We start from the raw sequence: 67846 nt of genomic DNA, 5'->3' as shown, positions 1-67846 counted from the left end.
CAGGTTAAATGCGAATAAATAGTTTTTTTTTTCACGTTTCATACGCATTTATGATTGAAAATTGCAACATTAAATCCTCTAAATGTCCTTGCCCTAGAGTTGTAATGTTGAATTGCTCAGGAACTAACTGTTGTGCCATTCTGATTGTACTTGTTGCAAGCTTATGGATGACTCATGCTTGTGCGTCTAAACTTTGCTCCATCTTGTGAAGATTATTTCCCTGGGAAATCTCATGGGTGTTTGTGCTTAGTCTGACCTGCACGTACACCATATTTATCACCTTAATCATGCTTCGATAAATTTAGCATGGCACTATGGAATAGCATCTCTCTTTTTTTTTCATCTTCATAAAAGCATCTGGAATTTGAATATGCTAAAAGGGCTGAGCTATTTCTTATTATTTTTATTGTTGTCGTTCCTTTTAATTTTCGTGGGATTAAACTAGTAAGAAAATACAAGCAATTTCATGCTGCTAAATAAAACTCGGGCTTCTGACAGTCCTTGTCTGTAGTAAGGTTCATCCTATTGTTGTATATCGTTCAGTACAAGCAATACGTATGAATGTATCATGTGTCATGTCGGTATGTATCAAACCATGCTCCATAGCCTAATGATAATATTATTAGATCTATGAACACCATATTCTATCCTGGTTTAACATAAAATTGATCGATCATAATCTACTTAGGAAAAGTAAAAACCTGTACCCATTTCATTTCTAGCAGAAAGATGGAAGAAATAGTGAGTTCATAACATGAATCCAATCCTTCTAATCGATTGTACACCCATTTCATTTTTAGCAGAAACAAGGAAGAAATAGTGAGTTCATAACATGAATCCAATCCTTGTAATTGATTTGTATGGTTGGAAAGCAGTGATCTATGGACATAATTAACCAACACACATTCCATGAAAAGAAACTCTTAACAATCCTTGCAAAACAGAAGTAAACATTTGTTATTAGCATCCCATTTAGGAGGGCCACAGAGGAAGAAGCAACACAAGATTAACACCATGTCAGAGAAGGCAAAGCAAACATCAAAGGCTTGCAACTTTCCCCCATACACATAACAAAGCTTGACTCATGTCGAACACCTTCGCCCGGAACGACAGCACCTCAAGACATCCATCTCCGGAGTTCAAATCAAAACGATTAATCCTCTGCAAGCATGCAATGACAAGCTTCAGTTCCTCCGGAGACGGATTCAATGGCACAAAACCTTCGGACGATGCTCAAGCGGGCGTCGGCCAGTCTTTCCGGATCTCGAAGTAGTAGCTCATGTCGAGGTAGCACTTCCCGTCATCATCCACGAACTGCAACAAAAGCAAAAGGGTAGCATGCATCATCCTCTGTCCATGTCCGCTCATCTGCAGTAACCGCTCTCACCTTTGTTCTTGCAGAGTAGGATCCCCTCGCGAAGTAACCACCGGGGGTGGTCTCTTCCTCCAGCTCGTACGTGTAAGGTTCCTTCTGAGGGCTAAATGTTCCCAGCATCACCTTCGTGCTGTCAACTGGACAAAAGATCGAACGCCACGACGGCATAGCACACGAAGCTTAACAAAACAAAGCCCACGACAGCACAAGGACCAAGGTTACGTTTCAAACACTACCTTTCATCCCGGTCTTCCAGACCGTGTTGGTGTAGCGGAGCCCGGAGACGATGTTGTTGGAGACGGTGAAGGAGAACTTGAGGCGGTAGCGGCTTCCGTCTTTGAGCGCGAACGCGAAGCCCTTCGGGTCGGGGACGAATGGAATCGGTAGAACCAGATCGGGGCGCTCGGAAGTCAGGATCGTGAGGTCTTGAATCCTTACGTCCGGGTCGAGAGTCTCTGCGTAAAATAAGCGAACAGGTCATGTGCACGTTACATCAAATCGAGCAAGTCCAAAGAGAATACGTAGATACATATTAGTATATGGAGAGAGAGAGAGAGAGAGAGAGAGAGAGAGAACCTCCAACTTCATTGAGATCAATACTTCCAAGGAGCTGCTCCTTCCACTTCCTCAAGCTCTCATCATCCTGTGGAACCAACCACAATGTGCATTGACGGAGTATATACATATGTATCAGATTAGATCAGACGATATATGTATGATAAGACTGCACCTTGTCCATCTCAAGCTGTTCCTTGAGAGCAATCTGCGGGCCGAGGAGCACCGCTCGCTTCTCGTCATCGTCCTCCTCGTCGCCGCCTACGTAGTCCTCGTCGTTGGAGGCGAGGGAGGCGCAGCTGGGCTTCCGGCTTATCTTCCCCTCCACCTCGCTGCTGGCCTCGCTGGGCTCGCCACCCTCCTCCCCCGGCTTCCTCTCCTTCTGCTCCTCCTTCTCCATGTCGGGGCCGGCCAAGGCAGTGTCGTCGCCGCCCGAGGGAACTCCCAGCGCAGCGCACACACCTGCTCTCCTTCTGTCCTCGTTGCTCTCGCACGGGAGGAGGAGGAAGAGGAGGAGGACGCGATGCAGGTAGAAAGAGAAAGAGAAAAAGAGAGAGAGGGAGAGCGAGGAGGAGGGAAAGGGGGAGATAAAGAGGGGAGGGAGAAGAGGTCTCGGGTTGAGATCGCCCACACACTATCTTCGATCCATGACAGATGGTGGACGAGGAGCGACCGTCTCTCTCTCTCTCTCTCTCTCGCTCTCGCTCGCTCTCTCCTCGTTTTCGGGTGGCAGTTGATGGCATCGGTTATCCCCCGAGGAAGAAGCGCCTATATGTGTGGGGACAGGTGGTGGGACGTGGGCCCCCCCCCCCCCCCCCCCCCCTCCACACGATTCACGTAGGATATCATGTCACACACGCATGTCATATTGAATTCTATCCCACGATTCACATTGGACTAAATACAAATTATCTTTTATAATTAATTAATTTTAGCATTTTAATTTTCATACATTCAAAAATTATATTAATATTTTTTTTTTATTTTTATAAAAATGAACTATTTAACCCCTTCTAACAAAATATCTATCTTTTTTTTTATTTTTAATCATGTAAAATTAAGTATAAAGATTTTAATATAATTTTAAAAAATAATAAAGATTGAGATACTAAAGATAACTAATTATAAAAAATAATCTATAATTAATTATCCTATTATATTCTTTCTCACAATCACACATTACATCATTAAAAATAATAAATATTTTCTATAAAAATTAATTTTTTGAATTATGTGATTAATGTAGTCAAGAAAATATAATACGTCTGCCTGCATCTTAACTTACACATATTATGTTTATCACTCACCGTATAATAAACAAAATGTGTTCTAATGGAATAATTAAAGAACAAAGGAAACTTTTTCTTCCAAGAAATAACCACGAGATCGGATTATTAGTGATTTATGTTATAAGCATATCGAATTCTCTTTCATCAGGAGAAGGAAATTTGCTCTCTTATCAGCATCTTTCACTAAATAATAGTCAACGCGATGGAAGTTTGAGGTGGAAGAAAGGAAGGGTAAATAATAGTCAACGCGATGGAATGGATGATTCTTAATGAAAGGGTGTGTCCATTGCTCTTGTGTTGGCCTTAGGGCGCGGGTCTCGTGGGATAAATTAACGTGGAAAGACACACTGTTCTTGTCTTTGCAGTAATGGACGCCATTGAAGTTGACTATATGCATCCCGTGATCATCTCAATTGCCTTCTGACCACTAAATTCTTATAACTTTTACTTGGATTTCTAATAAAATCTTAATTAGTTTACTGATTATATAAAAAATATTCTAATGTTACTAAAATATCTTTTGTTTTTAGAATTTGAGTGCAAAAATCAATCAAAATAAGGTTGTCTGAGTGGTATATTGCCGATGAGCATTTTTGGTAGTGTCTAGGATTAATTCGTTATTTTATTTTACAATAATGTCATGTAAATACTCAGATCACTTTAGATCTCTTATTGCGTGACTATTCAAAACTTATAAAATTTATATTTATAATATGTATTATCTATCAAGTGTTTGTTTGTTGAAATTCTGAGTTAAATATTTACTCTAATCCACCTTTTTTTTATAAGTTCTTGAAGGATCGTGAAATGTTTGAAAGAGTTAATCTTTTATGAATAGACACACAAGCATATTACATGATTATATATAAAATCAACTAAGTCCTTGATAAATAGTAGTATCCAACTGATTAAATTTACTCTATATATGTATTGCCCTCGAATGTTTAATCTAATGTGATGTTAAGTTATGGGTCGATCTTTATAAATATCTTTCAAACTTAAAAAAAAAAATCTATGTTTATTTTCATCTCACATAAAAATATTTTTTTAGTAAGCCATATTTTTGTATTGTCATGACACTATTTTTGTTTCTTTGCTTTGTTCCCTTCATCTGATTTTTTTTTGCTAAATCCCTATCTTTTCCTTCAATTCAAAGTCTTCATAATTTTTTTTCTTTCTTAATTTCCATATCATTCTGTATGAACCAAACAACATAACCACACTTTAATTCCAAGACATATCATTCCGTGCATGACGCTCACATATGGATTCAAACATAGGACTTATTATTTTATGTAATAATACATTAATTAACTCAAATGTCTCAACAGAGACATCAGAGTTATTTTTATGGTATTAGTTTTGTGGCATTATCTAGAAATGCCTATAATTCCGTTGGTATCATTCCATGGCAATTAACTCGTCGTATTTCTTATCACTTGCGGTTCTTTTCGAAGACTTAAAGCCGGTAGATGGAATATAGTTTTATGGTTTATATTCTTAACCTAATGATGTCTTCATTCGGAGTTGCTCCTCGATTGATGAATAGAAAATATTATCTAAATATTTTTCATGATGTAGAATATTTTTCCAATCATGAACCGATAGGGATCGATTGATTATAAATTTAAACATGAGAATAGTTATTGAGGTCAAACACTCTTATCCCTCTCCCCTTTCTACATACTCCAAGTGGACGATGCCTCGACGTTAGGTGGTTGATATCTAAGTGGACGCGTCTTGCCGAAGAATGCTTCTCATCGTCATTTTGTCGAACACCTCGTTAATGCATGAGCGAGAGAATGCAGGTCTAAGCGTCTTGCCAAAGAACGCTTCTCATGGTCAGTCGGTCGAATACCTCGTTGATGCATATTTCCATTGACGATATCAATGCATCCACCACCAACGGATGATCTCGAACCACGCAACCCGAGTCACGACCGACGTTGCCGTCGGACTTCAAGATCAAGAACCCAGACCACTACCTCTCTCGTGCGCGTCACATCAGATGTCGCTCCAAGATGAGCGGTTGAGATGAACCTGGTACGGTGGGGCCCAGCTCAATTGTGCACCGCGTCGTGCGTCTCACGCCAGATTGGCGGCCGCTATCGGCAACCACGAGCGGGACCCATCTCTGAGGATGACCGCGAGGTCCATCAGCCTGTCGAATCATGATTCGACGGCAGTGATGCTGTGTGCCACGTCAAATCAGCCTCGGCCTCTGCTCTTACTACATTGCATGTTCTACAGAAAAGGATATGACATCCTCGACCGGTATGATTACCGATTATCCACAAAACGTGGTCCCATTATAATTGGTCAATCACGAGACAGATTCGCCCACGTCATCGCTGTCACGTCACCCACTTGGTCGATCACCGCTTATAGACAAGGAAAAAGAACTCGGTCACTGCTCGCCGCGCCCGTCGCCGGCTCTACTACCGGGTCCTGGCGGTGGGGGCCGCCAACAGCCTTGCCGCCGTGGGAAACCCCACCGCGCGGCACTTCACGTCGCCGCCAGGCGGCGCGGCGGGGAGCGAGGTCGGCACTGGGTTGGTCGTCCGCCGGTAGGGCCCGAGCCACTTGGCGAGCATGTAGCGGCTCTTCCGCCATGGCGGCACGTGCAGGCCCCGCGCCCGCAGCGACCTCCGCGCCGCGTCCGCCACTGCCCGCACAGCCGCCCTCACCGCCTCCTCCCCCGCCACCGCCACCGCCACCCTCGGCAGCGCCGCTACCACCTCCTTGTACCCCTCCGTCGCCCTCGCCACCTCGAACTCCGCCGCGAACTCCAAGTCCACGATGTACCTTCTCCCCTGCTCGTCGCCATCCCCTTCCCCCGCCGTCGCCACCACGTCGATGTACTCGTAACTCCCGCTTGTGAGACCGCCGGAGGTTTCCCAGCTCGCCTTGCAGATCCCGGCATTGTACCCCGCATCCCTCAGCCGCGCCATCACCGCGCGCCGGAAGGCAGAACCACCGCAGCTTGACCTTAGCCAGGCGAACCCCTCCGCCGTCTCGTAGACCTCGCCCGCCAGCCTCCTTCGGAACTGATTCATGTCCACCGCGGGGCATATCAGCTCCCGGACTATCTTCGCGGCGGCGCGATCCCGATCGAAAGCGGCAGCGTCCGCTTCGGACCCATCTTCGTCGTCTCCATCATCCTTGGGCGAAGAGGGGGTATCGTGGCCGCCAGTCTCAATGAAGGCGTGGACGAGACGGGAGAGGCAGGTGGCGGCGCCTTGGTCGCTGCCGGTACTGGCATAGCCAGCGACGCGGAGGGCGCCGTCTCCACGCAGGCGCGCCTTAACTTCGCCGTCGAGCGGGCCGGTGGCCCGCTTCATTCGTATGTACGCCATTTGCGCTAAAGAGACCTTCTTCGAGGCGGAGGAGGAGGTGGTGGCACTTTATGGTACGTAGAAAGGTCGGTGGCGATGGTGGGGTCCAGCTTCTCCAAAATAGTACGAGTAGTCCACATTATATAACGGGAGCACCTTATCCAGTCAGCAAGGACCCTACGGGATTCTCCAGTTCACAGAAAGGTAACTCGAACGGGTGGAAAGAGATGGGATGTCGAAACGCCGTTCTTTCAACAATGCAGTGGGAATATCCCGCCGGATATTCTTCTTCCTAAGGATAATACGCAGGAGGACACAGCATTTCAGAAAATATTCCTTTCTATTTAATAAATTACTTATTGGCTAATTAACTCTTATATATATATATATATATATATATATATATATATATATATATATATATATATATATATATATATATATATATATATATATATATATATATTGAGGATCGTGACAGATCGGATCCTCTGACATGGTGTGCATAATTGACTGACAATTTCTCTTTATTCTGCAATGCAAAAAAGGAAATTAGAGGAAAAAGGATGAACTATTAATAGTAGAATATGAAATCATCGGTTTGCATGTGAATGATAATTTCTCAAAGCAGGCCGTAAACTCTATGAATATTTAAATCATGTTCGGTGGGAGGGTCAAATAATTCGGAGAATATTGTCACTGTAGTTTGATTTGATGTGCAGCATCGTGCATGGCTTTCCAAACTCCGCAGGATATCGTCTGGTGGGCGAATGACTGACTGCCGCGTCACCACGCATGTTTCGAGGTCGAGTTGATGCCACGGCTCGGATTTCCTGCCTCGACCAGACGATGTCGCGTCGTCAGGCATGTTTCGAGGTACTTCCGTCGCATCCGCTCGCAGGAGCCCAACGCCGCCTGATATGTCCGTTCGGCATGGGACGCATCGCCAAATCGGTGCTCCCTGTCTTCTATGAGTTATCCGCCGGATATGCCATTTATGAGTCATCTGCTCGTGGGACGTTCTCAGCTTGCCTGCCTTCCGGCGAACATGGTGTTTGATCACCACCACCTTTGCCTCTTTCTAAGCTTCAAGCTGAAACCAGTGACCTTCAAACTAACATGAGAGAGAAGAGAAAAAAAGAGAAACGAAGAAACACAAACACGACGATCAGAAAGATATAATTATAAATAACATCGCTTCAACGGAGATGATAGGTGATGAAAAGTGATCGAAAATAATAAACACGACGATCGAAGAAAATCACACATAAACATAAATACCCCGTGATGTGAGTAAGGACCGAGGTGATAAATGAGTGGAGCGACGTTCCTAAGACATAGATAGTAGAGATGATGAATAAACGATATCGATATAAGTGATGGATGAAAATAAAAAAAGAAGGATATTAATAGAAAAAATAAATTGTTAATGAAAAATCACCCGATAAATTATTCAAAAGGCTAATGTAATATTCTTCTGAAAAAAAAAAGAAGAATCATTAATGAATGAATTATGTAGGTAAGATATGATTTGGAGTCAAAGAATTTGACAAAATAACGTGAAGATGTTTATTCTAATCGATTCAAGTTGTCATATATTTATTGTAGGGTTATATCCGAAAAATATTATTTTCCTTATTAGACCAAAATCAAGAAAATAGTACTACTAAAATAATAGTGTTTCTTTTTAATATACTCGATTTAGAGAGAAGTTTAGGATAAATTTTCTATTATTGAGTTAAAAAAGTATTATTCTTAGAATGAATCATACTACATACAAATTTCATTCACAAACACACTCAATTAACAGTTCTTTATATTCTTCAACGTATAATTAAAATTTAGAGGAAATAAGGAACAACAAATAGTGGAGTATGAAATTATAGATTTGAAATGGATGATAATTTATCAAAATAAATTATAAATTTAGGAATTCTTAAATTATGACCGATGAATTGTGAATTAATTTCGATGTATTGAAAAAATTATAATGATTTGAGTGAAAATTATGAACCATAAAGATGTTGACTAGCTTATCTAATCAAGACTTGGATAGATTATTATAAGATTATATCTTCGTCATTTTTTTATTATTATTAAAAGTAATTAAAATATTAAAATATTATCACAGCGTCGTGGATGGAGTACGTTACCGATATCCAATGGATGGTCGCCGCGTCATCAGACAATGGTTCATGCTTTTAGCCGGGGCACGATGCGGATTTCCTGTCTCGTTCCAGCCAGGGTATACACCCCATTACATCCGCTTGCCGGGGCGCGACGCCCGGGTGGGGTGGGCCCCACAGCCCATGGTTGGGACAGTAACGGCGTTCCCTGTCTTGAGTTGCGTCCCTTCAGATTCGTCGCCTCAATAAAAATGGTGCGCGCAACGAGCGTCCACCCATCACCCTCGCTCTCGATTTCTCCGGTCTCTACCCACCAAGAACGCATGGCGGAGGAGAAGAGCACCATGAAGGCCATCCAGTACCCGTCCTACGGCGGTGGCGCCGGCGCCCTCAAGGTGAGCAGGCTGCCGATTCGGTACGAGTTCCATTCTCCCCCTGATGCGATGGGATTCATTCCGCCTCCTCCATCCTGAAATGGTGGAACCAGGCCTTGTCCCTTACAAATTAACTCGTCAGACAACCGTATTTTAATCAAGTCAGGCCAAATCCATAAAAATTCGCTTTACGTAATTCATTGGTCCGCTTCTGTTCAAAGAAATCATGAAGATATTCGGAAAGTCTTTACCTTTTGACTTGTGTTTGAGCGGTTGAGAAGAGCGTGAGTCAATGCCCTGTACCTTATCATAGACTGTTCTTATATTATATATGTAAATATATATACACAACAGTGGCCGAATAATTTAACTGTTGCTGGCCCAAGATCCCTTAGTTTTGTTATCTGATGGAACGCCCCTTAGCGTTAGGGTTTCAATATCTGTAATTGTATTTTCTGGATGTAAAATTCATTTTTTTGACAAAATTATTTGCATTAATTATATGTCTTTTTTACTTTTTTTTGGGGGGGAACCCGAATCTTGATTTTATATATGATCCAAATCTTTGCTAACCTACACTATTTTTGAATTTAGGGTTAAAAGATCCGTAATTGTATTTTCCAGTTGAAATTTTTGATTTTTGTGAAAACTATTTACAATTATATGCCTTTTCCCCCCTTTTCCGGGAACTGAACCACTTGATCTTTATATGTGATCGAAACCTTTGCTACCTTCATAATTTCTGAATCTTAGGGTTAAAAGATCTACAATTGTGTTTTCTGGATATAAAATTCACCTTTTAACAAAATTATTCACTATTACATGCCTTTTTTTTCCTCCTTTTCTGGGAACCCGACACCTTGGTTTTTATATATGATCGAAATGTTTGCTAGCCTACACAATTTCTAAATTTCATGGTTAAAAGATTTGTCATTGTATTTTCCAGATCTAAGATTCACCTCTTGACAAATCTATTTAAAATTATATATATATATATATATATATATATATATATATATTTTATATATGATCAAAAATCTCTGCTAAACCTACGTAATAACTGAATTTTAGGAGTTAAAATTATCTTTAATTGTATTTTTCCGGAATTATAATTCATTTTTTGACCAAAGTATGTGCTGCTCCTTTTCTTTTTACTCTTTCTTCATCTAGGAATCAGTCACCATGCTTTTTCCAGATGATTGAAAACCACTTCTAACGCAGAATTTTCTTCTGGGTTTAAGGATTAAGAGATCTATAATTGTATTTCGGATCAAAATTTTATGCTCCTCTGTTGATTTTATTTTTTTTATTTTTTATTTCTCTAGGAACATTTCTATGATACCATGAAGTCTTATTTGACCTGCATACTGTTGTTGTTGTATTGTTTTGCCTAGTGAAACATGTGGTCTATTACTTTCAAATTTACAAGAATTTGTCAAAATATCAAGGTTCATAGGTACCTGATCCGGATCTGTTATTTATAAACTCACCTATCACATCGTTGTGCTTTTACCACAATTGGTTTATTTTTTCTGTTTGATTGATTATTATGCTCACTGCAGCATGTTGAGGTTCCAATTCCTTCACCAAAGAAAAATGAGATTTTGCTTAAGTTGGAGGCAGCAAGTATAAACCCAATCGATTGGAAAATTCAGGTTGGCATGTTGCGTCCATTTTTGCCACCCAAGTTTCCATTTACACCCGGTAAGCAAGCAACTACCACTAAATGATAGAGAAGATTATTCGTCGGTGGTTGAGAACTTCGGTGTTATCATCACCAATATGTTGAATGTGCTAGGCGATCTATTATCTCTTGAGCAACCTTTTTGTCATTGTAACTCAATGATTGCAGAAAGAAATGGTTTCTGATCAATTTAATACCTAATTATTTAAGCATATGATCTTTTTCTATTCTCCTTTTTTCTCGTCAGTAAACTTGTATAGATATGATGCGTGCTAGTTTTCTAAAATCTTTAGATCATCAATCAATTTTCTCAGCACTTATTGTCCTTTTGCAGTTTTGTGGTTCAAATTTACATGAAATGTTCATGTTAAACTCGAGTAGTCTATGTAACTTTTTTTTTTGCCCGTTCTCGTTGCTTCTTGAAGTTGTTTTTAGCCAAAATACACCATACATAAATGTCTTGTTATGCTAGTAAATATATGAATGAACAGCTGCAATGGACACACCGAGACTATTGTTAGCATATCATGTTTTGCTTTTAGGTGCATTGACAAGGTAGGTTTATCTGGTTTCCTTTGCATCAACCAACCGATAGACCTTTTCTTTTTCGAATTCGTGTTTAATAACTCATGATTATCGAGTATGTCTGGTTTATTATGTTTCAGCGAAAGTGAAATCACTGTATTTATTTGATGACATCTTCATTTTTGTGAAACAGTTGCTGATGTAGCAGGAGAAGTTGCTGAGTTGGGTCCTGAAGTTAGTGCCTTCAAGAAAGGTGACAAAGTTGTTGGCATGCTGAACTTTTTTGTAAGTGTGCTCGATGTTATTTGTGCATCATAATGTTTTCATTTAGTGAAAGAAATTAAAATGGAATCTTTGAAATAGCTTAATGCCTGATCTCATGTATGCTTTATTTAATTGATTGGGAAACTCCATAGGTAGAGAAGTTCTTTAAACATAGATTTTGTTTACAATGAGATGAATGTGATGGTAAATCAAACTGTGAAACCACCTGAGAGATTGTGATGCTATAAACTTTAGTTAAGGTGACTTGAGATTATAACACCTTTTTATTGGTTTGTTGACTTTTGTGTCGATCTTTTCTAATTGCAGCAAATTCTCAATTATCTTTTGCTCCTTCAATTCAGCAAAGTTGCTCTTTCTCTATTATTATCATGCTTGTGTTTTTTTTTCTTTCTTTCTTGACTTCCGATAATTTGTTATGACAGAATGGTGGTGGGCTCGCCGAGTTTGCTGTGGCACCTATCGGCCTAATGGTGACTAGGCCGCCTGAACTCTCTCCCCCTGAAGCCGCAAGCCTACCAACGGCTGCCATGACTGCTCTCCAGGCACTGAAGGCTGCCGGAACCAAGTTTGATGCCACCGACAAGCCATCTAACATTCTGATCACAGCAGCCTCCGGTGGCGTGGGGCACTACGCGCTGCAGCTCGCCAAGCACGCAGGCCACCATGTCACAGCCACTTGCGGCGCCCGCAACATCGAACTCATAAAGAGTCTGGGCGCGGATGAGGTGCTCGACTACAAGACTCCCGAAGGTGCAAAGCTATGTAGCCCATCAGGCAAGAAGTACGATGCAGTCATCCATTGCACCACCAACATTTCCTGGTCCACTTTCGAGCCTAATCTGAGCACCGAGGGGAAGGTGATCGACATAACTCCCACCCTCCAGACCATGGCTACCTCCATGCTCAAGAAGCTGACCTTTTCGAAGAAGAAGCTGGTGCCGTTGTTACTAAGCCCCAAGTCCGAGGACATGAAGTTTCTGGTGGACATGGCACAGGAAGGTAAGCTCAAGACCATTGTGGATTCGACACATCGGTTGACCAAGGCAGAGGAGGCCTGGGCCAGGAGCATGAGTGGCCACGCCACCGGGAAAATTGTCGTCGAAATGTAGATTCTCTATAATGACTACATTGGAGATGGTAGTAGTAGTGCTGTTAAAATCTCTTGAATGGCTTCTTACTTAATGTTAACTGCTAAATGTGAGGTTATCTGGGGGGCTATAATATACCATGCTAGATTTCAGATGATGCATTGCAGCATTCTTTTCTGCTCCTTCAGATGATGCGTTGACCTCTGTACCTGCAGGAATGATTTCAGACGTTTACGACAGTTGTTCTTGAGACCGATCCCCATTTTGCATTGTGCATAATGACTCGAAAGCCTCGAGAGACACGAGTGAAGTCAACCCTTTCTTCAAGCAGTATCTCCTGCCTTATTCGTCTCGGCTTGTCCATAATAACATAAAGTCCAAAAGTTCAGATTAATCATTTCTATTTTTAATTGGAATTAATTTATCTGAGTCAAAAAAATAAATAAACACTGATAATCAAATGATCAGTTAATAATCAGATGATTAATAGTAAAATATATATATATATATTTTAAGAAAATTCGAATTAATCCTATATATATATATATATATATATAACTTAAATTTAGAATAATAAACATAAAGATAACTTAAAATTTTTAAGCAGGGATGGCAGCATGGCAGTCGGCCAAAAGAACAAAATCTAGACACAACTGGCTCTCATGTAAAATTGTTAGAAAAGCATAGTGCATTTGTCAAACACAGAATCTTTTTCTCTTTCTTTAATCTCAAAGTGAAACAGCATCATGGTACAACAACCGGAATGAGACACCGTAACTTGGTTCTTCATGAAAAACTTGGTTCGGAAAGATACCTTTTATCTCACAAGGTTCTCAGAAAGAAGAAAGTTTGCCGGTGCTTGAAGTGGCTTGTGATCCCTCTGACTTGATACGTTCATCGCCGGAAGCAATTTGCAGAGAATCAGAGAACAAAAGTCGTCTAGACTTCCCGGTGGCAACTTCAAGAGGAGCTTGGAACGATGGAGGTCCGGACGAGGTTGCAAGTAAATTTCTAGCGACTGCCACATCAGCTAAAGAGGATGTGGCAAGGCTGTAAGCATATATTCCCATGGGTGCTGCCATAGGATGGTCAAATTTGCAGTGTGTGCCAAACTTGCAGATACCATATCGTGAATAAAAAATGCATATGGGTTCTTCCTGTTAGCAAAATGGAACTAACATTAATCAAAACCATTATCAGAAAAAAAATGCAAGTGCATCCAGCGGTAGATCAATTGCCTCACAGTCAATTTTTAGTATATTAATATCCTATAGTTCTCAAAACCACAGTTTGATCACTATTGCTAGAACGAATAGAGAATAGAACAATGCAGCTATATTTCCTGCAAAAAAAAGTCCAACAGTGTAAATTGCTCATTTTGACTTTCGATAAGATACAATAGAGAGAAGTACAGATGACTCTACCATCTTCTCATCAATAATACAACTTAATTTACATTAATCCTCATTATAGCCTGTCGAAAAGCAATATAAATATAGATTGTAAATTTCAATCAATAAATGCATTTTTCACTGTATTATTTCTCTAACCTTCAGCTTGTCTAGGAGTTAGTAATTTGCAGAAGCTAATTACCTAAAATGTGAAAAATCAAATGGATTCAAAAATCTTTAATTACTTGTAGAAGCTAATAATTATGCTTTGTTAAAACTATTTTATTGTAGAATCAACTACTGAAGTAAACTAAACAAAAACATGTTTCTTGGTTACATTTCTCAGTGATAATGAAAGAATATTGAACCTGTGTTTTCTGTTAAATGTGAATGTTGCACGCTTCGGACAGAACATAATACATGAAAAAGGGAAAGAGGGAATAATGAGGTTGTAAAAAACTTACAGGGCGTAATGGAAGGCCTAGAGGACTCAGCACGCAGTCAGGGATAGGAATTAGTCTCTCCCTAGGATGATGGAACTTGCAGGCCGCACCGTATTTACAATCTCCGGTCTTCAAATAAAATTCACATTCAGGTTGACCAGGTCTCACAGGGAAAACATTGTCCCTTGCCAATACATACTGACCCAGAGGAATAGCACCGGATCGATAAGAGTGGATCATTCCTTGAACCCCTGTAGTCGTTTCACTCTGACGAGATGTTCCATAAAACGGAGTTGTCTGCGGCATATGCAGCTGACTCTCTGAAGATGAAACAGACCTCAACTGTCCCTGGGGAGGCATACAACACGTACCAGTAAACTAGTTATACCAGGATAACCTATATCATCTAACAGTATTAGATCTAACAAATCATATTGTTAAGAGGAAATATCAAAAGATATTCGAGTATTGAACATTTCATTTGGTCTAAGACCTAGCTCTTGGTCAAGCACATCGAAATGCAACTACAAATTATCATATATTACTAAAGAACAAGAAAATTGTCCATATAAGTTCATCGGACGTGGCTGTCGAGAAAGAGAATTTTGCAACAAACTGGAACCTCTTATCAATTATTTTTTGGTCCTTACATACATATGAACACTCATAACATAACATGGGCAAGATAAGCACATTTGAAGATGATGGCTTTTCATACAGATAATGCTATTTATCATGTATGGATGTCAGCAAATTTCTAAAGTAATGCACAAATGCCTCCTGTTCCTCCCCTTCTCCTTCTCCTCTCCACCATGGTTTGTACTGGCATATAGTGTGTCAGTACATCAACACAGACCAGATCTGTATTGGTCGTATCATGAACTGACATGGGTCCAATACCCAAAATGTCAATCCTTGATATTTAGTTGTATCTAAAATGCATTTGAATGTACACAATATGAATTTCATTCTTAGAAATGCAGCACACAGAAGTGCACCATTTCTCCGTATGCTGTAGTTCAGGAAAAGTAAAAAAGGATCAGGAGAAGAGAATAATAGATTAGCATTCCATTATGCACACAGCTTGCTGGATTGCACCATGACATTTTATCAGTCGTTTAAGAGAAAATTTGTCTCCATGGTTCAAAATGCAATTGATGTTAAAGATAAAATATCATGTCTGAATCATAAATATTCTGTAATGCTAGAAGGGCTTCAAATAAAATGGATTTACCGAAAAAGTGTTCCAGCTAGGAACTTGAACCAAACCCTGAGGAAAAATCACTTGGGCATAGCTTGAAAGACCTTGCCATCGAGGGCTAGCAATAAAAGAAGCTCTTGACAAGGACAAGTTTGTCAAACCCCCAGTATAAGACTGCTGGCCAGAAGTAGGAGAATGAACACCAGGATAAACAGTAGAACCACATAATGAAACCATTGTGTTAGGCTGTGGATGGTGAAATTTACAAGTGTTCCCAAATTTGCACTCTCCATTTTTCATATAATATGCACATTCTGCTTCGTCCTACAATAAAATTATTATAGAGTATGCTATCATACATAACATAACAGTTGTACACTTGTTAGCAAGAACTTCCAGAAATATAATGTTTAGATACCAAAAGTAGCAGTTACAAACCGGACGAAGTGGATAACCTAAAACATTTAATTGGACTCTTCCAGCAATTCCTGCCTTATCTCTTGGGTGATGGAACTTGCATGTAGCTCCAAATTTGCATGTACCAGTCCTTAGATAGAACTAGAAAAGAATAACAAAAGAAAGTTGTGTCAGAAGAAGATTACACAAGCACAAAATGGCATTCCAGTACTAATCAAACAAGCCTCATTCAGATAAAACTAACAGAAACTAAGCAGCATTAATCTGAAATGTATTCCAAGTATGTAGACATCAATACAATAATTCATACAAGTCGACTTCAAAAATCTTTTTGTTGCAGATCACGAATGGCATGCACCAAATACTATCTAATCCATCATTACATTACAGCAAAGAAATGAGATAAAGTGAAAAACAAAGGAAAGAGAGATAGAGAGTCTAGAGCGAAGAAGAGAAGTATCGGAGAGGAAAAAGAGCAGGCTCCTGCCCTCAGTCAGAATTTTGTTCAAATAAGAACAATATCAAACTTCCAATCACATGAGATTAATTTCCTCGGAAAAGCCGTGGCCACCATTTTATGGACTCTCAGGCCACGTTCGGTTAAGAAAAGTTAAAACATCCAACCCAACATAAAGCTGTTAACCCCCTCACAAACTATGTTATGTATGGTTGCAGATGTAGCTATCTGCTTTGTATAATTTGGCAAGAATGATTGCCAAGGTTAGTTTAAATCACACCTCTCACCGGATAACTTATTTAACTGTAATAATCTTCCTCTTAGTTGTCTTAACCTCAAACAGATGGCGACTTAGGTAAGAAGCTAGACATAATAACCACCAAAAGTGTAATGTTAAACAGCTAGGATTTTGAACTACAATTAGGAGTATTAAATACTTAATTCTGACTATTAAAGGAAAATTTGGTGAGTAAAGACGGTTATAAAATCAAGTTCAGCTACATCTAATTCACTCCCATCAAAACTCACGAGAAAGGAACTTGGACCAGTGGATGCATTAAGAAGCATTCTGGATTGTCAGTAACAAAACTGAAATAAAGTAAACAAAAGATAAACCAAAGCTACAAAAAAAGAACCGAGGTGATTTACTGAATAAAGGAAGTACTAGACTAAAAGAAAATTGAAACCAGTAAAAGACATATAGTAACAGCATTTTAACTTCAGGAGCTCCAGAAACACATAAATTCTGTAACAGGAATTGCACATCAACTAATCAATTCCTGAGACACTTTCAAATACTAGCAAGCAAGTAACAATGGCAAATCTTTTACATATATACCAGAACTAATAACCATTATGGTGCGAACTTTTTATGTTATTGGTGCTTTTACTTTTCATTTGTTGATACAATAGCAAAAAAAAAAGTATGGTCCATACACCACAAGAGTGGGGGATATACCAGAGAACTAGATAGCATCTATGTAAACAAATACATGATACTAAACACTTAACATAAGAAATAAATGATACCACAAAAGCAACAAAAAGCAGCAATGTGCCAACAACTCTATCTTTAAAACAAACCAGAAAATTTGGACATATCGGAATATATAATATGCAAGAATCCCAACTATTCGATCTTCAATAATTTCCATTTTTCCTGCATTATCTAAATAATCATTGGAAAATCCAGGGAAAATAGGAAATAACTGAATATAATAAATGCAAGAAGAAATTGCCAGTAAACAGTTACCTCACATTCAGGTTGCCCAACTCTTTCAGGATATCCTCCCTTGATCCTTGCTGCCGCAATAGCCTGACAATTAATAGGACCTAATCAAAACCATCAGTTTTGGTGAACTCACACCATGAGTACATTTAAGCCATGCACAAATTGAGGTCATATTACAAACTCATAATCATACAGAAGAAACCAGTGAAAGGCGAATATACAATAAAAAATGACAAGAATGAATAAGTAACAGTCGTCAACAATGTTAAATGTCTTCAAGCATGTATTAATATGTTATAGAGTACTCTGAGCTACTCACAAATGATAATAATTAGTTTAAATAACAGATAGAAGCATATCTTTTTTAACCAATTTTTCCACACAACAGATTATTTGTTGCTAAGTCAAATAAGAATTGTGTCAATATATCTAAAGAATTACACCCTATTAAAATCAGACATCATTATACTTGACAAAAAGCATTTTGTTGTTCGCCAACACACCCTTGTCTGGGTCTAAATACGCATCTAGTGAGAACTTACACCCAAACCTACTGCCATCATTATGTTCTGAAAATTTTTACAGATATGATTCCTAAATTCGATTATCCTAATTAGTTGTGAGCCAATAAATAATGTTTTCTTCTTAATTCATAAAAGTACTACAAAAACTGACATAGTTAAAAAGTAGAACAACAAGATTGAAAAGTTTCACACAGGTTATCTAAAGCAGGCACACAGCATGTTAATCACCTAGGAATAGGGGTGGTCCACATCATAGACATCAGCACCAATTATTACATCATAGGCATCACCTATACAGGCTCTAAGGAATAAATATAATCAGCACCAATCATCATATCAATTGTCTAAATTGCTGCCGATTCATTCTTTAAGACATAAAAGCAAACAAAACAATTCCCATAATTGAAGCTGAAGTTGAATGATAGGGAAGTCTTGACAAGTAATGAGTGCTGAACATCATCAGGTTGATGATGAGAAATGTGAGAACAAGCAGAACTAATTGCATTTGGATGAGCTACATCCATTGACTTTTATATCTATGATAGCCTACAGTAGCAACATCTTACAAAATTTTCCTTTAAAAATACATTAAAAATCAAGTGCAGAAGAGATTGTTTATAGGAATGTTATATGTAAATGCAAAGCGGTGCCTGAACCGTATAGCTTAATAAGACAATTAGTGACTTTTGCAATATAATCACTCTGCACCATTTCAGCGTCCTGTACTTGGATAAGAACAAGGTTGGAACCACCGAAGACCACAGTGTCATTTGCAATCAATATGAAATAGTTCGTCAAGGTGGACAAGAAGCAGCCAGATGAGTCAGGTTTACCATCTGCCTATTCGGAGGATGATTGTATCTGCAAGTTATCCCAAATCTGCAAAGGCCAGTCCTGAGGTAATAAGTACAGTCCGGCTCCCGTGGACGCTCGGGAAACGGTCCGGACTCCACGGATTCGATCTCTCTCATTCTCATCTGCCACATTGTCACTGCAGTCGCAACAAATGCAAAGGTACGTGAAGGCACCAAAGCAAGACGACAAGCAAACATGAAACGATCAAACGACGAGGGGATAGCGATCGGCCCAACAAACCCTAACAAACCGGACCTTGATCGATGGGGGACCGGAGCAGCGGAGGCGATGCGGCCCCCATCACGTCCGCGGAGGACGCCATGGCGCCGCGCTTGTCGACCCCGTCGGTGACGGCGGCGGCGTCGTAGTCCATGGGCGGGCGGCGGCCATCGATCAGGGTCGGAGCAGGAGCGGCGAAGAGCAAGGTCCCATCGCGGAGGGGGTCTCGGACGATAGGAACAAGGGGAGGAGGAGAGGGGGAGAGAGAGACTCCGATCTCCACGAAGCGTGAGGAGGGGAATAAGAACCACCACCAACAGCCATACGCTCCGCCAGCCAGTCGTTTGGGGCCTTTCGCCCGCGCGATCGAAGGCTGCAGCGCAAATTTTTGCGGGCAAAATTGAATATATAGCCTCCAAAGTTAGTCATTTCCATATTTATTTCTTTAAATATAAAATTATCATCAAAAACACTAACCGTTGTAATTAATCTTCGTGAATTAATGATAAGTATAATGGTATTTAAACTCGAATTGATATTAATAGCCTCTTGAAATTATTAGGAGGGTGAGAAACCAAATAATCGATGATAATAATGGAATCCGGTTTTCATAACCTGTTTGACGAAATGACCGAATGAACGGTGGGACAATGGCCCAAAGCTTTGCTCGTACTCGAGCAGCTGCACGACCCATATCCCGGACTGCTCCTCCGGTTGTCTCCTGTAGAGCGCACAAAGTCGGCAAAATCTATCCAGTAACGATAGATATCGGCGATTTTATGTTTCGTTGGCACAGTAGATGCTCGAAGAAATGCCGAAACGCAGCGATCTGTCGGTATCCTCTAGCCATGTTTCCGATGGGTGGTGTTGGCCTCACCACTCTTATCCAAACCATTCAGAGATCTCATGGCATAGAGGAGAGGGCCTTCTTTTCCTCTCGATCGATAACTCTTCTGAAGTCAACTTGTTCTGCTTCGAGTCCTCCGGCGATGTCTTACACTGAGTCATCTTGAAACTGTTCATCTTCCCAGAAGTGCATTTAGAATCAATAAGACCATTATTGGAGTAGTTCATATCGCTTCTGAGGAGCAGCGACGGAGACTGACAATGATGGGAAGGACATGGCTTGGGCGCAAGCTTGGCCTCATGCAGAGTGCAGTGGGCGAAACCTCATCGATCCACGCCCGTGAATCTCCTGCTCTCCCCTGCTCATCACGTTTGGTCATCTTGATGACAGAAACCACTCATCACTCCACTGTGCCAAACCTTCCCGTATGTACCTTCAATCCCTTGCAGTAGAGAGAGAGAGAGAGAGAGAGAGAGAGAGAGAGAGAGAGAGATGTGTGTGTGCACGCATTGTTGCCTTGTCTTGTCTCGGCCGGTGGTCACGGCCCGTTAATTTGGATGCTTTAAGAGTAGCAGTAGTAGTTGCAGACAAGAACAAGAACAAGGACTGTGAAGTGAATTATTTGTGCTACCATTTGATGTTTCATCAAAAACAGTGACTGCAATGATGAATTTGATCTAATAATACACTCTACGCATTGCATGTTTAGCTGCTACTACTCTGTGTGTGTATATATATATATATATATATAAGACCGCGGCATAATAGTAGGACATTATGGTTATATGCAAGGGCTTCAGGGTAATTTAGGCTCTCGACCGTTGAAAACGGGTTCGGGTTAACGGAGGAGCGGTTCCGTTTCCCGACGGCTCCAACTCTACACGGGAAACGTAGATTATATATCCGTTCGCTCCCCCCGCACTCGAGAAGAGAAGAAGAAGAAGAACATCGGCATTGGAAGACAGGATAAGGAGAAGGAAAGGAAGGAGAGAGAACAAAAGAAGTCATCCCATCGTCGTCGACGCCGATCCCCAAAAGCAGAATCCGCTTTCTCTATCTCCCTTGTCGTCAGTCTGAACCTTTTTCTTTTTCCCTCCTCTCTTTCTTCCTTTTTCCTCTTCTGACACCTCGTTCCTTTGTTGCTCGTAATTCTCGCTCTAATCGCGTTTTCTTTTCCCCACTTTTCATGCGGTGATAGAAGGAAATTGAGGACCGCCGTGGTTTGAAGAAAGGAATCTGATGCCTGCCTTTCGCTCAACTAAGGTGCTTGAGCGGAAATGATGCAGACTGAGTTTTCTGGTTTCTTGATTTACTGTTCTTGATCTTGATTGGCAAACTTTCTTGGTAGATCCTTGGGATTTGAGGCGAAAGATCGCTTCAAGATCGAATTTTTTGGAGTCTTCATTGCGAAGGTTGAATCTTTGGATCAATGGAAGGAAGGGGCGTAAGGCGGAGCGTGACGCTGTCGGAGCAGCTGGCTGTGGTGAACTGTTGTAATCTTCGGGATCTCCTCAAGGTCCAAGATGAGGACGAGGCGCGCCCCTCTATCGCCGTCGCCGCGTGCGGGAAGAGGGAAGCCTCCTCCGCGGCCGGAGGTGCCGGCGGCGGAAGAACGTTGCTCGATATCATGCGGGAGGAGCAGGAGACGAGTGGGGTGGTTGTAGGCGGTAATGTCGGCAATGGCATCAACTGGAAGTCGTTTAAGGACCGCCTTCGCCTCGCCTGGGCGGCGTCATCCGGCCGGCCCAACCAGATGCCGTACCCCGCCCTCGTCGTCCCCGTGCGCCCCAACGCTGTCCTAGCCGGCAATTCCGAGATCCCCGTTCCGGCATCCACTCCCGGCCGCGGAGCCATCATCTCCGAGTACAACCCTGCCGTGGCGGCAACGTCACCGCCGGAGGAGCAGCCATCCGGCGGAACAGACACAAGCGGCGGTGGAGAAAGCTCCGATCGTGGGGGCACCGCCGACGCGGCGACTGCGGAGGAGGAGCAGCAGCCAGCGAGGGTCTCGCTGATGGCCCTGCTGGAGCAGACGGACAGGCTGTGGAGCAGCGGAGGGGAAGGGTCCTCTCCGGCAGCGGCGGCGCTGGCGGCAGCCCTCGTGGCCGAGGAGGACGACGAGTGGGCGCTGGAGGACGTCGGCAGCGGCACAATGTACGTGTGTTGCGTGTGCATGGTGCGGCACAAGGGGGCGGCCTTCATCCCCTGCGGCCACACCTTCTGCCGGCTGTGCTCCCGGGAGCTTTGGGTCAACCGCGGCAGCTGCCCACTCTGCAACGGCTACATCCTCGAGATCCTCGACATCTTCTAGCCTGCCGCCGCCGCCACCCCACTCCTCTCTCCGACAACTTTCCTCATCAAGACCAGTTCTTTTAGATCATTTTCTTCATCAAACAGAAGACGGAGGAGGTAGTGGTGGTGAATTAGCCAAGTGTTTGTTGCATGTCTGTATCATTCTTCTTCTTCTTGTTTGCAAGAACTATAGCAGCAAAGAACAGATTACTGTTGCTGTATCAGAAGCTTAGAACAAGGAAGCTGGCACAGTGATGATGTAATTAATGCAGATTACCTTGGCAAATGAATGATTAGAGTGGTTGGGTTTGATGAATCTAATTGTCTCAGTTTGTCTCATTAGGCACATAATGAGAGGTATGAGCAGCACAACAGTGTGACGGAATGCAATGCATGATTGGAAACTTTTGTCTCTAACTCTGTTCTGACAACCTGTCCAGAATCCAGCAGCATCCAAAGGCTTCACTGTTGGGAAGATGGGAGTGGATAGAAGCCTGTTGCCTTCCTCAGCCATGTTGAAAGGTGAGTTGGTGGTGTAGCCAATGCCACCCTTGCAATGAATGGTCCATCACACTGTCAAACATCTTACATAGCAGTATCATGTCATGTGGACCATTCCAGGGGTAAAGATAGCACTTTTCTGCAGCTCCAGAGAGAGAGAGAGAGAGAGAGAGAGAGAGAGAGAGATCCAAAAAATTGGTTGTTGGGCTACCTTTTCCTCTTGCTTCCAATCAGTTCAGTCTCTCTCATCCACTGTTTGTGAACAGTGATTAGTTTGCAGCATTCCAGAGAAAGACAGAGAGACTACAAGAGGGAAACTTTTGTAGCTCCACTGCAAACCCAGTTCATCTGGACCCTCTCCTGCTTCTAGTAAATTTCTTTCACCAACATAATTATATCTAAAAATATATTAAACATATGACATGATTTATATTTTAAATTTTTTCTCATGTGTGAATGGCAAATTATTAGAACCTAACACAATAGAACTTGAATTGGTAGGTGTATCTAAAAGCTTATATTATTAATATCATCCTTTTTTTTTCTCCTGTGATGAACTGATGAGCTAAAAAGGAAACAACAGTTGAACTGAGGTCATCCACTCTGTTCAACAAATTGGTGACCTACAAGTGAAAGTGAAATCCCAGAGTTGCTGCAAGTTGAAGAGGACTTACACACTTCTCCAAGGATTAGGAGGAACAGTTGGGCTACTTATTGTTCTTGTGATCAGCATCAGTCTCTTTCCATCAACATCATTGCATTCAGAATAACCCTTGAGAAGTCCCACTTCAAGTCAGAGTTGTTGGACAAGAGAGAGATTTGAAGAGGATGAGTGACACTAGAAGAGTTCCATGTGATCCTTGAGAAGACCAAATCTTATTACTTTTGCTGCTTTGCCCATTAATTAAATTGATGCATGACATCCCAATAGTGTGAAAAAGGAGGATTAGGAAGTGTTTGATGAAAAGTGTGGAGTTGAGCACATGAATTTTGTAGCTTCTTACTGTCTGCTATATGCAGTCCATTAGACTAAACATCAAAGCATAATTATAAAAGAAAGAAATCATGTACAGTGCTCAGTACATTCTAATGTAAGTTGACCTGATTTACCCAATGTTGCTTTAATATGAGATAAAACTTTAGACTTTGGAAAGAATTGCCAATTAGATTGACTGTATTGCCACATAAAGATTTAGTAATATCTGTGAGGAAAGATACAACAACAAAAACTCATAATATTGTAACTATTATAAGATTGATGCCTAGGAACATAGATTCTGACATGTATTAATGTGAATTAACCTTTCACTTTGGTTGCATGCACTTGTATTAGCATTATATATATATATCGTCTATTTAAAGGAAAATGGAAACTAAAGGCTGTGGTGGTAAATCATCCTAAAGAACATGCAATTAATTATCATGATAATCTATTTAAAGGAAAACAGAAATATAGATACATCTTCCATAATGCCAATTTGGATTGTTTAGAAAGTACCTTTTTTTGTGTTTGATATACAAATATCTATCTTTGATAACATGAGATATTGTTACATTAAAGTTCCAAAGATCTGGATTATAAAAAATAATTGAAGTAAAGTTCCAACTGAAACACATGCTAAGGTATCATGGTCTAATCTAAGCATGATCAATTACCATGATATAACGACTTCCTTTCTTACAGATTGGCCCTTAATATTCTAGGTAATCATGGAGACACAGGATTGGACCGGTGTGCTCTTTATTCTTTCTTCATTTTGCAGTCACCTAGAGGACTCCGAAGAAAGGATTCTCCATGGCAGAATTCAGCTGTGATAATGCTGCGCTGAGAACAGCCATGTCCACCTTGTCCCTTGGTAAGCACAGGTATTCATCCCCTTCAAGCTTCTCAAATCCACATAGCTCAAGAAACTCCATGCCTCCTTTCAGCCTAGCAACTCTCTCCTGTTTAGAGCAGTTGGGAAAAGTATGTGCTTTTAGTGTCTGAAGAATTAGGACACAAGAATCAAGTTGACATCCACAAAATCATTCAGTTTCCGTCATTACCTGAAAGTTGGGGTTCCCGAGTCGAATTTTCCTGAACTTCTCTGCATCCGGATTCATCGCAACATTCCGGACGTAGATAAGAAGGGTTTGGAATGCTCTTTTCACTCTAGCATCATCATCCTGCCATATTAGTAATCATCAACAAAAACAAGAGTAGCTCAAAGGATGTTATTGACCATCATCGTCCACATGTTTCTTTTCTTTTGTGAAAGAGGCATGGAAATAAACTCATGAGAAACCAAGCTGACAAGAAAAAATGAATTCATGTGGTAGATCTAAAGCACAAACAAAAGAGTTCTGAAGTAGGATAACACCAGCAGTCTATTATCTCTGCAACTTAATAAAATATGGCAGCCTCAACAACATGAATAGAAGATGATCATGAAGCTGTGAATAAGGCAAGAGTGAAAACAAGATGATCAAATGAACTATAATATGGGTGATTTGCTGATAAAGCTACATAAAAGAGGCACAATATGGGCCGAGTTACTTGTGAGGGACTCCATAGCTTCACAATTTATAAAAGATAGATTTTAGCTTGTGCAGTTATTCTGAGACTTTTCCAGACTTAAACAAGTCAATGACATTCAACTTACAAATAACACGTGATCACCTTGTGAGTTTTCTTAAGAGAACGTAAACAATCCCTCATGTGCTCTGCCTTTGTGGCAGGATTGACAGACACTGAACTCTGCATGTCACCAAATAAAAAGGTCAACACAAAGATCCAAGTTTTGTACTTTAAACTATCTTGATTTGATACTATTAACTTTACCTTCTTTCTCTGTGAAGGAAGGGCAGATTTGGCATCTCCAGGATCTTGAGGCTGCAATCCCAGCTTGCTTCTTCTTTCTGCCTGAAGTGTGTGGATATTAAGTGCAGACTAATTTCACATTAATGTCTGTTCCAAATAACAACCAATAAAAGAAAACTTGATCGGAAAGAAATAGTCAATTAAATTGATCAAGACCTTATCCTCCCGCAATTTTTGAAGTATTTTTTCTCTTGCTCTTTTCTCTTGCTCTTTCTCTACTTTCCTCAACAGCAACATTCTGCAGAAAAAGAAATGAACTGGCATTCAAAAGGACAATAATATTCTGCACGGTTGTAACATGGAAAGGGCAAAATCTATTAACTATAAATCAATTGAACAGTCACAAGCCTTTTTCTTTCATTTTCCTCGTTAATTTGCTTTGCTTGCAGAAGCTCTTTCCCTGCTCGTATTCTGTCCTACAACAAGTGCAGAAATGTAATAAGATTCAGTCACTGAAATCCAATGAAACTAGCATCACAGATAGTACCTACCATATGAACAGGTGTCAAGCATCCAGAAAACAATGATCTAAATTACAGGTGAATTAATTTTTTTTTTTACCTAGGTGCAGGTGAATTATAATGATGAACATTCTCCCTCTCCAAATTAATTGTGAAAATAATTCCACAAAAGAATTGAGATCGGGAATGCTGTGAGTTTCTTAACTTATATTTTCTGATATTACCTATAAAATGGAAAATTAAAAAAATAAACATGCTGAATACAAAGGATATGTGCTTAAAAATAACTTTGTTATATTTTGAAGAAGGAACATTTCTTGAGGAAGTGGTTCCAACTGTAATGCTGAATACAACTATATGTGCTTTCTTCCTTATAAAGTCACATGAGCCACATGCCAAGATTTTATCAAACCAGGAGATTGTCAAAGGCAATTCGCGGAACACTTGCACACACAGGGGAACCTGTCTACTAGGCAAGTGCTAAATAGTAAGAGCTATGGAACTAAAAGTGCCAAAAGAAGCATTAGAAGTGATAAATTTACTAACTCCACATAATATGGAAAATATAGAACATAAAAGGCCTGGAGCATAAGAATCATAAATTATAGAAATAAAAAATTTGTATGGCTACATCCTCCAAGAATTTCTTCAATTATTCTATTACACGTTAAACACCAATATGGACAAAATAAATATAATTAGTTCTAAATTGGAACTAAAAATTGCATCATGCTTTGCAACCATATGTAACTTGGATGTTTGCTGCTAGGCTCCAAATGGTGTCAAATGACCATCAACCACACCTTAAACTTGGAATACCATGTGGTGTTTATTGAAGCCCGACAATACGCCATGCTTCGCAAGCTTGCATATACAACTTCAGATACATGCATCATATGAAATAAGAAATGTACCTTCTCTCTTTCTCTTTGTAGTCCTTGTTCTTCTTCATCTCTCTTTTTGCGAGCAAGTTCCCTGTAAGTATCAAATTGAGTTGTATGATTCTTGAACATCTATTTTGCCGCTGTAACTTTTTAATGCAGGCCTAAAAACAGGAGATGAGACACTGAGGCTACATGTTGAACTTGTGCAAGTGGTTAGTTTCTAAAGCTAACAATGTATAGATGTCAAGCTGGTTCGAATCTAGGATTAAGACTGTCAAAAACAAGCAAAAAAGTAGTCATATTAAGTTCAATATTTGAGAAACCAAGCACATGAGAAACAATTTAATTTGTGTATGCTTAATATATATATTCCTGATATAGATTGATCTTGAAACATACTCTTCCAATGAGCACTACATAATGATCTATTCTAGACAAGACTCAAACAACACTAATCTGCCTTAAGTGTAGATCTTTATAATACAATAGGAAAAGGCACTACTTATTGTTCTTTTTCCTTTTTATAGACACCATTTTGATCTAGTTGATTAGCATAAGAGATTAAATTTCATCATAAAAAGGGATTAAGAGATTTAAGCTAGCTGAGTCAGAATCATCAGGTGTTCATAACCTCAACAAAGAACTGCAAATTGTAACAGAATCTCATGAATACTACATCATATGCCCTTGTTTAACAACATCAGAAATTCGACATTGTCAGTATACTGAATAATCTTCGAAACTCATTGTTAAGAAAAACCAAGTTTCTGTATGTTTGCCTTAGATTGACTCCAATGTAGCCACTTATGTTTTCACTGCTTTGCAGAAAACTAATTGTAATTTTGCTCTCTCACAAAACACACCACAACTTGTGTCAGACAGAATTCACAACTATCAACATTCTTCCTGTCAATAAATGATAAATACATTGGAGATGATACAAGAAAGTTCTCCAAAATAATTGAAGAGTCTTCACAGATAACTTCCAAACTCAATGTCAAACCTCTATGAAAAGATAGTTTAAGTTACTGCAAATGGTAGCAACAAATTTTGGCCACCTTTTGAGGATAAGAATGCCAAACATACAGAAAAACTAAATTTCTGTATGTCTGCCTTGGATTGACTCCAATATAGCCACTAATGTTTTCACTGCTTTGCAGAAAACTCAATAGTCAATTGTCTAATTGTAATTTTTGCTCTCCCACAAAACACACCACAACTTGTGTTAGACATAATTCATAATTATTAACATTCTGTTAAATCTCGGATTTTGATGATGAAATTAATTGATGAGTTAACAATCTAATATGTGTTTTGAGTGACGTAGGACTAACTTCGATCAGAAAAGACAAATTGATTAAAGCATGAGGAATCAAACGTTGGGTTGGAGTGAAACATGTCAGAAGATTGGACGTCGAGTCGGAGGATCAATCGACGTGCCGGCAGAAGGACTTCATGTCATGAGTTCGGGCATCGAGCTAAAGGATCGGACATTGCGTCAAGGAGATCGAAAGTTACAAGAGTCAACATGCCGATTGGGCAATACACCGAAGGAGAGGACGATGAGCCAAAGGATTGGACGAAGCGTCGGATGAACCAATAACATGTCGGACAACATAGGATTCATGCTTGTAATCATATGTCTAGATCGAGTTAGTTTAGCTCTAATTAAGTCGGTATTGGGGTGAAACAATGACAACTCAATTATGAGCCAATTTGGCCTGAATCATGACTGAATTGGGCTTGTTGTTTGGCCAATTCAGTGACCTGTAGCAGGGTCTGACGGTGGTACTGCCCAGACACAATCTTCAAGACCGTGTCAGGTGGTGGTACCACCCAGATATGGTCTTCCAGACTCTGTCAGGTGGTGGTACCACTCAATGTCAGTACCCCGAAAACCCAGGATGAGATCGTTTTGGCTCCAAATTTGAATCCATTTGGGGCATATAAAAACCCTACTCATCCCCGCTCAGTAAACACATCAACTGAGAACAAAAATTGGGGAAAACACTATTGTAATCTTGTGAGAAGTCCTCTCCTCTAGCTCTAAGTGTTGATTTCAGTTTAAGAGAGGGGTGAGTGGATTGCAAAGGTTGTCTCCTAAGCATGTGAAAAGGAGAAAGAGTTGTAAAAGGGTAGTTGGTCTTCACACATTGAAGGAAGACCTGTGGTGGAAACCGATGGCCTGAAGTGAAAAGAAATCGGGAGTGGATGTAGGTCACGACGACCGAACCACTATAAAATTAGTGTGCCTCCCTTTCTTTGCTTGTTTACTTATTTTGCAACTGCTTTACATGCTTATTACATTCTTACGAACATTTTCAAGTTAAACATATTTCCGATACGACTTTATTAAACGAAGATTTCCAAACCTACATATTTTTCGATACGACTTTATTATCCAAATCATGATCTTGATATCTTGATAATTATAACTTGAGATTTTTATATAAATCAAGATCGTTCACTATGATTCTTTCGTTTTATTAAAAAGAACTATTCAAATGAATCATAATTTCTCTTTTGATTTCTTAGAATTATAAATTAGATTTTTTTTTTATGAATCATTTTTTTTATTCCCATTTTCACTAAAAAAGAGATTTGTCAAAATGAATCATTTTTTTGGTATTCACGAATTGACCCTTCTTGATCTTTCATATTAATAACTTTTATGTCATGATTTTCATATGACTCCTTTGTATTTATGTAATGATCAGAACATTGATGTAAAAAAAAGCAAAAAAATGCTAGCTTGAATGTTAAATTTAGGCATGTTAAATTCTTGATTTCTCGAAATTTGATACTTGATATCTTCTATGAATCAAGATCCTTGTTCTCTAATGTTTCCTTTTGTTAAAGAGAATAGTTATGAATCATGATTTTTCTCTTGATTTCTCAAAATTCATAACTTCAAATTTCCTTTGAAGATTGCCTAGTATTTGATCTCCTATGATTTCTTTTTGCTATTTACAAAAGAAGAGACTTATCAAAATGAATCATGACTTGATCCTTCATGATCTTTGATATTGATATCTTTCAATATGTTTGCAATTGGTTGTATACCTTATGTTATGTTTGAAAATTTATGTATAGGAAAAATATTTACAATATTGTATTATTCCCTTCCTTTGGACAATGACAAAGGGGGAGAAAGATTGCTAATTTGCATATTACAAAAGGAAGAAAAATTACTAGCTTGCAATCTCAAGCAAAAGTGTTATCTTGCTCATCTTAAGAAGCAAAACTTGCAAAATTACACATTGCAAAATGAAGCAAGAATTGCTAGCTTGCATATCTTAAAAGAGAAGTAAAAAGTGTTATCTTGCCTATCTTTAGATTTGCATATCTCAAGAAGCAAAAGATACTAGCTTGCCCATCTCAAGAAGAAACAAAAATTGGTATCTTGCATGATGATATATGCAATGATGTTTCAAAAACTTGAAATTATGTTTATAATGCAATGATTTGAATTTATATCTCAAAAACTTGCTAGCTGCACTTCTCCTTCTTGTTAATGACAAAGGTGGAGAAGGTATGATGATGATCATGTATAGTATAATGAAATTTTATTATATATGATGATTTAGATGCAATACTTGAACTTATGATATAAGTAATAATATAATGTATTGTATATAATTCATAATTGAAATTATGGCATGTTGATAGGGAAAGTTTAGTTTAAACTCCATAATCAATTGGTTGTCATTATCGAAAAGGGGGGATTGTTGAATCTTGGATTTTGATGATGAAATCAATTGATGAGATAATGATCTAATCTACGTTTTGAGTGACACACTTCGATTAGAAAAGACAAATTGATTAAAGCAGGAAGAATCAGACGTTGGGCCGGAGTGAAACATGTCAGGAGATTGGACGTCGAGTCGAAGGATCAGTCGACATACCAGTAGAAGGACTTCATGCCATGAGTTCGGGTATCAGGCCAAAGGATCGAACATTGTTCCAAGGAGATCGGAAGTTGTGAGAGTCAACATGCCGATTGGGCAATACGCCGAAGGAGAGGACGATGCATCGAAGGATCAGACGAAACACCGGATGAACCAATGACATGTCGGACAACATAGGATTCATGCTTATAATCATGTGTCTAGATTGAGTTAGTTTAGGTCTAATTGAGTCGGTATTGGGGTGAAACAATGCCAACTCAATTATGGGCCAATTTGGCCTGAATCAGGACTGAATTGGGCTTGCTATTTGGCCCATTTAGTGACCTATAGTAGGACCTCGTGGTGGTACCGCCAAACTGGTTGGTGGTACCACCCAATGTTAGTGTCAGATTGAGCGATGGTACCACCCAGTTGTCACGGACAAACTTCTAAACAAGATGTTTGATGTAATGCTTATGTATGTCCGTGTCTTTTGGTATGTTCATACTTTGACTAGCATGTAGAGGGACAACCGAAGGCTTAATAGTCCCATTTTAGTTCGGTCTATAATGGACCATTTTACCCTTTGTTGTGCAACTGTTCAGAGCTTGTAAAGTCTGTTTATAATTTGCATTGTCTATGAAGTGTTTTCAGAAATGTTTGCTTGTGGATCCCGAATGAGGCGTTTTCTCTATCCCGTTCTCTCTTTTGTGGGTCCTAAGGGACACGGGAGGCTTCGGGGAGGCTGACTTTTGCGGACGGACACGCAAGGGTGCCGCACGACTTAGTCAAAACCAGCTAAGTCTGTGACACAGTGTCAGACTAACAGGCGGTGGTACTGCCAGTTGTCAATCTGTCAGGCGGTGGTACCGCCCAGTACCCCGAAAACCCGAGATAAGATCGTTTTGGCTCCAAATTTGAATCCATTTGGGGTCTATAAAAACCCCACTCATCCCTGCTCAGTAAACACATCAACTGAGAACAAAAATTGGGAAAACGCTATTGTAATCCTATGAGAATTCCCCACTTCTAGCTCTAAGTGTTGATTTCAATTTAAGAGAGGGGTGAGTGGATTGTAAAGGTTATCTCCTAAACCTGTGAAAATAAGAAAGAGTTGTAAGAGGGTAGTTGGTCTTCGCCCACTGAAGGAAGATCTGTAGTAGAAGCCGGTGGCCTAGAGTGAAGAGGAATTGGAAGTGGATGTAGGTCATAATGATCGAACCACTATAAAATTAGTGTGCCTCTCTTTCTCTGCTTGTTTACTTATTTTGTAACTGTTGTACCTGCTTATTACATTCTTACGAACATTTTCAAGTTAAACATATTTCCGATACAGCTTTATTGAACGAAGATTTCCAGATCGATGTAATTTTACGAAAGCACTAATTCGATGTCAAACCTCTATGAAAAGATAGTTTAACTTACTGCAAATGGTAGCAACAAATGTTGGCCACCTTTTGAGGATAAGAATGCCAAGCAATGATGAAGGTATTAAAGCAATTCTGAAGGGATACAATAGAAGTACCAGTGCATGCCATTGAAAGTTATCTTCATAGATAACTTCCAAATTCGATGTCAAACCTCTATGAAACGATAGTTTAAGTTACTGCAAATGGTAGCAACAAATGTTGGCCACCTTTTGAGGATAAGAATGCCAAGCAATGATGTAATTTTACGAAAGCACTAATTCACCCCCCCTCTTGGTGCCGATACGGTCCTAACACATTATTCCTGTCAATAAATGATAAATACATTGGCGATGATACAAGAAAGTTCTCCAAAATGATTGAAGAGTCTTCACAAATAACTTCCAAATTCAATGTCAAACCTCTATGAAAAGATAGAGGTTTCTGTAAATGGTAGCAACAAATGTTGGCTACCTTTTGAGGCTAAGAATGCCAAACATAGAGAAAAACTAAATTTCTGTATATTTGCCTTAGATTGACTCCAATGTAGCCACTTATGTTTTCACTGCTTTGCAGAAAACTAATTGTAATTTTTGCTCTTTCACAAAACACACCACAACTTGTGTCAGACAGAATTCACAATTGTCAGCATTCTTCCTGTCAATAAATGATAAATACATTGGCGATGATACAATAAAGTTACTCCAAAATGATTGAAGAGTCTTCATAGATAACTTCCAAATTCGATGTCAAACCTCTATGAAAAGATAGTTTAAGTTACTGCAAATGGTAGCAACAAATGTTGGCCACCTTTTGAGGATAAGAATGCCAAACATAGAGAAAAACTAAATTTCTGTATGTTTGCCTTAGATTGACTCCAATGTAGCCACTTATGTTTTCACTGCTTTGCAGAAAACTCAATAGTCAATTGTCTAATTGTAATTTTTGCTCTTCCACAAAACACACCACAACTTGTGTCAGACAGAATTCACAATTATCAACATTCTTCCTGTCAATAAATGATAAATACATTGGCGATGATACAAGAAAGTTACTCCAAAATGATTGAAGAGTCTTCATAGATAACTTCCAAATTCGATGTCAAACCTCTATGAAAAGATAGTTTAACTTACTGCAAATGGTAGCAACAAATGTTGGCCACCTTTTGAGGATAAGAATGCCAAGCAATGATGAAGATATTAAAGCAATTCTGAAGGGATACAATAGAAGTACCAGTGCATGCCATTGAAACCTGACTAAGCCAACTCCATAACACAGGGAAGAAAAGATATGTACCTTGATAAATTGAAACATGACATGAAGTTTGAATTCACTTTTCAGCAATATATACCCAATTAAACTAATTATTACTATGAAGAACCACTAACCACGAAAAAATAGATATTGAAGTGATTGTGAGTTGAAAGACTGAGCAAAAGCTTAGTTATCATAATTGAGCTAAAGAATACAGAAGACATATGTTAAAATTCATTGTTGTACTTGTATCTCAACTTAAGATGGTAATTGATGGTGCTCTTTAGTGCAAAAGAAACAAAAGGAGATTAGTACACACCGTAACTTCTGTAGTTTAATCTTCACTTCATCTGGGGTCATCCATGACATGCCATTTTCAATTTCGATGTTGATGGGAACCTGAAAATCCTTGTATCATATTAGGTGATTTTGGACATCAAGGCACAATCTAGTTCCTCTGTTAAAATTTTTGACAAGTCCAATGTTAAGGAGATATGAAGACCCTAGATCGTTTATATCAGAGTATTGTAACTTTAAGAGAAGAATCTTAGCCATGGTAGGAATATCTATTTCATTCATTAGGAAAATAAATAGTAGTCAAGCCAAAGCAGCAAGAAGAATTACAAGGTAACTAAATAGCGCAATCTCAATAAAAATCATCCCATACCAAAGGCATTTGATCAATATCTGGGTCATTTTCATGTTCTATGACCCAATTTATCGCTGCCTCAATAGTAGAATTACCTGAAAGATACAAAAGAAAGTTAATGCACATGAAGAACTAAATCACAGTCAAACTTAAAAAAATGTTGCATAGTGTAACTCAAGCACTGATTTAAATCGAGGTACTGGGATTAAAAGAATTTGATTGTGCATGCATAGAACAATTGCATCATCATTAATTTCCTTCTCCAACTGACAATAAGAATCTATGGTTATGAATGTGCATCAGACAATCCAGAATACACAGATACTCAATCTGATAATTGCATCATCTTTAATTTTCAGTTCAATCTGAGTTCTAACTCACTTGATACTCCATCAAGTCCCATATCCATAACAAAAACATTTTGGGCTGAATAACCAAGAATTATTGCCATGTTATAGTCTCCCTACTGTCACGAACGGTCGTCGCACACCCGCTTCAACTCCGTTCAACGAACCATTCGTTGCTCTCATCTACATGTACAGCTACTTGACAGCCTGTTTTGCCTTGATTTTGAGTCATTTTGCTTGTAAAAATGTAAGTTTGAATAAGCTGCAGTGTTACAAAGCCACCGCTCACCGAACCGAGCAAAACAGCCCCAAAACAGCTCCGTTTTCATGTGCCGCGGGCTAATTTCTGAAATCCGCCTCCGCTCACCAAAACGTTAGCCATCTCAGCCCCTTGGAACCCCCCGGGTGGCACAGGGCTGGATGGGGCTTCGGTATAGTACCGGGCGTTGAACACTCATTCGCAAGTTCGCACGTTGCCTTGACGGGAACTTGTTGTCGCGCCCGGGACTCGGTGAGCAGCAGCTGTTTGTGGGCTTGCAGCTGTTCGTTCAACCTTCTAAAGCACTTGTTTTCCCCCTCTCCCTCTTTTCTCTTGTGCACGCAAGGTGCTCGCTGAATTGCTTGTAAAGCTTCTCCTCTTTTCGCGAGACGTCGGGACTTGTCCGTCGCTCGTTCTTTCGAACTAATCAACTTTATCTTTTACAGGTCCTTCGGGACCTGCGAGAGGTTGCAAGTGGGCTGATCTTTGCAGAGCAATATCGCAAGGCCGAAGCACGACTTAGGCAACGCAAGCTAAGTTCGCGTCTTGGCCGCAAGGGTGCCTCACGCCTTAGGCAATTCCAGCTAAGGCCGTGACATTGTGGTATCAGAGCGGGCAAGCAATTCGAGCGAGCAGCGAAGGAACTTCGCAACTTCGCCTTGGCAAAGCATCGTGGTGAATCAAGCAAGACGGGGCAAGTCGGACCCTTGCCCCAAGCAGCTGCAAGTGGGCTGCATGTGCACACTCGCTCTCATGCTGTTGGAGCCGCTCAAGAGGAGCGCGGCAGCAAACATGATGAGCGAGAAGTTGGCTACTCTCCGCGAGCGGAGGAAGTGCAATCTGGAGCGCTAACGGGGAAAAAGAGTCACAAGGAGAGACTCACAACGGCGGAAACCCGCCTGCATGTTCTTGAAGCGAGTGTGGAGGAACTGTACCATGGCCAACAAAGGCTTGTCGGGTAGAGAGCTCGCAAGAGGAAGCGGAGTCCAGGATCGACAAGGTCGAGGCCCTAGTCGATCGACTGTCAGATGACACGAAGGACTCCGTGCAACACCTGCAGGAAGTTGTGGCGGAACTCACTTCAAGGGTGACTATGCTCACTAGAGCACTAAATGCGGGAGAAAGCAACACCCGCGTTGCACCACCACAAAATTTGAGGGCACCCGAGCCTCATGGATATGGAGGGGCCAGAGATGCCAAAATGCTCGAGAACTTTTTGTTCGACATGGAACAATACTTTCGAGCTATGAGGCCTGATTCTGAAGATATCAAAGTTTCTATAGCAACAATGTATCTGAACGGAGATGCAAAACTTTGGTGGCGAACCCGTTGGGAGGAGATCCAACAAGATCGGTGTCGGGTTGACACTTGGGAGGACTTGAAGCGGGAGTTGAGAACTCAGTTCTTACCGGAGAACACAGAGTTCGTCGCAAGAAGGAAGTTGAGACAACTCCGCCAGAGTACCACCATCCGAGACTATGTGAAACAATTTTCTGCACTAATGCTGGACATACAGGACATGTCCGAGAAGGACAAGTTGTTCAGCTTCCTCGATGGTTTGAAGCTATGGGCTCAACAAGAATTAAATCGAAGGAATGTTACCGATGTGGTCGGGGCAATTGCTGCTGCAGAAAGGCTCACCGACTTTGTTTCCTCCGAAGACCCAAGGAGAAGGAAACAATCTTCAAGCAATCGCCCTCCAAAACATTCTCGAGGGAAGGAGCTCGGGAGCGAACAAAAGAAGAAGAGTTCTCATAAAGGGCCAAACCCGAAAGGCAAGGCCTCAAAACCTGGAGGATGCTTCTTGTGCGGAGGACCGCACATGGTGAGGGAGTGCCCACAAAAACAGGCACTCAAATCTTCAGTCAAACGCTCGAGGAGCACATCAAACACCTTCGGACAATTTTCAAGGTTCTCAGGGAGAACACTTTGTTTGTGAAAAGGGAGAAATGCTACTTTGCTCAAACTGAGATCTTATTCTTGGGGCATCGAATCGGTGATGGCTCCATTCGGATGGATAAGTCGAAGGTAAAAGCGGTTGCGGAATGGCAAATTCCAAAGAAGGTGCCAGAGTTGAGATCCTTCCTTGGGTTCGTCAACTACTATCGACGCTTCATAGCGGGGTACTCGAAGCGTGCAACTCCACTGACGGAGTTACTGAAGAAAGAGCAGCCTTGGAAGTGGTCTGACAAATGTGAAATAACATTCCAAGATCTGAAGGCTGCTGTTATGGAAGAACCAATGCTCAAATTACCAGACTATGGGGAGCCTTTTGAAATCCATACAGATGCTTCGGACTTCGCTATTAGGGGAGTACTTATATAGGAGGGTCATCCGGTGGCCTACGAGAACCGCAAACTCAACGAGACCGAGCGGCGGTATCCAGTGCATGAGAAGGAGATGACAGCGGTGATCCACTGTCTACGAGTTTGGCGACACTATCTCCTCGGATCACGATTTGTGCTGAGGACGGACAACATCGCTCTGAGCTATTTCCAAACTCAGAAGAAGCTCTCCCCAAAGCAAGCGCGATGGCAGGACTTCCTGGCTGAATTTGATATGGCAATGGAGTTTAAGTCTGGGAAGGCAAATGTCATGGCCGATGCATTGAGTTGGAAAGTGGAGCGTGTGAATGCCGCACAATTGGAGGGCGGAGGCCAAGCAAGTCAATTGCACTCCAACTTCCTTTCCAGGATCAGGGATGGACTGTATAGTGACCCCCAGGCAGCTATCCTGATGCAACACATCAAAGAAGGCAAGGCACGACGATTTTGGGTCCAAGAGAGACTCGTTTACACAAAAGGGAATAGGGTTTATGTTCCCCGAGTGGACAATTTGAGGCGTGAACTCTTAAAAGAGTGTCACGATTCCCTTTGGGCTGGACACCCAGGTATTCACAGGACGTTGGCTCTCATGGAGAGGGCCTTCTATTGGCCGAAGATGGAGACTGATGTGGAGGAATATGTTCGAACATGCCTTACTTGCCAATAAGACAAGGTGGAGCAGCGGAAGCCGATGAGACTTTTGGAGCCGTTGCCGATACCAGAAAGGCCGTGGGAGAGCATTTCCTTAGACTTCATATCAAGCTTGCCACTTGTAGGAAGACTCGGATCGATACTTGTGGTGGTTGATTGGTTTTCAAAGTATGCAACTTTCATTGCTGCTCCCCTATACTGTTCAGCGGAAGAGGCGACCAAGCTGATGATGAAAGATGTGGTGAAGTATTGGGGAGTCCCACACAATATCATTAGTGATCGAGACGCTCGGTTCCTGGGACAATTCTGGATCGAGCTATTCAAATTGTTGGAGTCAAAGTTATACTTCTCTACAAGCCTCCACCCCCAGACGGATGGCCAGACTGAAAGGATAAACTCGCTCCTGGAGCAATATCTTCGGCACTACGTGAGTGCCAACCAACGAGATTGGGTGAAGCTGTTGGACATTGCCCAATTCTCCTACAACTTGCAGCGGAGCTCTGCATCCAACAAGAGCCCCTTCGAGATCATTACAGGACAACAACCGTCGACTTCGCACACCATGGCAATTGGGTATACTGGGAGTAGTCCGTCAGCCTACCATTTCGCAAAGGAGTGGCATAGAAATGCAGATATTGCGCGGGCTTACTTAGAGAAGGCGGCAAAAAGGATGAAGAAGTGGGCAGACTTGGGAAGGCGACCGCAAGAGTTCAAAGTTGGTGATTTGGTGTTGGTAAAGCTCCAACCAGCATCACTCCAATTCTTTAGGAACAAAGTCCACAAAGGATTGGTGCGCAAGTATGAAGGGTCCTTCCCAATTATCAGCAGGGTAGGCAACGTCTCTTACAAGTTGCAGCTGCCGGCGTGGTTCAAAATTCACAACGTTCTTCACACCAGCAATCTAAAAGCCTACCATTCGGATCCGCAAGATGCTTCCCGAAATGTTCCAACTCGGCTACCTCCCATCACAGCCTCCTACGAGAAGCGAGTTGAAACCATTCTGGCGGATCGCAAGACAAAGCTACCCAACGGAGCTGAGCAGACAGAGTACTTGGTGAAGTGGCGAAAGCTTCCCCGAACTGAAGCCAGTTGGGAGCCTGAAGACGCCCTACGACATGAAGAAGCAATCATCAACAACTACCAACAAGCGTCGATGAGGGCGTCGATAGTTTAAGTGGGGGAGAATGTCACGAACGGTCGTCGCGCACCCACAACAACTCCGTTCAACAAACCGTTCGTCGCTCTCATCTACATGTACAGCTACTTGGCAGCATGTTTTGCATTGGTTTTGAGTCATTTTTCTTGTAAAAATGTAAGTTCGAACAAGCTGTAGCGTTACAAAACGACCGCTCACCGAACCGAGCAAAACAGCTCCGTTTTCGTGTGTCGCGGGCTGATTTCTAGAATCCGCCTCCGCTCACCAAAACGTCAGCCATCTCAGCCCCTTGGAACCCCCCGGGTGGCACAGGGCTGGATGGGGCTTCGGTATAGTACCGAGCATTGAACACTAATTCGCAAGTTCGCACGTTGCCTTGACGGGAACTTGTTGTCGTGCCCGGGACTCGGTGAGCAGCTGTTCGCGAGACGTCGGGACTTGTTCGTCGCTCGTTCTTTTGAACTAACCAACTTTCTCTTTTACAGGTCCTTCGGGACCTGCGAGAGGTTGTAAGTGGGCTGATCTTTGCGGAGCAATATCGCAAGGCCGAAGCGCGACTTAGGCAACGCAAACTAAGTTTGCGTCTTGGCCGCAAGGGTGCCTCACGCCTTAGGCAATTCCAGCTAAGGCCGTGACACTACGCCCCTTTATTGGCAACAACATCATCTGTCTGGTGTTCTTACACTATACACTAACATCTCCTGTATCCATATAAAGAATATATATTGGGTTGAGTTTCCAAGAGTTGTCGCCTTGCTATTGTCTTCCCATGCCTCCATATGCAGAACATGACACCTAGAAGGAAAACATAACATCCCATGCCAATTCTTGCTTATAATCCGAGGGCCACGAGCATTATCTTTTCAAAATATTTGACCTTTTTAACTCAGTTGCTGGACATAGGGACAGCACATATTTGGAAAATTATAACTTGTATTTGTTATATGACTTGACAGGCCAACCAATAGAATAAAATCCTCGATGCAAGAATTAATAACCTGTGTTAGATCTGGAGACTAACCTCTGAAAGTGCATCAAAATCCTTCTTAATCTTACCAAAGAAATGGATATCTAAGCATCATATCCAGTTTAATGAAAAAAATGCAAAATAAAGCAACAAAACAATGTTTTTTTTCCAACTGACCAGAAAAGTGAAGTGCCCGTGTAGCACGGGCTGTTGGAAATCCCATTAGTTCAAGCTCTCTAAGCATTTGTTTGTCAACTTCTGGGACTGCCATTTCTGGGAAAATATAAATGGAAATAAAATTATGAGAAAAATAGGAACTTGATATCAGTGATGTAGAATTTAATGTGCAAGCAGAATAATTAAAGCAAAAACTAGTTATTTCATAATGAGTAGATGATGAAAGAGATGGCAAATGACGTACTTGATTAAATAGAAAAATGCATGTATGAATATAAGCTAAGATACCATGAGAGTTTAGTTGGTTGAGAAGTTCCCCAAACAACACTCATCAATTTTTTTTTTTAATACGATCGTTTTCCTATTAAAAGGATGACTACCAACAAGGTTTCAGATCTCAACCATACTGGTTCCTATGGATTTGTATTTTGCAGGTTCGACCAAGTACCAAGATTGAAACATATTGCTCGACACTGGTAAAATATCATTCATATTTATTTTTTTATTATTCTATTTTATAATACTGGGTTACAGAAACGGATACTGGATAAAAAATTTAAATATTTTACAATTAATGGCAAGCTAATATCTCAATATGTACAAGCAAATTAGTCATCACGATACCCAGCAGTTGTTATTTTACACAAAGTCAAATTAATAATGGAGAAATTACTATTCAATAACTAATCTCTCATGGTACTATGGTGTCAAACAAACAACTACTTAGTATCCTGCAACGATGAAACTTTACCCCTATGTTGATGCTATGGAAATAATGACAAATTTCATGAACCATGAAACTTAAGGCACAAACAGGTAAATCTAGAAATCACATCACTGGTTAGTTTAAGCCATGCAAATAAGGGAGGCTTCAAATATCTTAACCTTGGAAAGATGAGTTTATTTTACTGGGATGGGAGTTGCATTGAGCTGTCTTGTATTGCCGTCATACTGACAACACAGAGAATACGTCTGAAACATGGACCCAATGTTTTTAACTTACACCTCTTACCTGGGAAAAAGAATGAAGATCTTCACTTGGACCCTATGACCGTAAATTGATCAAGCTAAGGAGCAAGGGTGTGATGACCGCAATTAGGTCGATTAATTTATGAATCCATAACATCAACTTATTTCTAGGAAAGATATCACCCAAAAGGTTCAGAAAACGAACGCTAGTAACATCAAACATCGTCCTGATTCCTGATTCCTCCAAAGATTTGGAGCAATATGCCCATTGCTCACTAGTGAAACAAAACAAAGAAAGACCAATGTGCATCTTCAAACTAGAAGGGTTCTTCTGAATTAACCCAGAATCAAATATAACAAAAAAGTCACCAATCCTGATTATCAAGCTAAAACTTTTCAGAACCAACTGAAAAAGAAATCTTCCAATTCCACAAAGAATTAAAACAATCATAAATCTTGATCATCAATCTTTGTCGTCGAGCCAAAACAGTTCGTAGCCAAACCAACAAGAACCCAAAGTTGCAGTATCCAGTTCTTGTGGGTCGTAAAACATCAACGGATAGTAAATAGAACGCAAAATATAAATAAGGGAAAAGAATCGGAGAATACCAATTGCAGGTTGGGCGGCAAGAATGGCGTCGTCCGATCAGCGCGCGGAGGCCGGCAAACGAGGGGAGGAGGACAAGAAGGAGGTCTTGGAGGCTCCTCCGAGGACGCAGGCGAGGGTTAAATAGGCCCAACCATGTGAGGCGAGAAACCTCCATTGGAGAATCTCGAGAAGGAGAGGGAACAATTTCGCATTCCCTCTCGCTTCTCTCTTCTTCTTCCTTCTTGCGGAAGTCGGAGTATTTATGCCTTGCTCTTCCGTTGAGGTTTCCTCACGTTGCCGGTTCGTGTCCAACAGTCCGTACCCGAACATTTATATTAGGTATTCTCTCTCTGACCTGGTAGTGGAGCCCACGGGTCTCCCAGTGAGAATACTTTGGGTGGAATCTCGGGTAGTATAAGAATTCAAAAGGCCACCCGTTGGAACCGTCATAACGGCGTTTGCGATGGCCGAAGTCTCCGCTTTGTGTCGTGACCGCGAACGCGAACGCGACTTGAGTCGCATGACGCGAAACCACGGGATGGAGTGGAGCGACGGATCGTGTCTTGACTCGTTGCGTGGCTTGCGATTCGTACAGGGAAATTTGTGCGCGGAGACCGTAACAGTGATCGGCTCGACGCTTCCAGAGAGAGCAAGAGGACCGTAGAAGACCTCAGATGGCGACGGCGGAGCGCGGTTTCCTGGCTTGATGATGCCGACCACAAGCGGTGGCCCCGGCGAGAGAACCCGCAAGCTCTTTGTCGTCGGCGCCAGCGGCGGCGGCGGTTCGGCGATTCCGGTGTCCGACATCGGAGGGGTGGACCTGGGGGCCGTGGGGCGCGCCGTGGGGCTGGACCCGTCGGCCGTGACGCTCAACGGCTACTTCATCAGCCGCGGACCGGACTTCGTCTCGTCCTTCACCTGGGGGTCCCTCGTCTCCTTCTTCACCTCCCGCGGGTTCCCGACCGGCGCTTCGCAGCTCGACCCCGTCGTCGTCCAAGGGAAGCCCACCCTCGCCTCAGGTGATACTCTATTTCATTTGATCGCCGAGGTCTTTTGAGTTTGTTCTGATGGGGCAATCGATGATAAGAACTGTCAAATTCTGCTAGTCTTGGCCAAACAAGATCAAGCAATATTCTCAGAATTTCCATCAATTTGGATCTTTCTATTGGTTTCCACTTCTCTAGCATCTTGAAACACCAGCAGAAACAACATGGCCTTAAAAGATGCATCTCTTGCGCTTCTTGTGTTAGCTTACAATCGTACTTCTCTTTTCTGTTGGACTGCAATCATACTTCGATCAAAGCAAAATTAGCCATTAAATGGTGGTCCTTAAATTGCATAATTTTTGTTCTTTTCTTCCAAATTACGCAATGCGGGTGTCCTTCTAATTTGTTCATGTGGTCACTCTTACATATGCATTCTATGTCTAAAGAATTCCTGTCGTGCAATGTCCCTTAAGAGCTCCCCTTCTTTGTAGAAAAGGATCCCTCTTCTCATTTTGATTTTGTCATTATATTATAAATCAGACAATAAGGAGAAACATACGAAGGTGTTACGTAGAAGTACCACAGCAGAGAATAAAATGTCTCCTTTTCTCATATTAATTAGGTCATATTGGTATGATTTCCACCCGCGAATTGGTCCTTCATTGGAGGAACACATTCAAGGGATCTGTTCAAAACTGGTAATAGTAGTTGCAAGTTACATATAGACTTCGATACGGCACAATGCATGCATAGAACAAAGCCTTAATTTGTCTAGAGTTGCTTTGAAGTGGAACCAAACCGAACTGTTCGAAGCATTCTCATGACTTTGTTGCACATTGCAAGTTGTTATATCTAATCTCCGCCATGCAGTTTAAGAAAGAAGAATCAAAAGATTGTTGTTATCATTTTTGGGTTCTTAAAAGGAAATCAGTTGTATAAACTATCCGGTAAACACATTAGAATTCATCAGTATGTTGATTCTGGTAATTATTTCTCAGACATATTTGGTTGGCTCATCTCCCTTAATGCCTGTAGCCTAGCAGAATATGATGTTAAAATCTTACAGAAGTTTTTCGATTGCTTCAGGATTGCAATTCTCTCCTTTTCCGGAGGAGGGAGATCACCTTGCTTTTAAGAGGAAAGCTACATCAGAAGATGAACATCCAATTAACAAGAAGAACAGGGTTGATGGATATCTTAATGGTGGTGACAGCCTTTGTATCAAGAGAAGGCTGAAACTGGAAGACGATTGCTCAACGAAGAAGAGAAAAATCTGATCGTTCTTCCGGTATATATGTTTCTATTAATGTACCACAGATCCAGTCTGCAAATGTTCTAAGTGATCTCATCTATGTCTCAGGTTTAGAGCATCGACAGAATCCCCAAAAGTAGGTTTCTTTTTTGGATGCATCAACAAACATGGAAAAGCCGGAGAGAAGATGAATTCTTACCTGCTTTTTCCTGCAAAAGAGTTAGGTGATCATCCTACTGTGTTTTGAATAATGCTTTGGAACATGAATGCCATTGATGGTGGTGGGCTCATTTCCAACGATGGAGTATGATTGTGCCATGAATGTTGAATGGCCAAAAGGCTTCTATGGTGACAAAGTGTTATATAAAAGTAAATAAACTTTTTTATATTTCTTAGTATATTAGTTGTTTAATTTAGTATACTATTTTGGAGGATTTGATTAATACAAAAAATAAGTATAGTGAGGTTGGATTGAAATAGTTCATTTGGGGTGAGATGAATGGAGTCAATCGGATTCATTTCTTTAATGTATGAAGTATATCATGAACTCCAAGAATGATGAGGCTTTGGGAGTCCATGTGTCAATTTTTTATTGGAAGACGATTTAATATTGCTACATCAGTTAGTAAGGTAGGTTGAATAGAGTAGCACTAAGGATGCTACACCAAAGATCGGCTAATTGCAATTTCTATGTTGGCCCAACAAGTTCATTTGGGCCAGTCCAAAAGTCTTCAGGATGTTTATTTTGTCTACTAATAGCTCTCATTGCAATCAGGCGGGAAAAGCAAACGAGGGGGGGAGGAGATGTCGAGCTTCTCGTTCCCGGAGCGCTCGACGGCGGAGATCATCGGCGCTCTCGCCCAGGTGGGCATCGCCGCCTTGAAGCCGGAGGACCTCGCCAATCCCTCCACCGACCTCGTGTGCACCCTCTACTCCAACTTCCTCGCCTTCGCCGACCCTCTCGGGTAAACACCCTGTCTGTCTGCCCCCTGCCCTTTTACCCTAACCCTAACTCCTGATCTCTTGTTCCCCCCTCGCTTCGCAGCGAAGAATCGGATATACAGATCGCTTTCAGTGCTCTCGAGCTTCTGGATAACCCCGACCACCATGTGGACGCCATCCGGACCTTCAATCTGTACCGCAAGATCAAGAGCATGCTCGCCTCCATCCGATTCGGCAGCTTTAATCTTCGCGATCTCATCAAGCCTGACACCAAGCGCACCCTTCAGATCCTTAGCACCATCGTCAACTTCATATATTACAGGTGAGAATCCTACCTAATGAACCATGAAAAGTATCCGGCCTTTGGATGTTGAATGGTTGATCTCTCCGTGGGATCCTTAGAGAGGAGAAGCTGAACATGCTGCAGCCTATTGTCGATCAATTCCCGGCATATGAGGAACGAAGGGCGGATCTCGAAGCAAAGATCGATGAGGTCTTTTCTTCTTCCTTTGCATCCACTTTAATTTGGCTTTGATAGCCAGATTTCTCTATTATTAAGGTTTATAAATTATTAGCAACTAAAATTCTTGAGCCAAAAATAAGCTAAAAAAGCAGCAGCAGCAATGCCATTTCAGTAAATAATTTAGATCTAAAAATGATCCCGAAATCGAATGATGATGTATTTGCGAGACCAAAAGAATAAACTCCTTGAAAGATAGAAAATTATGCGTGCCAGATATCAAGGTAAGTGTATGCTGTTTGCAGATGTTTGAAAAGTGAAAGTGAAACAATATAATTATGAGCAGGCAACACTGTTAGTTTGTGTAATATGTTTTTAGATTTACCTTTTTTTCCGCAAGACTGGTTTTGATTTGAATTTCTAGGGCCCCAGTGCATATACAAGCAGTCCTCTGACGATGAATTGCTCAATTGGGTTTGGATTTTGGAGTGAGCAACAACATATAACCTTTTTGCTGATGACAAATGGATGACATTTACTTAAAGAACTCCTTATAAATTTCCATGACATGATCATCGAGATGTTAACGACCTAAAATATTGAAAAACCTCCAACTGACTCGCAGCAGTATTGGCATCACTGGGTACAAATCCATCTAATGAGTCCAGCAAAAGAAACACCATCATGTCCTTTTCTGCAAAATCTGAACTTGAACAAAACTTACATTTCAGAAATGTTGATAGTTGCAATCTTCTTCAGAAAGTTTTACGTTGTAAATATCCTTTCCACGTGCGGGGATAGAGTTGTGCATATTTAGCTACCCAAAATTCCACATGACTGGAACATTATTTAGCCACTTTTTGTACATTAAAGGCCATGCATCACTAAGCATTTGGGTGGTACATCTTAGTGGACACAACGGACAAGCTTGTAATTACGTTTAACTCGTGGAGAATTTTGCCAATGTCCACAAGGGCAAAGGTGCATATTACATTTGTTTAAGCCATGTATCAAGTCATAAAAACACATATTATACAATCGTAATCCACTGACTTAGTCGTACATCTAGAATGCAGGAATGGAAAAACAACATTATCATCAATAGCATCGGTCTTCTCCTTGAGTGCTTTGGCCATCGTCTTCAATGACATCTGCTGCTTGTTATAATTCTGAATAGTCTGCCGCAGATCCTTGACCTCTGCATCCAACTGCTGAACTGCTGACGTCATATTCCGAATTTATAAAAAAATAAATAAATTAATATTTTATTATCTATAATTTATATAATAAACTCTTTCCTTTTCTTTTTATTAAATTCAAATCCTGATAGTAAATATTCTATTAACCAGAAAAAAAGAAAACATCTTCTTGATAGGGTCACAAATCTCTTCCACCTAAGCTTCAGATCTATTACACAATAGTAAATTACTCTATAAATAAATATCAGTAACCACACGAGTAGGAACCTCAGAAAAATCATAAAGTTAATCTTCAATATTCATGAAATATAAATAATTATCAATAATTCAAAAATAAAATATATCTATTCATCATAAAACTTATGCATCATAAAAATGATGATAATTTCTTACATAATAAATAAAATCATGCATTAGTCACATGCAACACATACATAATAACAAAGGCGTATATCACTCGATGGTGCACTCTCTCAATAGTGGATGGAGAGAGGCATATTCCATGGGATGGATTCCTCAGCGGATGGAGATAATTCATATCGTATTCCCAACAACGGATGGAGTGGTATCCCTCACCTGCCCAAGTGGGGACACGTTCCTCCCAACAGCAGATAGAGGATATGGTGTCAGGCTCGAGATGAGGTAGCGTGACTCGGTAGGAGATAATTCATATCGTACTTCCAACAGCGGATGGAGATAATTCATATCATACTCCCAACAGCGGATGGAGTGGTATCCCTCATCTGCCCAAGTGGGAACACGTTCCTCCCAATAGCGAATGGAGAAACTGTGTAACCATCATGTCTGACGGCCCGCTAATCCCCGAAGGGAATCATCATACCTACCCTCGGCAAGGATACATAAACATTCATGATCATTCATTTACACTTATCCAATCACTCATGCATACATCAATAAATCAATATGATTAAATATTATGAGAGACCATACTTGATGTAAATCTGCTAGGCTATGTTCATTGGTGGCTCCGCACTGTGATGGGCCCATAGCTCCTTTCACATGTTGTACTCTCAATGTGAATTACTAGTCTAGTCACATCTACTACATGATACTCATCGTATCAATATCATAAACATAAGAAAATAAAAAATCAATAATTATTTTCAAATGATAAAACCTTTATATGAAATATTAACATCTTAATAATCCTCAACCAACCAAAACTCTAATTGAAATAGCTCAATTGACTTAAATCAAACTCAAATCGATTATGATCTAATAGAATCAACATCAAATCCTTATAGAACCGGTCTGGAATCACCCTAGACTGGTCTAATTTCAATTTGATTGATCTCGATTAGGTCAAATAAGTTTGAACTGGTCAAGTTAGAGTGGAATCACTCTAAACCGACTTTAACTGATTAAACCTGTTTGATTTAGTCAATTAATGAGCTCGAACCAATAGAGAGGGAGGAAAGAGGGAGGAAATTGGACTATATCGTATAGTGCTAACCCAAATCGAACCAACCCACCTGAGTCTTGGACGAGTCACATATACTGCATATACATAGTCCACATATATTGTATATACCTATTCCAAGTACTAAGTTGTGTTAAAGTACGACGGGTTATATAAAAGGAGTGACTATATGTCTAATGTCAATCGTGTAGCTGGGCAGGCTTAACTTCATGAACTAGGCTAAGCCTCACTTATAAGTTGGGCTGAGCCTTGCCATTAAACTAGGCCTTGCTTGGCTCGTGAGTTGGTCCTAGCCACATGGTTGGGTCGTACCTTACCATATGAGTTGGGTCATACATGGCCACATGGATTGGATCGTACCTAGCCACATGAGTTGGCTCATGCCTAGCCACATGGTTGGGTCATACCTTACCATATGGGCTGGGTCATACATGACCACATGGACTATATCGTACTTAGCCACATGGGTTGGGTCATGTCTGGCCACATGGGTTGAGTTGTACCTTGCTATATGGGCTGGCTTCTACCCGACCACATAGGTAGGGTCATGCCAAGTCACATGGGCTAGGTTGTACTTTTGATCACATGAGCTAGGTCGTACATGACCACAAGGGTTGAGTCGATTCGATCTGATCGATCAACTTGACTCAAGTCAGACTCCAATTAGACTCCTCTTATTAAATTATATTTCAATATTTAAAATTATTAAAGAATGACTCAAATTCATTAATTAAAACTTTAAATTCATGATCTTAAATTTAAAACTAATTACATTATATAAATTCATACATAGTTATTGAAACATATATATATCTAATTAAATAAATTAAAACTACTATGTTAATCCAAAAATAAGAATTTTAATAATTAAATAAATATTAAAATTTACTTAAGCTCAATAGATCGAAATAAATCAAATAATCATTATAACATCTCAAATCAATTATCATTATTTACTACTCATGAAATTTTGAAAGTAAAACATCGAATCATAAAATAATAATAATCTCAATATCAAGATATCAAAACATAAATCAAAACTAATTGAAAAAGAAAGGATCCTACCTCTCTTCAATTATCCCTTCCTCGATATCATCTCCTCAATCCTCCCATTGTTAGGCTTAGTGGAGAATGAGGGAGAAGTATGTCTTTTATATAGGAGAAGATAAGATCTCCCCGAAAGGTAAATAATAATTTAATTTTAATTTTTAATTTATTTTTCATTTACTTTCGTACATAAAGAAAATAATATAATATTCATCTCTTGTTGTTCACACATAAAAAATGAAATGTAAACTATTTACTTTCTGAATATCAAATCAGCCATTAGGAAATAAATTAGTAGAATTCTTAAATTATCTACGTGATTAAGGAAACTAAATTTAATTATTTCTTTAACTATAGTACAAATATATATATAAGTTAGTAATAAAATAATACATCATTTATAGTAATTAATTTATGTTAAGAGAGAAATTATCCATGATTACAAACCAAATCAATTTATCTAACATCTCAGATTGCCATGAAGATAAATTCTTTGGATTTCTATGATCACATACAGTTACAAAGAGTTAATAATGATATTTTGATACAAAATGCAAGTCTGAAGTTTCTTAAGACTTGGAATTTTGAAGGCACATGTATATATACTTCATGGTTTTTTGCGTTAATAACTTTTATCTTCAATTTCCAAAAAAAAAATTGATGTATAACTCCTTATGGACAAAGGTTCTGCAGATTGTGGCCCAGCGCTTGCACATTGAGTTTTCTTTTATTTTCTCAAATTGATTTATAATTGATGATGTTTATTTGAACCAAACCTTATTCATAGTAAGAATGATAGTACCTAAATTGTTGTTAAATTTATCTGTTACCTCAAATATTTTGTGCAAGTCAACATGAAATAGTCAGCGGATGAAATAATTATGCAATCTTTTAGCTTCTAACACTGATAGCATCTTCTAATAGGTCTCATTGCAATCGGGCGGGAAAAGCAAACGGGGGGGGGAGGAGATGTCGAGCTTCTCGTTCCCGGAGCGCCCGGCGGCGGAGATCATCGGCGCTCTCGCCCAGGTGGGCATCGCCGCCTTGAAGCCGGAGGACCTCGCCAATCCCTCCGCCGACCTCGTGTGCACCCTCTACTCCAACTTCCTCGCCTTCGCCGACCCCCTCGGGTAAAACCCCGTCTGTCTGCCCCCTGCCCTTTTACCCTAACCCTAACTCCTGATCTCTTGTTCCCCCCTCGCTTCGCAGCGAAGAATCGGATATACAGATCGCTTTCAGTGCTCTCGAGCATCTGGATAACCCCGACCACCATGTGGACGCCATCCGGACCTTCAATCTGTACCGCAAGATCAAGGGCATGCTCGGCTCCATCCGGTTCGGCAGCTTTAATCTTCGCGATCTCATCAAGCCTGATACCAAGCGCACCCTTCAGATCCTTAGCACCATCGTCAACTTCATATATTACAGGTGAGAATCCTACCGAATGAACCGTGAAAAGTATCCGGCCTTTGGATGTTGAATGGTTTATCTCTCCGTGGGATCCTTAGGGAGGAGAAGCTGAACATGCTGCAGCCTATTGTCGATCAATTCCCGGCATATGAGGAACGAAGGGCAGATCTCGAAGCAAAGATCGCTGAGGTCTTTTCTTCTTCCTTTGCATCCACTTTAATTTGGCTATGATAGTCATATTTGGTATAATGGGTCGAGTGATAATGATCAGCTTGTTACTTGAATGTTGCAGGTTAACAAGCTGATTTTGGACCATGAAGTTGCACGACAGATGGAAGAGCCGGCAGTTCAGCAGTTGGATGCAGAGGTCAAGGATCTGCGACAGACTATTCAGAATTATAACAAGCAGCAGATGTCATTGAAGACGATGGCCAAAGCACTCAAAGAGAAGACTGATGCTATTAATGACAAGGTTGTTTTTCCATTCCCTGCATTCCAGATTTCCGACTAAGTCAGTGGATTAATATTGTATAATATGTGTTTTTATAACTTGATGCATGCCTTAACAAATGTAATATGCACCTTTGCCTGAGTGGATGTTGGCAAAATTCTCCACAAGTTAAACGTAATTATAAGCTTGTCCGTTGTGTCCTCTAAGATGTACCACCCGAATGCTTAGCGATGCATGGCCTTTAATGTACAAAATGTGGCTAAATAATGTTCCAGTCATGTGGAATTTTGGGTAGCTAAATATGCACAACTCTATCCCCACATGTGGAAAGGATATTTACAACGTAAAACTTTCTGAAGAAGATTGCAACTATCAACATTTCTGATATGTAAGTTTTGTTCAAGTTCAGATTTTGCAGAAAAGGACATGATGGTGTTTCTTTTGCTGGACTCATTCGATGGATTTGTACCCAGCGATGCCAATACTGCTGCGAGTCAGTTGGAGGTTTTTCAATATTTTAGGTCGTTAACATCTCGATGATCATGTCATGAAAATTTATAAGGAGGTCTTCAAGTAAATGTCATCCATTTGTCATCAGCAAAAAGGTTATATGTTGTTGCTCACTCCAAAATCCAAACCCAATTGAGCATTCATTGTCAAAGGACTGCTTGTATATGCACTGGGGCCCTAGAAATTCAAATTAAAATCAGTCTTGCGGAAAAAAAGGTAAATCTAAAAACATATTACACAAACTAACAGTGTTGCCTGCGCATAATTATATTGTTTCACTTTCACTTTTCAAACATCTGCAAACAGTATACACTTACCTTGATATCTGGCACGCATAATTTTCTATCTTTCAAGGATTTTATTCTTTTGGTCTCGCAAATACATCATCATTCGATTTTGGAGTCATTTTTAGATCTCAATTGTTTACTGAAATGGCATTGCTGCTGCTGCTTTGTTAGCTTATTTTTGGCTCACCGAGTGGCCTTTGGATAATCAAATTTCATGATATGTTTCGTAACTGGATGAAATCAAGAAATAACCCCTTATGTTCGAAATTATAGAAGATCTCCTTTAAGATCAAACAATTCCATCGAATTGAGTATGACAGTATGTGTGATAGCATCTACTATACCAGGAATATCAATGAACCCAATTCTTGCAATTGCTCAGGATGCCCTCTTTTAGCTTCTAACACTGAGAATTGATACACTTTGTTATGGCTTGCATATGATGATAAAATGTATAGTTTGATTGTTAACTTTTATCTTGCAGATCTCTCAAGCTGATTTTGAGTTAGTGAAGAATGCCCAAGAAAACTCCAAGTTGTCATCTAAAATTGTTCAGTCCCCTGACAAGCTACAGGTTCAATATTCAGGAACCACTTTCTTGTGTAGAATTTATCTTTTTGTGAAATTGAAAAAAATTGATATGGTTCTATGTACACATAGATGTAACGATCATGTAAATTGAATGTTTCTTACTATGAAGTTGCAACTCAGAACTATGGAATAAGAAAGAAAATAAAGTATGTTTTCAATCATACTAAAAATGATTTTTTGAATGACTAGTGGAACCTCAGGTATTTTAGTTGCTAATAATTTATAAGCCTTAATGATAGAGAAATATTATTTACTATATTACAAACCAAATCGATTTATCTAACATCTCAGATTGCCATGAAGATAAATTCTTTGGATTTCTATGATCACATACACTTACAAAGAGTTAAGAATGATATTTTGATACAAAATGCAAGTCTGAAGTTTCTTAAGACTTGGAAGTTTCAAGGCAGCATGTATACTTCGTGGTTTTTTGCGTTAATAACTTTATCTTGAATTTCCCAAAATAATATTGATGTATAACTCCTTATGGACAAAGGTTCTGCAGATTGTGGCCCAGCGCTTGCACATTGAGTTTTCTTTTATTTTCTCAAATTTGATTTATAATTGATGATGTTTATTTGAACCAAACATTATTCATAGTAAGAATGATAGTAACTAAATTGTTGTTAAATTTATCTGTTTCCTCAAATATTTTGTGCAAGTCAACATGAAATAGTCAGCGGATGAAATAATTATGCAATCAGATCAATCAGTGCTGTGCTATTGATAGCATGAAATTTTGTATCGTGCATGTCACATGAATTTGCTGAATGTTTTATTTGCTTATTAATGGCTTTACTTCATAATAATGGCCTTATATCTATTTAATTTTACTTCCGCTGGCAATCTGGAGTAAGAATCCAGTATTTTAGATAGTTGTCTTTCGTGTAATAATATCAAGTAACTCTTGATATCTAATTTTTTTCCAAAGAGGGCACTTGAAGAGAAAAAGTCGTATCGAACTGAGGTGAAGAACTCTGAAAGGTCAGCCATGCAGAGCGTTCAAGAGAAAACTTCCACTTTGGAGGTGTACTCAAAGGTATGTAACTTTTTGTTTCTTTTAGCAAATATGTATTACCTCTATGATTATATACCTCAAACAAAACTTTCATGATCTTTTTAATCTAAGTTCCTGATGGTGAATTTTCTACTCCTTGATGCTTATAGTTTTCTAGTCACATGAGTACATGTTGCTCTTCACTTCCTATGAAGGAACATGTGCATGCATGAGGGTTTGGGAGTCCTTGACTTTTGAACATCAACGGAAGTATAGAACACTAATTCATTGGGCTTTAACTGTGGACCAGTGTCTACCTCAGGAGCAGTAGAGGTGTGAGGAAGCAAAGAAGATAGAGTGACAGCCAAGAAATATCTGAGCTTGGATGAACAGGCATCGGAATTTATAGCAAGAATTCTGTCCGAGTTGAAAAATCTTGACATAATGATAGCAGGACTTTTCTTCCAACTTGGAAATTATTGTTTTAACCAAGAAAATAGTTCTTTAGTTTATTTTGAGCTTTAGCGTAGAAGGCATGTTTGACTACAGGACTTCGTGGCTCCGGTGCTTTTTCAAAACAAGTTTTGAAATATTACTAACTATATGCTGTTAGGCTCCTGCAACAGGAAATATCCCTTGGATGCTAAGTTTGACACTCAGATTTATTCACTTTTGTAATCCATTTCTGTCCTCAGGTTTGCCCCTTACTTTCCTCTTAACTTTTTCTTGATGCTTCTCTATTTATAATAGACCATCTTCACAATTCTATTAAAATATTACTTTAATTTATTCTATTACCTTTTATTATATTACATTTTAAAGTGAAATCAGGAGAGGTACCATATCTTTGGAGATCAACTGATGAACAATCATTTCAAGAACTGAAGCGTTATCTTAATAAAATAAAATTCTCTAAATGATGCTAATGATATTGACTTAATGGTTCAAGGATAACAGGCATTAACACTGAGCACATGGGAGATCATGTAGCAATGTTTTTCCATAGAATATAAAGGCTTTCAAACTTCTACTGTCTTTAATCCTCGCAATTAGGGAAGCTGATTTGTCTCTAGAGAGATGCATTTCATACACTCAATATGTTTTTTCTTTATAAATGACTTCATTTACTGATTTATGCAATATTTTGTTTTGTAGGTACATGATAAATTGACCAAGCACCTATCTCGAATGCAGGCTATACAAGAACAAGTATGGTTATCTTTGGCTCATAAACATGAACTGTGTTCTTTATTGTTTTATTTTTAAATAGGAGCACCTTGCATGATAGACCTTGTCCAAATATTCACTTACAGTGGTTTTTTGTGGATCTTATACTTATTGTTGGCACTGCATTAATATTCATGTTAATATAGGTCTCTATTGAAAATTGAAATATCAATATATTGATAACATGTAGTTGTTGTATATGATTAAAAAATATATATGTGATGGAGTTGTCACAAGGATTAAGACAACAAGAGCATCTAACGATTTCCCTGTCATATCGCCAGTGTGTCAACAATCAACTTTAAGTCCTTTTTGCGCTTAAAATGGATGAACTTATCAGACACATTTAAGAAGAACTTTCTAGTTGTATTTGGTTTTGGTGGTGACCACTTTGTGAGATTGACTCTAAACTTGATCTGTGAAAATAAGAAATTAAGGCATCTAAACTAAAGTATGGGAGGACTGAAAGTGTTAACTGCAACTTGAGCAATGCAAAGAGAAGTGTCAAAGGCATAACTACAAGGAGTTACCCAAAGCAAAAGCTTTTGGTATATGGATCTGCAAACAACACCAACGAGTCTTAATATCTGGGATCTATTATTCACTGGAAAGGGTGATCTGAAGAATATATTGCTTATGGACTTAGATGGGATGGTTTAGGTGGAGAGGAACATATGTAATATTTTGTGACTATCTTGTAAGATGATCCATTGGGTTCATCTGTTGGACCTAGGACAATAAATTTGGCTCTGGTAATGACCCTACTTGCACTAGCTTGTTCACCTCACCCAAATTTGCATGATAGTTTGGAATCATCAGATCAGTGAAATATGGATCTCATTGAGAGCTAGCTAACTGGAGAAATTAAAAGGTTCATGTATCTCAATATGCAAGAACATATTTGTTTAATTTTACTTGGCAACAGATGCTGTTAAGCAGAGTGTATTTGAGCACTTGAATAACTTTTTTTTGTTTTTTTGTAGATTTGGCATACAATTTGTATCTTATTTTTTCTTGTCACTGGTATTCGCCAGGTAAATTCTGCTAAAACTCTTGAGAAGGATGTCAAAGCTTTGAAAGTTAAGTTGAGTGACGAAGGGGTTTCTATCATGGCTGTCGAAGCAAAATTGATTGAGAAGCAAGGGAAAGGTAGTTCTTTGGAATTTTTTTATTACCATCTATGTATGACTTTACACATTGTCAATTACTGAATTGTAGTGGACAAAAGTTGAAGTTTCGTTTTCTTAAAATAGTTTTTTTTTTAATGTTGTAAAATGAATGTCAGCTAAACAAGCTGAGGAGCTGATCAAGGCTGCGGAAACAGAGAGGGATGCCAGACATGCAGATGAAACTCAGAAGCTTAATACTGTGAACGCAGAGATGGAATGGAAGCTGCAATGCCTGGAGCCCAGGGAAAGGAAAGCTGAAGCTATGGTTACAAAGGTATATACTCTTTGATTCCTTGTGAAAAGATTTAAAGTTGTTTAAACTGATTTAGCATGTTTAACACCTCAGTCTGGAGTAATAGCATTATTTGTCCGACATCTTTGTCGGTACTATTTTTCCGATACGCGTATCGGTCCCTTTGAAGTTGCTAATGCTGATTCGGACAAATCTTTTCCAATTTTGGACCTGGCACTTCTGGGTGAGTGTTGATACAACCAAGACCAACAACTTAACCTCTAGTGTTTGATCTGCTTGCTTGTGCTTCAGGTGGCATGACCCTATAAGCAAAGTTGTTAGGGTGTGCGAGGTTGTGTTGTTATTTATAGCATTGGTCTTTCTGGACAACCACATGCTTCCCTCTCAGCATTGTTTCTCCAGTAAAATAAGCACTTTCCAATCTCTTGTTCCGAGCATTGTCGAAAGCATTAAAGGACTTTGTTAATGAGTTGTCATCTTGCATATGTAAGCTTGTGAAGACTATGTTTACCTCTTAACACCATGATCTCTGAGTTATATGAAAGGGTGCTAGCTTGCGCTCAGAATCTGACTTGCTAAGAGAAACTGGAAAGTCAAGACGACAACAACTTCATGCCAAATTTGAAGAAATTTTAGAGGAGGTATATTTCAATTTGCTACAATAATCATTCAGAGAAGGAAATTTATGTGCTGGTAGTAACAATAATGGATTAAAATGTTCTGAATTTTTCTGGTGATGCAGTTTCACAACTATTCTAAGATGAATTCCATCCTACAAAGGTTTGAGGTGGCAGCGAAGAAGGAAGACTTGGGGCCTGCAAGCACTGAATGAATAGCCACCAAGGGTGCCGTCCATCTCTATGATCATGTCAATCTATGTGATGTTCTTTGGTTGCCTTTTCTTGAACTACCAATTATGGACTTCTATGTATTATATCATATTTCGGAATGTAATTAGTTAGGCATCAATCAGTATTAGTGCAACTCTATTGTACTCAGACTCCTTTCCTCATGCATCTGAGATATCTGTTCTGAGTTCAAGAAATGTTACTTTTCTTTTCCTAAATTATCTTGAATTTAGGTTTAAATATGTGTATAAAATATTATAATATTTATGATCATTTACAGTATATTTGGTTCAGTGATTAAGAACATCATCACTGTATTAAAAAAAATATTGTAGCGAGAATGAGAGATAATTTTCTTTTTTTCTACCAAGGTCATTTTGATCTTTTTCTTATAGAGAGAATGAGGTCTATTTAGTAAAAATACAGAAATGAGAGACAAATTTCTTTTCTCTACTAAGGGCATTTTGATCTTTTTATAGAGAGAATGGGGTCTATTTAGTAACTACAGAAATAAGAAACGTGATCTAAGAAAAATCTATTTTTTTAAGAAAAAATCCAAAATAAAATATAAATGAACAATAATTATGTACTTTATTCAGATGTTTTCATCCTAGAATATCAATTTATTTCAAATTTAAGTTAATATTTTTTTCAATATTATTTTAATCAAAATTGATGAAACATCATAAAAAGAAACTCAGATTAAATTTGCAAGTTATGAACTACGTAACCTAGAAAAAACATTTCTCTGTAAGATTTTAAATCAAAAGATCTCAAGAAAAAAAACAATATAATTTCACCTGACAAAATTCTTACATCAAGAAAAACAAATAATACTTTCATACACTAATTTTTTAATAAAAAAAGATAAACGAATATGATGGAGAACTATCAAATTCTTTTCTTTACCGACTAAGCTAACACGATTATAATACCAAATGATCCTAAATTTTCATTTTTATGCAGGTTTTTTTTTCTCGTGTTCTTTCTTACCACCGCATATATCCCAAAAAGACCAACTATGACTACTTGATCGAAGGGAATCGTCAGCACGGTGATCAAAGATTCAATCTTTGATCACTGGGTTTTTAGGCACAAACACCGCCCTATTTAAGATGTCGTCACTTCAGTAAAGCATCACGCAGCGGCGGCAGTCCGCGAACTGTTCCTGTAGTACAAGTAGGACGAAGCCGGTACCCGTATCGTCAAACAAGTCTGCTGCCTATCGAGTCAATTCCTTCCGCCTGTCTTCGCCTGTCGGTCAACCTTCCGCTCCTTCGTAGGCAGTTCAATCGTTGAACTTTGTGGATCTCGGTTGGCCTCTCCTCCAATTTGCTTCCCCAAAGATATTTTTTTGATCTTGTTCAGGGTAATCCGTCCCCCGGGGTTCCAAGTGTGGTGGAAAGGAGGTGCCTTCTGCCCCTTTGAGGAACTCTTGGCCTCCTGCTGCGATCGCGAGGCGTGGAGATGGCGGTGAGTTCTTTTGGGTTCATGCTGTACGCCGATTCTCCATGATTGTTTGCTTTGTCCTGCCACTTCGGGCCATAGCGAGTAAGAAAGCTGCGATCTTGGAGGGTTTTGGAATCGTTCTGTTGTTGCGTTCCTTTTCTTTTCTGTGTGATTCTTCGTCTTTGCAGTACTTCTTTGTTGTGTTTTTTTATGTGTTACTCTTCAATTTTTTATTTCTATGTTAGTATTTCGAGAAGCCTATTGAAGATTTTATTTTTTGGAGTATAATTGGGTTTTGATGCTGGGGTGAGACTGATGAAGTTTTGATTTTTGGTCTAATTATCATAATATCATCCTTTTCTTTTATTTGTCATGATGGTTTTTGCCGAGAGCTTTGCAAAGATTACTACCTCATAACTCATGGGTATTCCTAACTGAAATGGATCAGATATCAGTCTTTGTAGTGACTGTACTGATCGAATTGAAGCATAAGAGGGTTCAAGTTGTTTGGACTGGTCCGATCCTAATTTGGAATGCTGTCACTTTTGAATGCTTCTTTAGCAGTAACATCGGTCCCTGTTTACTTAAATAGCTATCTGTTGTTACTTGGATTTCATCATTTGCCATGGCTTTTAAGGTAAGAATTTAGGGAATTGTGATGTTGCTTGTGTTGATTTCAGTGCTTGTTTAAGTTGATTGTTCTTCTCTTCTTCCCCTGAAAAGTTTCAAGTGGATGACAATTCTAATTTTTTATGTGGTATTGAGATGAGGCATGCTGCACTTTCATGTGCATCATGTGGGATCTAGACAGCAATAATTGGAGGAATGCATTTAGAATTTTGTTGCCTAATTAACATCTGATCTCATCAATGCTGCTACTAAATGAGTATCACATATTTGATCTCTGCAATTTGGTTTGCTGCCAGTTAAGTTGTAACTTTCGTCAATAGCTTCTTTATGTTAGTTTCGTTAGTTGGATGTTAGTGAATTAGGAGGAAGTTTTAATACTTAGAAGTCATTTTCTTGTGCCTGCTCATTCATTCCATTTTTATGAACCAAAACCTTTTCAACAATAAGTGCTAGAGAGCTTTTATGAGCCTTATATGATTAGATGTCCTTTTCAGACACATTGACAAACTATGACAAGAAAAGCTCCATTGGTTCACCAATGAACTTGACATGATTGTTATTGCTTTGGTGTCTACTTTGTAAAAGGCTATAAAAAAGAAAAAGTTGTACATCGATTCCTTGTCCATCCATCATAATGGTGTATAAAAGGAAAATACCCTGATTCTGTTTTCTTTACTGTCTAAACTATTTGATAGGCTAATGTAGATTACCTGGGAGTGGCATTCTTTACGCAGATGAGCAGCTTCAACACATAGGCCAAATGCATTTTTGTACCCCTTGTAAAACAGCCGAAATCAACTATTTATTTTTTCTGTTTTTAATCTTCTTGGATGTCCTTTCTAGTTTCATGGGAGATTTGTTTGTTCACTTAGACAATAGCTTGCTTTGTTCCTCTGATGGGTAAATTTCTTTCAAATGTTAATCGTGTTTAATAATTGTTTTTGTTGATATTGTCTGTCAAATCTTGTCTTCTATTGACACTTTTATATATGAAATGAACGATTAAAATGAGTGGATCGAGATGAAAACCTCTGTAAGGGTTCTGAGATTTTGTTCTTGTAAATTCACAACCTTTTGTTTTGTTTTGTTTTGTTTCATTGTAGCAACATGCCCAACTTCCTGAAGCAGTAAGTGCAAACTTGGAGGCTCCAAATCCCAAGGATGAGCCACATGCAAGCAGAGAAGATGATCTCCGCCAACCGATAGAATCACATTTACCTCATATTGCTATTGCACATAAGCCAACCACAGAATCCCCTCTTCATAGGCATGGGTATCAACCAAATTCCAGTGAACATAGAAGGGCTGGTAGAACAAGTGGTGAATCTGACAATAGCATGGAGCGCTCTCCACTTCACCCCCATTATCATGTGAAAGCTGCAACTAGAGGTGGTGTATCTTCCAAGGGTTCATCAGTGAGTAGCCATGCACTTGCTTCAAATGTTGCAGGTAGATCGAGACCGAGGACCGGTGGTCGAGGTGATGAAACTGTGAGTCTTTTCTTCTAATAATCAGTTTTTTTTGTATAAAAGACCTGCATGCAATCATGTACAGAAAAGCTGTGGTATTGTTTCCTGACAGCCTGATAAAGGGTCATCTGTGCCAAAGTTTGGTGAGTGGGATGAAAGTAATCCTTCATCAGCTGATGGTTTCACTGGCATATTTAACAAAGTGAGGGAGGAAAAAAAGAGTGGATCAGCAAAAGCTACCATGATAACAAATGATACAATCTATGTCAATGACCAAGATGGCAGTGGTGGGTCCTTGGTAAGCTGCCTATGCTTGTTCGTATGATAGAATAATTAGAGCTAAAACCTAAATTGGAAGGCTCACTAAGTGTAACCCTGGTGAAGCTCATAAGTAAACTTCATTTCTTAACTTTTTTGTTTTATTTAGTCTTAAATGAGGCTCTTAAAGATTACCAGTTTCTTATTCGTAATACTTGCTGTTGTAATTTGACTCGCATGCAATAAAACTAAAGGTGCTTGACACTTCCTTTTTTCTTTTTTTATTGTTTTCTTTTTGTGAATTTCATGTCCATGTATAACTTTTAAGAAATGGAAACATTGCTTTTGCTTAACGCATACTGGTTTTTTGGTTGATACAGTTTTACTTCAATTGCCCTTTATCAACATACTAAAAACACCAATATCATCTCTGTGACTATCAAACTGCTGCTTTTTAAGATCTCGTAAAGTGATTATTCCAAGACAGTAGAATTAGGTTTTTATCATGAATTACCTTGTAAACAATAAATTTGTCAATGTCGTTCATGGCAAAAGAAATTTACTAGCAACTACGGAAATGGAAGCATCTGTTTTCTTCATGAATATGCCAAGCAAAAATACTTTTTAATTACTGCACATGGGGTACATAAATGTCAGACATTTTCTAATTTCAAAAAAGTCTTTTTATATAAATTGCTTTTAGGGACAACGTACACAGCCAACAGCTTATACATTTCTCTCCATTTGAAACAAACTACTATTTGAAATAGAGCAGTAACAGCAACAGCGGCAATAACATTGTAATATCCCAACTATTTGAAATAGAGTGATACCAATTTTAGCAAAGTTTCCATAATACAACTTTATCTGTGACCTATTACATTTTATTTACTCTAATTGCAACTATGGACTTCATATTTGAAATAAAACAATCTGATCTAGTTTTACTTTGCTTTCTTCTGTCTTTCACAGAGCTGTTGCTTTGGCTGGTGCAAAAAATAACTAGTATTACAAGAAGATTCAGAGCTTCGATCCTGTAAATATCCTCAAAGAAGAGTCATGATATTTGCATCTGTTTGGAACTGCATGTTCCTCTGTGCTAGCGTGTGTAAGTACTGTATTGCATCGATGAACATGTTCTTTTCAATTTGTTGAATCTTATATTTCTTGTTGCAATACTGTAAACGAGCATATTTTATCTTCTTCTGGTGTGATTTAAATGTCTTGTATTGTCAAATGCCTCTCAAAAAAATTTTCTTTACGTGCTTGGGTATCGTAGTTCTGTATATAAGCATGTTCCATTTTTTTTTTAAGATTTTGAGTGTAAATAAGTCTGAAACTTTGAGGCCTTTTCAGCTTCCTAGGCTCCAACATCTTCCATGCACAATTGCTCGAGTTCTTGGCAGGTGTGCATTCATTAACTCACATCATTCTAGGTTTCGTAGGATGCCTCAGATTGCCTGTGGCTTGTATCAAGTTTTGAACTCTTGCACAGTGCATCATGAACCTCTTGCTTTATCTTTCCCTGGTGTTGGCTGCAGATATAAGGTTTAGTCTTTAGGTTGTTCTCAGTACAGCAACTATAAGAAACCTCATGATCTAATATGCATAAGATAGGTGTAAGATATGCATTTAGTTGTTTATTATTCATTAGGAAGCAAGATTAGGGCTAAGCATATTGAGATTAGTGTCCACATCTCCAAATTATATTCGAGTAGAAACTAATCCTTTATATAATGCTATGTCACCCAATTACAACCATTGCCCCTTAGATCCGAGCCAATAAGAAATTAAACAAGTTCCTCCTTCATCGGTTAGCATGATAATTCCCCTCTCTGAATGCATGAGACACCTTATATTCCATAAAAGATGATAGTATCGCTAATTACATGTCGAATGATACCTGGGTGGATTTTTCTTATTATATGTAAGGTGTACCGAAACCTGAGCATCAGTTAGGACATGGATCTGTTGAATTCCTTTCCTTTTTCACTCTCTTCAAGCCTTCCTATATTGCACCTTCATTATAAATAATTAAGTCTGTTGTTTGTGAATCTGCATTCAGTGACTGAAATAAACTCATCATTGTCCCTTGGAATAATCCCACTAAGTTGTTCCTGCACTGAACATTCACTGTGTGCCTGAAACAAGAACATTCTCACAGAATGGCTGAACATGTCATAGAGGAATAGCAGACACTACACCCCATCTTGAATCACTCAACACCATAGAAAGCCATGGCACAATCTTTAGCATCACAGTGATTCAAGAACTGGTAAGTCTTTATCTTGGTCATGGGAATTGAACTGAAGAGAAATCAAATCATCCAAGAAACCTAACAATCAAATGATGAACATACTTAGCAGCCTGCTCTGTTCAGCGAGCAGGACACAGTTACCACTGCCTTGTGAAGGGGAAGAGCTTGGAAGAGCCTTCACCAATGTATCAACCAGCATCTTCAGGAACAGAACTGTGTTCTTTCTTCTCTCTCTGTTGTAGCAGTAGGACAGCTACAGATCTGCATCAACAGCAGTAGCTCCTTGAGAGAAACAAGAGAGAGGTGCAGTTGCTTTGGTGTGCCAAATGTTGGAGAAGAATAAGATATGATTGGATGAGGTTTTCTTCACAGTTGAGAATGTTCGACTTTGCACAGAGATAAGTGACTCATTTGGGAACTACCCAACTACTGAATCAAATCATTTGTCGGATTTCAATGAAAGGAAATATTTATTTTATTTAAAATATTTTTTTAGTAAAAAATAATAAAAATTTACTGGCCATAAAACATGATGACGTCATACTGTGATAGTTTGTTTACGATGAAAGATGAGAAATATGATCTGTCTTAATGTTAATCATGTAAATATTTTTTTTTATAATATGTTGAATTTAATTTCTTTTAAAATTAATTTTTTTTATTTATTATATTAAATAATATACAAAATATTTTTAATCTACCATATTGAACTCGTATATATTGAGGTTATATATATATATATATATATATATATATATATATATAGGGGTAAAACCGTTATTTTAAAAAATGTAGGAGGATGGATATGTAAAAAGGGTCATGTTGTTCGGATTATGTTTGGGCTTTTGAACTGCCGACGCTGCCGTCGCGTGGAGCGGGCTATCGTCGGCGAATTGACATCGCGGACGTGGGCGACCAGATCGAGCTGCGGGAATGGCGGAGGGGCACAGGCTGTGGGGGCACCTGCCGCTGCTGGTCCAGTCGAGCTCTAAGGAGTCGGTGGAGTACATACTGCAGGCGCTGTGGCGGACTCGGAAGACCGGTCTCGACGCCGCCGACCGCGCCATCATCCGCGACATGCTCCATCTGCCCTCCGACTCCGACCTGGACCCTGTAAGCTTCGCAAAAACCTTTTTTGTCTTCTTTAGGGTTTAAACCCCCCGCAATTTTGGCTACATTGTTTTGGAACTCTTCGCAGCGTAAACCCTAATCACATTTGATCTCTAACATGATATGGTCTGAGCTAATTATATTAGCCTGAGGCAAAGAAGTCTCCGTAATTTCGGATTTCCAATCGTTCGAGATTGGGTCACCAGGGGCTGCGTTATCATGTTCATCAACTCAACTGTAGCAGTTGGTTCTCATCAATTGCTTGTTACATAATTAAGTACATACATGAACAAGGATTTCCCTAATTAAACGGTTTCCGTCAGCTTATAACTTGAAAGATTCAGTCCTGTGGGAAGTGGTATTTTGCTGTCTGTTTTGGAGACTATCGGTCGACACACATAAATTGTCTAAGTGCATAACATGCATGCTTACCTTTGTTCACTAAACATCCTCTCATTGAAGATTATTGTCCGATATTATGGCATTTCCTCATGAAACTGATGTTTATCGCAAGAGATGTTAGTTGGTAGGGATGAACTTCATGTGTAAAATTGCAGAAAATCATATGTCAATCTACCGCTGCTCTGTAAGTCTTAAAAATGCTAGCAACACGCAACAGCTCAGTGAGAATGTTTTCTTGTGTGAGAACTTCATGTCTTACATGTATTTCCTTTTAGACTAAAAGACAAATGAAATCCTTATTCTATCATCAACACATTAGTGTGGTATATTAGTGGATTTACTTTCCCTTTGCAGCTTTTGGTATGTCTTCGTATGTTAATTCGAAGGTGTGTCTATGAAAACATATCAAAGGATGAGATACAGAAGTTGTTTCCACCAGAAGTCCTACCTGAATTACAAAGATTACTCACCCTGCTCCTGCAGAAGTTTCAACGAGAATGGCACGAAGATGTACTCAAAGATCAGGTCAATCTTTTTCTTCAATCTACATAGGATCTATGTTTCCCTTTGCAGCATATAAGGGATGGTTATGCAGTTATTTTTTACCTTTTTTTCTGTAGCATGTAGAGCATTATATTCTTGCTTCAGATATAGTCAAGAGATTTGTAGTGATAGACAATCCTTCCATTTGCTCTTTAGTTGAGAAGCATCAATTTTTTTGCTATGTCAACAAGCAACTGTAATGAACTCCATATTGACAAAATAAGTGCTGCTTTTCCTTTGAACACCACTTTCTATTTGCAAATCATATAGAAAAATTGTAGGCCAACTTATGTCTTAATAAATTTTCTTTTCTGTTCTTCAGGTTTCTTTGCCTCGCCTGAAGGCAATGACATGTAATGTGGTAAATCAAAATCAAGATTCTGTGGAGCATGTTGCTGTTATGAATCTGAAGGTACAACCAATTAAGTTTTTTTTTCTTATTCTATGACATACAGTATCCCTGATAACGTTGTCCAATTTGTTTTATTTTCAATCAATTGATTAAAACTGAAGGCAGAAAACAGGGCACACTGTAGATGTTTTCACTGTTATTTAATCAATGATGTCAATCCGAATAATTATCTTCTGAAGCCAATGAGAAAAGGCTATGCTAGTGTTACTCCTCTTGTTCTCAGCCTGAAGCTCATATTTTCTATTGTTTACCTAGCCTTCAGTATTCGGAACTAGATATAGGTTTAGTTTATGTCTGCACAAAACTAGAGAAAATGAGAAGTTCTTGGCTGAGAATAATTTATATAATAGCCACCTCTGCACAATCAGATGAAATAAACAGCGATTGAGATGCCCATCTAGATCAATTTTTTGCTCCTGAGGTTTTGCAATAGAAATGAGTAATATAGCATAGTTATTCAATTGTTTATAATATGTTGTACTACACCCATTTGTTCATTTCTACCATGTCTGTAATAATGCTTTACTAGATCCACTGGAAATGAAAGCTTGTGCTCCTGTACATACCACTGATTTCAATCTTATTGGCTGTTAAATGCCAAGAAATTGTGGTTCTCACTATAGAAAAAACCAGATAAATTATGCTAATACTTTCGGAGTGGATATCTTGCAGCTCCAAGGTGATACACAGTCTTCATCAGGTGAAACACAGGTTAAATTCCAATTGGCAAGAGATACCCTCGAGACGATGTTGAAGTCTATGTACTTCATAAGAGATCAAATGTCCAGTGGGGTAAGCTAAAATTTTACCTTGCAATCAATAGATAACTCATGCACGAACAGTCTCATTTTTTTTTATGCATTCACATGTTTAATGATTTGCTTCTCCAGGATGCTACCTCTAATGGACCTGGGCAAGAACAGGGAGCAGCCGAAACAGCCTTAACATAAAATCTTGGGATGCCTCGCCTATGTATTATAGTTTTCTTTCTTTGCTCAACACTGACATAATATTTTGTGTTCTTATTCTTCTCAATCCTGTGACTCTGGAATTTTGAAGCTACTTAGCAACCCTTTTGTTTCCCAACTAAACTCATCCAACTGTATGTATATGTGTGTAGCATGGGGGCAAATACTGTCAATTAGGTTTCATTTTCAGAATGTGTTTAGATCATTTTCAATTTATTCTAGAAGCAAAACATCTTATTCTTTTGAGAAGTAGGGAATTCATTGAAAAACATGGATTATGTCCGAAACCATCCATACAATTTGCTGAACCGAGGTTGTGCCCTCTATCTTCGTTGGGTTCTTCCAAAGAAATGTGGCTTATTAAGTTTATGAGAAATGTACATATCTCAGTGGTTAGTGCAGTGTTGTGTAATTGACAAGTCTCAGGTTTGAAGCCATGTAAGATGTCTTGCATGCAGTATAAAGTATTACGGAAGGAAATTATATTTCTATATATATATATATATATATATATATATATATATATATATATATATATATATATATATATATATATATATATATATATATATATATATAATGTTTGTTCAATCAAGACGCATGTGTATGCATATACACATGTAATTTGATTCATGGTGACCTCTTGCTAGTTCTAACCACTCTTGACATGCAAGGTTAAACTCACCCAATCTATTGATCTCACAACCTATGATGAACAATCAATTGATAGAAAGAAGACCGGGGAAAGAAGACAAGGTAAGAAGAGAGGTAAGAAGAGAACGAGGTGGAGAAAGAGGAGGAGAAGGGGAGCAAAAAGTTTAATTGTGTAGAGATAAGTGACTATCGTTTATAGAAAAATTTATTGTTAAGCCGAAGTCAATGATCAGGCATCGGACCGGATGAATCGGGTAATACAACAAAGGATCGAATGATGCAATGAAAACTCGTCGGGAGTTCATCGGAAGATCGTCAGTAGTTCGTCGAAAGTTCATCGAGAGTTCGGTTGAACAATTGACGTATCGGATAACTTAGATTCATTGTATCATAAATTGTTTTAGCCTTAACAATCATAATTAGGACTTTAATTTGAGTTAGTTTTGGGAGAAATCTTACTAATTCAAATAGGGGCTAACTGGGCCTAAACAAGGCTAAATTGGGTCGGTTGGATGGCCCATTCAATCACTTGGAGCCACGGCAAGCAGTGTCACCGCTTGAGGCTCAGCCTCCCAAGTGGTTTCGATAGTGGTACCGCTAGAGCCCGGTCTCCGAGGCTTTATCAAGTGGTCGTTTTGTATAAAGAGTAAAGAGCACAATATAAGTAGGGTTAAAGAGTAAAAAATTAATCTTCAAGTCACACACGAAGATACAAGTAGGGTTAAAGAGTAAAAAATTAATATTTTATTTATAGCTATGAGTTGTTT

At 39.5% G+C, this 67846-nt stretch overlaps 11 protein-coding genes across 21 annotated transcripts in view; 7 read left to right on the top strand and 4 right to left on the bottom strand.

Annotated features, from left to right (window-relative positions):
* Positions 1 to 34, top strand: part of LOC135627891 (uncharacterized) — a 12675-nt gene extending 12641 nt beyond the window's left edge. For all 3 annotated transcript variants that reach the window (XM_065134334.1, XM_065134335.1, XM_065134333.1), the window contains one exon: positions 1 to 34. This exon is cut by the window's left edge and continues 318 nt beyond it. The gene's annotated coding sequence lies outside the window, so the exon portion shown is untranslated.
* An 876-nt stretch (positions 35 to 910) lies between these two features.
* Positions 911 to 2670, bottom strand: LOC135627807 (rho GDP-dissociation inhibitor 1-like). The gene is made up of 5 exons (XM_065134137.1): positions 2106 to 2670; positions 1952 to 2018; positions 1612 to 1830; positions 1388 to 1512; positions 911 to 1314 (listed from the first exon to the last, which is right to left on the bottom strand). Exons 1-5 carry the CDS (start codon positions 2328 to 2330, stop codon positions 1234 to 1236), a joined length of 717 nt encoding a protein of 238 aa, XP_064990209.1. The 5' UTR covers positions 2331 to 2670; the 3' UTR covers positions 911 to 1233.
* Positions 2671 to 5371: 2701 nt separating this feature from the next.
* LOC103970954 (uncharacterized) lies at positions 5372 to 6912 on the bottom strand. The gene has a single exon (XM_009384863.3). It carries the CDS (start codon positions 6573 to 6575, stop codon positions 5658 to 5660), a length of 918 nt encoding a protein of 305 aa, XP_009383138.3. The 5' UTR covers positions 6576 to 6912; the 3' UTR covers positions 5372 to 5657.
* Positions 6913 to 8944: 2032 nt separating this feature from the next.
* LOC103970723 (chloroplast envelope quinone oxidoreductase homolog) lies at positions 8945 to 12793 on the top strand. The gene is made up of 4 exons (XM_009384625.3): positions 8945 to 9075; positions 10617 to 10758; positions 11457 to 11548; positions 11971 to 12793. The coding sequence occupies exons 1-4, from the start codon at positions 9004 to 9006 to the stop codon at positions 12655 to 12657; spliced, it is 993 nt and encodes a 330-aa protein (XP_009382900.2). The 5' UTR covers positions 8945 to 9003; the 3' UTR covers positions 12658 to 12793.
* Positions 12794 to 13280: 487 nt separating this feature from the next.
* On the bottom strand, positions 13281 to 20127 carry LOC135627889 (zinc finger CCCH domain-containing protein ZFN-like). 2 transcript variants are annotated; one of them, XM_065134330.1, is made up of 8 exons: positions 19990 to 20127; positions 19411 to 19747; positions 19134 to 19291; positions 17798 to 17860; positions 16110 to 16229; positions 15705 to 15995; positions 14492 to 14818; positions 13281 to 13793 (listed from the first exon to the last, which is right to left on the bottom strand). In XM_065134330.1, exons 2-8 carry the CDS (start codon positions 19526 to 19528, stop codon positions 13470 to 13472), a joined length of 1401 nt encoding a protein of 466 aa, XP_064990402.1. In that variant the 5' UTR covers positions 19529 to 19747; positions 19990 to 20127; the 3' UTR covers positions 13281 to 13469. The 2 variants fall into 2 exon arrangements, with proteins under 2 accessions (XP_064990402.1, XP_064990401.1); XM_065134329.1 differs by lacking the exon at positions 19990 to 20127 and having other exon boundaries at positions 19396 to 19535.
* Positions 20128 to 21128: 1001 nt separating this feature from the next.
* On the top strand, positions 21129 to 22829 carry LOC135627890 (uncharacterized). 2 transcript variants are annotated; one of them, XM_065134332.1, is made up of 3 exons: positions 21129 to 21288; positions 21423 to 21484; positions 21570 to 22829. In XM_065134332.1, the coding sequence occupies exon 3, from the start codon at positions 21651 to 21653 to the stop codon at positions 22530 to 22532; it is 882 nt and encodes a 293-aa protein (XP_064990404.1). In that variant the 5' UTR covers positions 21129 to 21288; positions 21423 to 21484; positions 21570 to 21650; the 3' UTR covers positions 22533 to 22829. The 2 variants fall into 2 exon arrangements, with proteins under 2 accessions (XP_064990404.1, XP_064990403.1); XM_065134331.1 differs by having other exon boundaries at positions 21420 to 21484.
* A 1668-nt stretch (positions 22830 to 24497) lies between these two features.
* LOC135626169 (uncharacterized) lies at positions 24498 to 42396 on the bottom strand. Its single transcript, XM_065131277.1, has 11 exons — positions 41875 to 42396; positions 40297 to 40392; positions 34434 to 34510; positions 34086 to 34165; positions 27250 to 27310; positions 26223 to 26290; positions 26031 to 26112; positions 25836 to 25916; positions 25674 to 25751; positions 25061 to 25180; positions 24498 to 24958 (listed from the first exon to the last, which is right to left on the bottom strand). The coding sequence occupies exons 2-11, from the start codon at positions 40388 to 40390 to the stop codon at positions 24782 to 24784; spliced, it is 918 nt and encodes a 305-aa protein (XP_064987349.1). The 5' UTR covers positions 40391 to 40392; positions 41875 to 42396; the 3' UTR covers positions 24498 to 24781.
* A 108-nt stretch (positions 42397 to 42504) lies between these two features.
* Positions 42505 to 45862, top strand: LOC135626170 (kinetochore protein NUF2 homolog). Of its 3 annotated transcripts, none has more exons than XM_065131278.1 (6): positions 42505 to 42873; positions 43927 to 44128; positions 44201 to 44461; positions 44868 to 45057; positions 45138 to 45356; positions 45437 to 45862. In XM_065131278.1, exons 3-6 carry the CDS (start codon positions 44359 to 44361, stop codon positions 45567 to 45569), a joined length of 645 nt encoding a protein of 214 aa, XP_064987350.1. In that variant the 5' UTR covers positions 42505 to 42873; positions 43927 to 44128; positions 44201 to 44358; the 3' UTR covers positions 45570 to 45862. The 3 variants fall into 3 exon arrangements, with proteins under 3 accessions (XP_064987350.1, XP_064987351.1, XP_064987352.1); XM_065131279.1 differs by having other exon boundaries at positions 42508 to 42873; positions 44201 to 44316; XM_065131280.1 differs by lacking the exons at positions 42505 to 42873; positions 43927 to 44128 and having other exon boundaries at positions 44201 to 44311.
* Positions 45863 to 50103: 4241 nt separating this feature from the next.
* Positions 50104 to 57075, top strand: LOC135626168 (kinetochore protein NUF2 homolog). Of its 2 annotated transcripts, XM_065131275.1 has the most exons (11): positions 50105 to 50311; positions 50391 to 50609; positions 50690 to 50780; positions 50884 to 51063; positions 52324 to 52413; positions 53365 to 53472; positions 54586 to 54639; positions 55692 to 55806; positions 55943 to 56100; positions 56625 to 56720; positions 56822 to 57075. In XM_065131275.1, the coding sequence occupies exons 1-11, from the start codon at positions 50151 to 50153 to the stop codon at positions 56909 to 56911; spliced, it is 1362 nt and encodes a 453-aa protein (XP_064987347.1). In that variant the 5' UTR covers positions 50105 to 50150; the 3' UTR covers positions 56912 to 57075. The 2 variants fall into 2 exon arrangements, with proteins under 2 accessions (XP_064987348.1, XP_064987347.1); XM_065131276.1 differs by lacking the exons at positions 56625 to 56720; positions 56822 to 57075 and adding an exon at positions 56173 to 56617 and having other exon boundaries at positions 50104 to 50311.
* Positions 57076 to 57987: 912 nt separating this feature from the next.
* LOC103970716 (RPM1-interacting protein 4) lies at positions 57988 to 61994 on the top strand. Of its 3 annotated transcripts, none has more exons than XM_018820058.2 (5): positions 57988 to 58183; positions 58296 to 58400; positions 60110 to 60496; positions 60588 to 60773; positions 61706 to 61994. In XM_018820058.2, exons 2-5 carry the CDS (start codon positions 58395 to 58397, stop codon positions 61733 to 61735), a joined length of 609 nt encoding a protein of 202 aa, XP_018675603.1. In that variant the 5' UTR covers positions 57988 to 58183; positions 58296 to 58394; the 3' UTR covers positions 61736 to 61994. The 3 variants fall into 3 exon arrangements, with proteins under 3 accessions (XP_018675603.1, XP_064987358.1, XP_018675602.1); XM_065131286.1 differs by having other exon boundaries at positions 57988 to 58210; XM_018820057.2 differs by having other exon boundaries at positions 57989 to 58206.
* Positions 61995 to 63821: 1827 nt separating this feature from the next.
* Positions 63822 to 66668, top strand: LOC135626173 (uncharacterized). 2 transcript variants are annotated; one of them, XM_065131284.1, is made up of 5 exons: positions 63822 to 64103; positions 64857 to 65027; positions 65368 to 65457; positions 66091 to 66249; positions 66348 to 66668. In XM_065131284.1, exons 1-5 carry the CDS (start codon positions 63924 to 63926, stop codon positions 66405 to 66407), a joined length of 660 nt encoding a protein of 219 aa, XP_064987356.1. In that variant the 5' UTR covers positions 63822 to 63923; the 3' UTR covers positions 66408 to 66668. The 2 variants fall into 2 exon arrangements, with proteins under 2 accessions (XP_064987356.1, XP_064987357.1); XM_065131285.1 differs by having other exon boundaries at positions 63825 to 64103; positions 66130 to 66249.
* The last annotated feature ends 1178 nt before the right edge of the window (positions 66669 to 67846 follow it).

This window comes from Musa acuminata, chromosome BXJ2-11 (genome assembly GCF_036884655.1).
Source record: "Musa acuminata AAA Group cultivar baxijiao chromosome BXJ2-11, Cavendish_Baxijiao_AAA, whole genome shotgun sequence".
Lineage (NCBI taxonomy): Eukaryota > Viridiplantae > Streptophyta > Magnoliopsida > Zingiberales > Musaceae > Musa > Musa acuminata.
Note: the sequence above shows the minus strand (reverse complement) of the source record. Positions and strands in the feature narration are given on the sequence as shown.

Bases quoted from the DNA above. Each gene is read 5' to 3' on its own strand.
- LOC135627807 (XM_065134137.1), bottom strand. From the start codon at position 2,330: ATGGAGAAGGAGGAGCAGAAGGAGAGGAAGCCGGGGGAGGAGGGTGGC. The intron at 2,019-2,105 runs GTGCAGTCTTAT...TTGGTTCCACAG, and splicing joins AACAGCTTGAGATGGACAAG to GATGATGAGAGCTTGAGGAA. The intron at 1,831-1,951 runs GTTCTCTCTCTC...TATTTTACGCAG, and splicing joins TGATCTCAATGAAGTTGGAG to AGACTCTCGACCCGGACGTA.
- LOC103970954 (XM_009384863.3), bottom strand. From the start codon at position 6,575: ATGGCGTACATACGAATGAAGCGGGCCACCGGCCCGCTCGACGGCGAA.
- LOC103970723 (XM_009384625.3), top strand. From the start codon at position 9,004: ATGGCGGAGGAGAAGAGCACCATGAAGGCCATCCAGTACCCGTCCTAC. The intron at 9,076-10,616 runs GTGAGCAGGCTG...TGCTCACTGCAG, and splicing joins GTGGCGCCGGCGCCCTCAAG to CATGTTGAGGTTCCAATTCC. The intron at 11,549-11,970 runs GTAAGTGTGCTC...TTGTTATGACAG, and splicing joins TTGGCATGCTGAACTTTTTT to AATGGTGGTGGGCTCGCCGA.
- LOC135627889 (XM_065134330.1), bottom strand. From the start codon at position 19,528: ATGGACTACGACGCCGCCGCCGTCACCGACGGGGTCGACAAGCGCGGC. The intron at 19,292-19,410 runs GTCCGGTTTGTT...TTGCGACTGCAG, and splicing joins CCGGTCCCCCATCGATCAAG to TGACAATGTGGCAGATGAGA. The intron at 16,230-17,797 runs GTAACTGTTTAC...ATTCTTTTCTAG, and splicing joins TTGGGCAACCTGAATGTGAG to TTCTATCTAAGGACTGGTAC.
- LOC135627890 (XM_065134332.1), top strand. From the start codon at position 21,651: ATGGAAGGAAGGGGCGTAAGGCGGAGCGTGACGCTGTCGGAGCAGCTG.
- LOC135626169 (XM_065131277.1), bottom strand. From the start codon at position 40,390: ATGGCAGTCCCAGAAGTTGACAAACAAATGCTTAGAGAGCTTGAACTA. The intron at 26,291-27,249 runs GTACATTTCTTA...CACTTGTTGTAG, and splicing joins TACAAAGAGAAAGAGAGAAG to GACAGAATACGAGCAGGGAA. The intron at 26,113-26,222 runs GCTTGTGACTGT...CTTTTTCTGCAG, and splicing joins GAGGAAAATGAAAGAAAAAG to AATGTTGCTGTTGAGGAAAG.
- LOC135626170 (XM_065131278.1), top strand. From the start codon at position 44,359: ATGCCATTGATGGTGGTGGGCTCATTTCCAACGATGGAGTATGATTGT. The intron at 44,462-44,867 runs GTAAATAAACTT...CATTGCAATCAG, and splicing joins TGACAAAGTGTTATATAAAA to GCGGGAAAAGCAAACGAGGG. The intron at 45,357-45,436 runs GTGAGAATCCTA...TGGGATCCTTAG, and splicing joins GTCAACTTCATATATTACAG to AGAGGAGAAGCTGAACATGC.
- LOC135626168 (XM_065131275.1), top strand. From the start codon at position 50,151: ATGTCGAGCTTCTCGTTCCCGGAGCGCCCGGCGGCGGAGATCATCGGC. The intron at 52,414-53,364 runs GTTCAATATTCA...TTTTTTCCAAAG, and splicing joins AGTCCCCTGACAAGCTACAG to AGGGCACTTGAAGAGAAAAA. The intron at 56,101-56,624 runs GTATATACTCTT...GTTATATGAAAG, and splicing joins CTGAAGCTATGGTTACAAAG to GGTGCTAGCTTGCGCTCAGA.
- LOC103970716 (XM_018820058.2), top strand. The intron at 60,497-60,587 runs GTGAGTCTTTTC...GTTTCCTGACAG, and splicing joins GTGGTCGAGGTGATGAAACT to CCTGATAAAGGGTCATCTGT. The intron at 60,774-61,705 runs GTAAGCTGCCTA...TGTCTTTCACAG, and splicing joins ATGGCAGTGGTGGGTCCTTG to AGCTGTTGCTTTGGCTGGTG.
- LOC135626173 (XM_065131284.1), top strand. From the start codon at position 63,924: ATGGCGGAGGGGCACAGGCTGTGGGGGCACCTGCCGCTGCTGGTCCAG. The intron at 65,458-66,090 runs GTACAACCAATT...AGAAAAAACCAG, and splicing joins TTGCTGTTATGAATCTGAAG to ATAAATTATGCTAATACTTT. The intron at 66,250-66,347 runs GTAAGCTAAAAT...TTGCTTCTCCAG, and splicing joins GAGATCAAATGTCCAGTGGG to GATGCTACCTCTAATGGACC.